We start from the raw sequence: 72089 nt of genomic DNA, 5'->3' as shown, positions 1-72089 counted from the left end.
TTGGGGAACATGAGATTCTCTGCTGAGGAACTCATCACCGCTCCAATTCCGCCCTGCTGGGGAATAACACTGCTGCTGGGAATGAGGCAACCCTTGCTGGGGAAGAACCTCCTTTGCACCCAATCCACTCGAGAAACTGCTGGGGATAAACACCACCAACACTCTGTGGGGATACAACAGTCTTGACTTGCTGAGGATATCAATCCCGACTCGGCTTCGGGAAAACCCTCACAGACACCCGTCGACTTCACTGGGGAAATACTCACAGATACTCCGCTGGGGAATAACAACCTCCAGACTCATCTGGGGAAACATCACTCTATCACCTGCTGGAGATAATCATCTTGACCCTGCTAGGGAACTGCATACTACTCCGCTGGGGACAACCCGTGCGATCCATAGGTAAAGCCACTCAGCTGGGGATGCAGATATCCGTCCGCTACGGGAACTTGTTCAATCCACTGGTAGGATGAACACTGCTGGGGATATGTATCATTGAAACCCGCTCCACTCGGGGAGTAGCAACCTTCAGGCCCGGCTGCTGAGGAAACACCGTCGTAACCCTGCCAGGATAACCATCCTGACTCGGCTGGAGAAGTCACAGACCTGGAATCTGCTGGGGCCAACCCTCTAACTCTGCTTGGGGACCTAGAGGGGAAATGAGCAAAGTTGGTACAGAACACCCATCAACTCGTCGAACCACGGTATCTACCTTCCAGTCTCGTATCAGCTTTCCACTTTGGAGAACTCCCAGACTCATCTGGACCTTTTCTGCTCCATCATCTTGTATTCCAAGTCGCTCCACGCTCGACGAGAGACGTACTCCTGGGAGTTATACAGAAATTTCAATCATCAGACTTTGAAGAGTCTTCTTGATTAATTCCCAAGGGTCGTCGTACGTCTCGTCGTCTCTCCGTCCTTTCTTCATGCACTCGTCCCTGCTCGGACTCTGCGGGGAATTACATACTTTCAAATCTTTCGACTTTGAAGAGTCTTCTTGGTTAATTTCAAGGGTCGTCGTACGTCTCAACGTCTTCGCCATTTCTTTCATTCCTGAGCCAACTCTCTGGGGATCTTGTTACAAAGCTTCCACATCACAACCTGCAAGTGAGTGAAAATATCCAACAGTTCCTGCAAAACAGATCGTTAGATAAAACCGTGCCCCAGGCGTGTCAAGATTTCAACACTTGGGTCACTCATCCTTCCAAATAAGATTTCAAGCTTTCAATCTTATAAACATACATTGGAAGGAAACCTGTATGTTTTAAAAATGCAAAATTCTTTATCAAAATATCCGGATGTTTTTGCAATCAAAGCGGTAATGAAAGACAAAAACAAAATTATTTGACTGAATATGCATTTATTGATTGGAAAAGTGTGGCTCAAACGAGCAATACAAAAGGAAGCAATTCCTGAAAAGAGGTAATTGCGCTCAAAAGGAAAAATCTATCCTAATGGCAATGTGAAACCCGTAATCTCATCGAGTTCCAACTTAGTCACACCCCATATGTCCTCAGACTCTCCATGCTTTCTGCCTTCTGAACAAGACAATTCCAACCGATCCCTACCGGGTATTATCCATGATGCTTCAACCCAAGCGCAAACGATCATGCCAGACGCAGTTGTTCGTTTCAATCCCTCTTTTGCCTGGACCGCCCTTTCAGGTTTTCAGTCCACCGGGATACCCTTTTTTGCCCAAGTCGCCTTTTCAGGTTTTCGACTTGCCGGGTGTACAATTTTTTCATTTTTATCCCTAATTTTTGCCCGAACCTTTCATTCTGTTTTTGGTTCGCCGGGATGCCCATTTTTGCCTGGACTATTTTATTCTTTTTGTCCAGCGGGTCTCTTTACACGAAGTATTTTTTAACTGCGTCCGCATTCACAGGGGATGGAAAATCCTCGCCATCCATGGTCGTTAACAACAAGGCTCCACCAGAGAAAACCTTCTTGACCACGAATGGACCTTCATAATTCGGTGTCCATTTGCCCCTTCGATCGTTTTGAGGAGGAAGGATCCTTTTCAGCACCATATCACCTACGTGATATACCCGAGGTCGCACCTTTTTGTCAAAAGCACGCTTCATCCGTTGTTGGTACAACTGCCCATGACAAATGGCTGCTAGCCTCTTTTCCTCAATCAAGCTCAACTCTTCATACCGGGTCCTTACCCATTCAGCCTCTTGCAACTTCACGTCCATCAGGACTCTCAAAGAGGGAATCTGAACCTCAACAGGTAATACTGCTTCCATCCCATATACCAATGAGAAAGGAGTTGCCCCAGTAGATGTGCGTACCGACGTTCTGTACCCATGCAGTGCAAACGGCAACATCTCATGCCAATCCTTGTAGGTCACCACCATTTTCTGCACAATCTTCTTAATATTCTTATTGGCTGCCTCAACCGCCCCATTCATCTTCGGGCGATAAGGAGAAGAATTGTGATGCTCAATCTTGAATTCCCGGCACAACTCCGCCATCATCTTATTATTCAAATTAGAACCATTATCAGTAATGATTCTCTCGGGAACCCCATATCTGCAAATGATGTCTCTCTTGAGAAATCTGGCCACGACCTGCTTCGTCACGTTCGTATAAGAGGCTGCCTCAACCCACTTGGTGAAGTAATCAATAGCCACTAATATGAATCTGTGCCCATTCGAAGCTGTGGGCTCTATCTTTCCAATCATATCAATGCCCCACATGGCAAACGGCCACGGAGACGACATCAAGCTCAACGGATTTGGAGGCACGTGCACCTTATCAGCATAAACCTGGCATTTATGACACTTCCGCACAAAATTGAAACATTGGGCCTCCATTGTCATCCAGTAATAACCTGCTCTCAGCAGCTTCTTCACCATTGCATTCCCACTGGCATGGGTACCGAACGATCCTTCGTGAACCTCTTTCATCAATTGGCTTGCTTCTGCATCATCAACACATCTGAGCAAGACCCAATCAAAATTCCGCTTATACAAAACCCCATCCTTATTCAGGTAAAACATCATGGCTAACCTCCGCAGAGTCTTTCTATCTTTCTTTGACGCTCCCTCAGGATACTCTTGCGTCTCAAGATAGCGCTTGATATCATAATACCACGGCTTCTCATCATCAGGCGCTGTATCAACAGCGAACACATAAGCCGGCCTATCCAGACGTCCAACTTCCACACTGGGGAACTGATTCCACCTCTGCACCTTAATCAAGGCAGCTAGAGTAGCCAAAGCATCTGCTAAAGGATTCTCCTCTCTAGGCACATGATGCATCTTCACCTTGGTGAAAAACGTCAACAATCTCCTCGTATAATCTCGATACGGAACCAAATGAGATTGATGCGTATACCATTTTCCGTTAACCTGATTTATCACCAGAGCTGAATCTCCATATATGACAAGGTTCTTGATTCTCAAATCAATCACCTCTTCAATCCCCAATATGCAAGCTTCATATTCAGCTACGTTGTTGGTACATTCAAATGTTAGCCGGGCAGCAAAAGGAATATGAGATCCTTTCGGCGTAACCAAAACAGCACCAACACCGCTTCCATTCACATTAACGGCCCCATCAAACATCAGAATCCATTCGGATTCAGGGTCAGGCCCCTCCTCCGGGATTGGTTCCTCGCAATCTTTCGATTTGAGAAACATGATGTCCTCATCAGGGAATTCAAACTTCATCGATTGATAATCATCAATGGGTTGCTGGGCGAGGTAATCAGACAATACACTCCCCTTAATTGCTTTCTGAGAGGTGTACTGTATGTCATATTCTGTCAAAATCATTTGCCACCTCGCAACCCGTCCGGTCAATGCTGGCTTCTCAAAAATGTACTTGATCGGATCCATCTTGGAAATCAATAAAGTGGTATGGACCAACATGTACTGCCTCAGTCGGCGAGCAGCCCAAACCAAAGCACAGCAAGTTTTCTCGAGCAGTGAATATCTTGTTTCACAGTCGGTAAACTTTTTGCTTAAGTAGTATATGGCATGCTCTTTTCGACCAGACTCGTCATGCTGCCCCAATACACACCCCATAGACCCCTCGAGGACTGTTAGGTACAGAATTAACGGTCTTCCCTCCACAGGAGGCATCAGAATCGGAGGCTCCTGCAAATACTCTTTTATCTTTTCAAATGCCGCTTGGCAATCATCATTCCACCTGACCGTCTGGTCTTTTCTTAACAACTTGAAAATCGGTTCACACGTGGCCGTTAGATGAGATATGAACCGTGAAATGTAGTTCAATCTACCTAAGAAACCACGAACCTCTTTCTCCGTTCTCGGTTCAAGCATTTCTTTTATTGCTTTCACTTTTGCAGGATCAACCTCGATTCCTTTCTCGCTTACAATGAACCCCAGCAATTTACCGGACCGCACTCCGAAAGTGCACTTGTTCGGATTCAACCTCAGTCTGAATTGTCTCAGCCGGTCAAACAACTTGGCCAGATCTACCAAATGCCCCTCTTCTGTCTGGGACTTTGCTATCATGTCATCAACATAGCATTCAATTTCATGATGAATCATATCATGAAACAAAGTCACCATAGCTCTCTGATAAGTAGCACCGGCGTTTTTGAGACCGAATGGCATCACCTTGTAACAAAAGGTGCCCCACGGTGTGATGAACGTTGTTTTCTCCATATCATCTGGCGACATTTTGATTTGATTATAGCCAGAAAAGCCATCCATGAAAGAAAACACCGAGAATTGAGCTGTATTATCTACCAACACATCAATGTGAGGTAGTGGAAAGTCATCCTTCGGACTAGCTCTGTTCAGATCCCGGTAATCCACACACATCCTCACCTTCCCATCTTTCTTCGGGACCGGCACGATGTTCGCAACCCATGGCGGATAGTTAGTGACAGCAAGGAAACCAGCATCCCACTGCTTCTGCACTTCTTCCTTAATCTTCATCGCCATATCAGGTCGAGTTCTGCGCAACTTCTGCTTCACTGGAGGACAATCTGTTCTCAACGGTAGCTTGTGCACAACGATATCGGTATCCAACCCTGGCATATCTTGATAAGACCAGGCAAAGATGTTGACATACTCTTTCAACAACGCCACCATTCGGCTCTTGACACTTTCCTCCAAAGCAGCCCCGATTTTCACTTCTTTCTTAACCTCGTCGGTACCCAAGTTCACAACCTCAATCGGCTCTTCATGCGGCTGAATCACCTTCTCCTCTTGTCTTAACAACCTGGCTAATTCCTCCGGCAATTCACAATCTTCTTCGTCTTCTTCTTCAGCAAGATAGATCGGATTGTCGAAATCATATAGAGGTGTAACAGGATTGTTATCAATGAGATCCGGAGAGGAATCGCATCTGCATGAATGTTGATTCATGCATTGCTTTAGAACCGGTGTGAGAAATTGCAAAAGGAAAACAAAATGAAAAACATTGCCATTTTTATTTAGTTTTATTTTTGAACTGCAAAAATAAATGAAAAACAGGGAACACCGCTTTTGATTGAAAAACATCCTTTTATTAATGATGCAAAATTTTGCAAATTTATGAACATGAGGAGGCCCTTACAATGAACCCTTACGTGTCGGGCAACACGTATGGTTTGCATGCAAATAAGAAAGAAAACAAGAAAAATATTACTCTTCGAGGAGAGTGACCCGGATGATCTCTTCAGCCTTCCAGTTGCGGATTTCCGTCCCTGGTTCACACGGCGTTATCCATTGATCCATGTCGCAGTCGCTGTCAATATCTTCACCCATCATGCAGATGTGGTCCGGATCCAGCATTCCGGCGCTCGTGAAAGTAACTGACGCACGACGTCCTCTTCCTCGTCCCAAGCCTCGGCCCGGTTGATATCCAACCCCAAAACGGTCTTTCTTCTCAGGGACCTCCATTATCCTGCCCCAGCCTGGAGCTTCTCCGCTTTTGACTACCTCAGCAGCCTGCTTGTAGGAAGCTATGGACGATTTCTCTTCCTCTTGCTTGGCGAACAGGGCATTCTCCACCCTGACGGTTTCGAAAGCCTGACTCGGCGTCTCCCAGATCTCGCCGTCCATCTCAACATATTTGAAAGAAGACAGGTGGCTGACAAAGATGTCCTCCTCTCCGCAAACAGTAACGACCTGGCCTCCCCAAACATATTTCAGCTTTTGGTGCAAAGTCGACGTAACTGCTCCCGCAGCATGAATCCATGGGCGACCCAACAAGCAACTGTAAGCGGGTTGGATGTCCATAACATAAAAGGTTGACTTAAACACTTCTGGGCCAATCTTTACTGGCAACTCCACTTCCCCAAATACGGCCCGTTTTGACCCATCAAATGCCCGCACAATTAAATCAGTCGGGGTCAAAATCAGCCCTTCACAGTTTAGCTTTGCCAAGGCCTTCTTAGGCAACACATTCAAAGAGGAGCCGGTATCAACCAGCACATGCGAAAGCACGGCTCCTTTGCATTCCATTGCAATGTGTAAAGCCCGGTTGTGGTTCCTGCCGTCCACTGTCAGGTCCATATCCGTGAAACCCAGCCCATGGCTGGCATGAACATTAGATACCACGGTCTCCAGTTGGTTAATTGTGATTTCTTGAGGAACATAGGCCTTCTTCAAAATCTTCAATAAGGCCTCCCTATGCCCCTCTGAGCTCAGCAACAATGAAAGAATGGAGATTTTGGACGGAGTTTGCTGCAAGTGATCAACCAACTTGTACTCTGACTTCTTGATGATCCTCAGAAATTCCTCAGCCTCATCATCAAATTTATTATCCGACCCCGCAGGCGCCGGTGTCATCACAGGAGTACTACCATTATCCATCACAGTCTTTCCCTTTGCCCTGGCTAAAGCCTCGGCCTTTTCTTTTTTATCTTTTTCTTCCTCCCCCCTCCTCAATGCGTCGGGAGCAAACAACCTACCGCTGCGAGTGAAACCGCTGGGACCGGCATTATCCACCTTTAGCACGGTGGTTTCACTAGCGGATTGTTCCTCCAACCTCTCACCATTACAATATACCTCCCCACCATAATGCCAAGGTACGGCATCATCTTTGTCATATGGAATCGGCCCAGGTACCGTGATGGTAACTGGGGCCTCCTCCACCAGATTTGACAAATCCACCGGATCATAGTATATAGTTATGGTGGAGACCTCTTCACTCTTTCCTTCAGCCTTCTCAATCACAACATTCCCTGCGTCCATCAGACCCTGGACATGCTTCCTCAGAAGCTCACAACCATTTGCAGAAATAGTGCACTCAGCACAATCAGATCCGCAGCCCGGATAGACCCCATTCCTCACCAACTGCCTTTTGACCTCAATCAAAGGTGTCTTCAGCTGACCAACCTCAAACAGCCCCACTCTGCTCTCCTCAAAGATGGCATTCACCCCCCTCTGACCATGCGCAGGCATGGGATTTGCATTGACATTGGGGGATGGAGCAAAATTAATAGCCTTGGAATCCACTAAATCCTGAACTGTGTGCTTAAAAGCTTTACAGTTCTCAATATTATGCCCAGGCGCACCTGAGTGGAATTCACATTTCGCAGTCTCATCATAACTGGCTGGCCTCTGATCAGGTCTCAAAGGTGCCAGAGTACTGGTTTGCACAAGGCCCAAATCCATCAACTTTTTGAACAAAAAGGCATAGGTCACCGGAGGCCTATCGAATTGTCTGTCCTGCGCTCTGCCCCGGACTTGATAACCAGCCCTTTGTGGTCTCTGTTGAAAGGGTTGTTGTCTCTGTTGCTGTTGCTGTTGCGGTTGTGCTGAATGAGACTCAGCAGGAATTGTTACCACAGCGGTGTGCTGGAAGTAACGTTCCCTACTGGGTCCACGTTGTGTATAGACTGCACTGGTGTCTCCTTCCTTCTTCCTCTGCCCACCATTACTACCGAATGGCTTTTTCGAACCTGAAGAAGAAGAAGACGCACCACTCTGGATCTTACCCAGCTTTAACCAACTCTCTATCCTTTCCCCCGCCACCACGATGTCAGAGAAATTGGTGACAGGACATCCCACCATTCTTTCTGCAAACGGCCCCTGCAGGGTCCCCATGAATAAGTCCGACATCTCACGATCGACGAGAGGAGGTTGCACCCTTGCAGCCAGTTCTCTCCACCTCTGCGCATACTCTTTAAAGCCCTCATTATGCTTCTGAGACATACCCTGCAGCTGGGTACGACTCGGAGCCATGTCTGCATTAAACTGGTATTGCTTAAAGAACGCATCCCCAAGATCTTGCCAGCTCTTTACATCAGACGATTTCAATTTGGTATACCACTCCAGGGAGCCTCCGGACAGGCTGTCCTGGAAGAAGTACATCCACAGCTTCTGATCTGAGGTATACGCTGAGATCTTGCGGACGAAGGCTTGCAAATGCGTCTCTGGGCAAGAACTACCGTTATATTTATCAAAGGCAGGCGCTTTGAATTTTTGAGGGATCACAATCCCCTCCACCAATCCCATGTTGGACATATTCACCACCCCAGGAGTGGCATAACTCTCTAGCACTTTGATCTTTTCAGCCAGCAGCTGAATTTCCTTGTTCTGAGGAGGAATGTCATAAGGCACAAAAGGCTCATTTCGCATAGAGAACTGGTCAGCCTCTCTATCTTCCTCCTGATCTTCGTCAAAACCATAAAACGGAGGCACAAAATTGTCTTTCGTATTCTGCCCCGGTTGGCCACCAACACCACCAGCATTATTCACCAGACCAACTGTTGTTCTCTTCCCGCCGTCTCTGGATCCCTGCCCCTGGTTGGAGACTCCATCCAGGTTGACCCCACTGTTTGCTGCAGAAACCCGCTCGAGTTTCTCAACTTTGTCCGCCAGAGCCTTCTGACCAATTGCAAAGCCTTGCATTATATTGATCAGCTCGGTCATCTTTTCCTTCAATTCAAGCATATCAGCACTGGGAAGCTCCATGAGTCTGGGAGTATTCCTTCTGGTATAATATCTGTGAGGGCGTGTTAAGCGCAAAGGTACTGTTCTTCGAGCGCGAGCAATGATTCCTGTCACAAACAAACACGTTAGTAATAGTCACCTGCAAAATAAAGCACAGTTATTATGATCAATGCGTGGATGCAGTGTCTATCCATATGAAGGACACTTTGTCTTTCGACCCTGGCATCATCGAGACAAATAATAAGCCGGCATTAACATTCTGATTAGCAGTGTTTGATTTCATCGTGCAGATCGGAGATATGTGATTTAGCATGATACCCCCAACCATGTGTGTGCTTGTGTAAGTGCATACGGTAAAGCAAATAAATCTTGACAACCAATCACTGAATAGAAACCATCATTACATAACCAAAAAGTGCACAAACAGTGCCATAGTCATACATCAACCAGACAAAGTCAAATACAATCCTCCAGAATTGGAAAGAAATACAGACAAGTGAATTCCGTCAACAAGCCTGACGGTAATCCAACACAAATGAAAGATCTAGCTAGATGAGGGTCCCACAGATGGCCCTATCTCATCTTCCATCCTCGCGAACTCTGCGGCGAACCTGAGCTCGGTATTCTCCTGCTGTAGTCTCCCAACTTCCTTCTGATGAATCTTCATCTGCCTGAAGTAGTGGTCTCTCTCTGCCAGGTAGTGATCTCTCTCGGCGATGATCTTCAGATTCTCTGACTCCTTAACCTTCAGCTTGGTCTCCCACTCAGCAATGAGGCTTCTGACTCGGTCATCTCTCTGATCCTTCACTATGATTTGCCTTCTCTTCTCATCTTCAATCACCTTTGATGCTCTGAACAACTTATCTTTAGTGATGTCGTGCTCCCGGTTAGATGATGCTAAAGCTTGGCTGATCTTCCCATAGTAGGCTGTATCCATCTCAAAACGCTTGGTCTCTAAAGCATGCCGCTTGTCTTGATCTTCCATCTTCACTTTCATCTCTTGGTTGGACATCTGGATTCGAGCAACAGTCATCTCTAACTCCGCTTTCTCCGCAAGTAACTGATCTCTGGCCCTCTTCATCTCGAGGAATCCCTCCATACTAACAGAAGAACTTGGACCCTCAATCCTAGGACACACTGAGTCACCTCCAGGGAATGGTAGAAATGTAGACTCAATCCTCTTCCGCAACCAATCCTCAAATAGTGGAAAATACTGACAGTTGACTTTACCAAACGGAACCTTACCCTTCCTTTGGATATCTCGCCACTCATCTAACACTTGCCTCAGCTTGGCCTGGTTGCCATCAATCGGAAAGTAAAAGGATTCCTGAATCTCTCGCCCGAGAGGAGGAACCTCCATAGCGAACCCCATCTGTCTCCGGAGAATCATCGGGTTGTAATTAATGCAACCCTGAACTCCCACTAAAGGCACATTAGGTAAACTCCCACAACTGCAGATGAAGTCCCGACCAGCTAAACCATTATGAGTCCAAGCAATGTCATCAGCCCGCATACCCATCAATCGAAAGGACCACTTCACACTAGGATCAATCTGAGCAAAGGCACCTCGGGAAGGTAAATATCCCATGAACCACTTAAAGAGCAACTGAGAGCAGCATCTGACCAGACCACCCCGCCTCTTCTCATTCCTGTTATGCACTGAGTAGTACACATCTCCAATCAGGGTAGGAATAGGGTTTCTCTGCATAAACAACCTGATAGCATTATGGTCCACGAAATTCTTCTGGTTAGGAAACAGAACAATCCCATAAATGCTCACAGCAATCAGGGCACAAACCGTCTTCCAGTTACCCATAGCAGCATGCTCCTTGGCATTAGCCTCCAAGAAACTCAAATGAAATCCAGGTAACTTTCCCTTCTCCTTCAACCCTTCCTTGACCATTTCCGGACTCAAATAAAGAGCACGTGAAATTCCAAGGACATCTGGCTCTGCTCTGGTGACATGAAAAGGAATCTGACCTCGGACCTGAATACCCAAGATGCTAACATAATCCTCCATCAAAGGCCCCAACAGATAGTCCGGAAATACAAAGCACCTCAGCCCCGGGTCATAGAACTGAAGAAGAGTATGAATGGCACTCCTATCACAGTCAGTGAGCCTGAAAACCGTCTTCAGAATACCGCCGTATGACTCTCTGAACATCCCCACATGGTCGGGAGTAATCAATGCTACCATATCCTTCAAGACACCAATCTCTGGATCAAAGAAACTGTAGACAACATCGGGCTTCAAACCGGTCCTCATCTCTGAACAGAAATCTCTCAACCAGGATGTCGATCAAAAATGTCCCTGCATATGGGTAAACATGGGTTAGATGCAATTAATGCAAAATGTAATGATGCTGATGAATGAATGCAATGCGTTGCCATCCTCCAAGTCATCTGATCATCTGCACTGAATCTGGGCTCTGAACTGATCATAACCATCTGAGGAATGTACAATCCCAATTCTGACCCACGGGTTCCGAAATAAACGGAAGACAGATACATCATCATCACCATCATCACCAAACCATATCCGAGTAGACACATCACCCTTATCTGAATCGGCCCGGGGAATCCGAAATCAACGGATCCCCACTGATAAAATATCTCGGCCCGGGGAATCCGAAATAAACGGATCCCCACTGATAAGTCACGGACAGCACTCCGGCGTCACGACAATAAATGACCATAAATCCGACTTATAATTATGTCTCTGAATCTCTGATCAAAAGTCACCATCTGAGGGCTATCTGAACAAACATCTGACAGAACCCCCTCCCCTCACAGGTAAGTTCTAATCAAGCCATCCTAAGGCGGATAATAGTCTCGACAATCGGGCGGAGATACTCAATGGGTTTGCCCTTTCGGGTGTGCCATTGTAGCTCTCTTAAAATCGTCTAAACCAAAGATCCGGGAAATGATCGGTCACCAGAGTCAACAACTCAGATGGAGTGACTCAAACAAAGTGGATACTCCACAAAGATGAGCACTATCAACTGAGCCTCGTCCGGCTTGTGGCACATCACGCCGCCAGGCACATGTTGATCTAACATGAAAGAGGCAACGTGAGACCACACTAGTCCTAGGTGTATACTCGGGCCTGGGTTTTAGCCCCACTCAGAACACCCACCCCAATGTAACGGAATCACCTGCATAGGAAGATGGCAACATGACAGTATGATGCATGCAGACATTAATGCAAATATAGATACACACTGGTTAGAATAATAAATGCAATAAATAACACACAATAAGCAACCCAAACCAACCCTAAAACGCTAGGAAGGACTCGCTTAGGGACGATGGACCAGCATAGGTCTACATCGCAAGTCCCCAGCAGAGTCGCCAGCTGTCGCATCCTGCGAAAAATCAACCGGCGAGCCTAAAAATAAAAACACACAGAGCCGCCACTAAACGTTATTTATCCCAAGATAGGGAAAGGAAACGCTCAGAGAAACCTGGAAAGACATGGTCTCGCGACCAGAGAGAAAAGGTTCGGGAGTCGGTTACGCGAGGGGAAGGTATTAGCACCCCTCACGTCCTAGGTACTCCTAGGGATCCACGTTCTAAAATAAAGAATAGGTTGCTAAACATCACACACACACACGGGGAACGCAGGTGGGGTTAAGAGAAAAGAGCTCGATAAGGTATCGCACCTTATGCCTACATATCTTGTCTGGAACAAGAATCAGAGCCACTGTAGTTCGGCTTACGCACGCCAAACAACACAAAACATACAAACGATCAAGGGTGGAAAACATGGAGCCCGACAACCACTGGATGGAATTACGTCGGCATCCGAACCAAAACACACTCAAAAGGGCAAACGTGGAGCCCGACAGCCAATCACTGGGCTTACGTCGGCATCCGAACCCAAAACACCAAACAACACAGTCAGATAACAAGTAAACACACGCAAAAAAGAAAAAGGTTGCCCGGAGTGGTCTCGCACGACCACCTGCCTACATACCTCGTCTGGAACGAGGATCAGGGCGATGTAGTTCCCCTGAAAGGGAGAAACTCTCCTAACCAGAAACAGAGGGGAAAAACACGACACTAGGGAGCTGAGACTCGAGCCTAATGTTGTCATGCAAAGTCGCCCTAAGTTCAGGTTTCTAACCTACTTGCATAAGCAAACTATTCCTAACCAGGAAAGAAGCTAACACACAAGCATACAAGCATACCAATCAACATACATCAAATGAGAACAGGCATCTCACACAATCATGTCAACCAGATATCCACGTAACACGCACTATAGCCAAACAAGGGGCTCAATCAATCAGGTTTGACTGCCTAAGCAATCGTCTGTACAGGCTATGTTTGCTCTTAACCTTGCCATCACGAGGCTAAGGTGAAGCAGATGATGGGATGAAGTGAGGATCAGACCTCACAGCTCTTATCCCTAACCAGGGAGAGCTGACAAATGAGCATGGGTCCAGAATAGGGGAACCCTTCTATACTCGATGACTCTGACACAACAGATCTTGGGCTTTTGATCTCAATGCTACAACCATGTAATGGGAGCAAGGAGAAGACTCACTGAATAGTTGGGGACAAGTTGCTTGTCCCTACCTTCCACCAATTGCCTTACTTGAAGGACTTTCCCTGCTTGGGCTTAAAAATAAACATACACAATCATTGCCTCTTAAGGAGGACTTCAGACAATTTGCCCGGCCCGATAACAGCCGGGTCTCCAGACTACATGAAGTAAGAAGGTTATACCTCAAATGCAAGTTGCTTAAGCAAAGCAAAGCAATAGTTCACAAGGAACTGAGCAACTAAAGTACCTGGAAATAATCAAACTCAGTCAGTACTCAATCAGACAAACTATACAGCAAACAATCAAACAGTTTAAACAATACAACACAAGGCAAGCTCAAGGCTCAAGCCCCAAGCTCCACAACCTACAAAACAATGTTATGTTAGTGTACAAACATCCACAACATCAATTAAAATCAACTTGTATCATTCTCCATGTACATTATGCTTTTGATCCTGAAAAACCAAGCAAACATTAGCAACTAGACCACTAGGCCAAGCCTAGGGTCCAAAAGCAAGAAAAAAGTTAAAACAGCAAGGTATCCACCATCCAACATCAAATTAACATCAAACAAGATCAAACATCATTGGTCTCATGTTTATATCATCCATCATGCTCAATTCATGCACAAAACAATCCATATGAGGTCAAATGAACCACCAAGCATACAAACAGAAGTATTGCATTCAAATCCCTATCAAAATAAATCCAAAAATTCTCAAATTAAATACACCTAAACAGGGGATAATCAAGGTCTACCATGTCAAATTTGAGCTCAATTGGGCAACTGGAACCATGTTAATGAAAATCATCAAAAACAGATACAATTTCATGCTTCAATTCACACCATCAATGCATACATCCAATTCAAAAATTCATATCTCATTGAAAACAAAAACGAAATGGATGAGACCAAAACAGGGAGGTCACACAACGTGTCTAGTTCATGCATATCAAATTTCATGGCCATACAATACAATATGAGGATTTCCCAATCAATCTACCAACATGTATCACATGAGCTTGCAATTTCAATCACCAGAAATGAAAAATCATGATCAATTAGAAAAGGCAGCGAAAAATTCTACAAAAATTCATACAACATCCTAACATATCAACAATTCACCATGCCAAATTTCATTCAATTCTAACATGCATAGGTTATCCAATTAAATTCAACAAGTTGACATCAAGAGGTGTGACACAAATTGTCACACCTAAGTTCCAGAATTTGCTGCTCTCTGACCAGGTATCTAAAATTCATGAAATTTACATATAAATAATCCTCAATGAGTCAAGAACCACCACAAAAATTTTCAGCCATTTATTTTATGATATGAGTATTTCATGATCAAATTGCCAAAATGTATCAAAATGTGACATACATTAGAAAAGCCTATGCCAAATAAAATATTTGCCAAGCACAACTTTGACCAATAGGTCAAAAAAATCCTACACAAGTCAACAAAGTCAAGGAAAAAATCTCCATATTTTTATGAATTTTTTACTATTTTTTATGAATTTTTTAATGTCTTAATGATTAATTAAAATAAAATGAAATTCACAATGGCAAACTTGTAATTCTTTCTGGCGGGAGCGGGAAACAACATTTTGAATTTTTAAACCAACAAAACGGATCAAACGCCTCTTCTCATCGTCTCCTTCACACAAATTTTCCAGAAAACGAAAAAAACGAAGAACACTCAATGTTAACGAAAATGGACATGGCCATATCCGTTCGAACCGTCTGGTCATGAGGATTACAAATATCATACTATCATAACCTAAAAGTTCCTAAATCGACCGGATCGAAGCATTTAGGGTTTACATTCAAAACTTTAACTCTAGATTTCTCATGCTACAATCATCCATTCACAAAACTGAAACTAGCACCGTGCTCTACATTCCATGCTCTACAGAAAGCACATAATAAATAAGCAAAGCATGAGATTCGAAACTTGAGAGAACCTGTTATGGCAGTGATGCTCCAATGGTTCTTTGCGCGATTCAGCTTCCAACAGGTGTGCAATAAGCTTCTAGAAACTAGATGCCAAGCTCAGGTGCGTTTGATCTCTCTCCTATCGCGCCAATTCTTGAATCTCCATGGATGAAGGCATTAGCAACAGTCACGTTTCACCACTTTTCTCCCTTCAATTTATCAAAACAGAGGATGTTGATGATGATATGAGATCAAAGCAACAAAAACCACACGATTTGGTGAAGGAATGAAGAAGAAACTTGAAATTGAAGCTTTGTGTTCTTGAGAGAATTTTGAGAATTTGGAGAGTTTCTAGATCCAACTTTGGGAAATGCAACTTTCTGTTATGATTAACCAATGATTATGAATATATATGTGCACTTAATCCAAGCTTAATCCACTTAATTAACAATTTGGAAAGTTAGTGAAAAATGGTAATTTTCAAAGTGGGGGCAAAATGGTAAATACACAATGACAGCTAGTGCCAGCTGTTTTGACAGCTCAAGCAATCCCCAAATGACATATGTAATGCGTAGAAACTTGTTTCATTCCAATTGGTGGAGTATTTCTCAAAATCACATGTGTGTAGTAATTGTCCATTTTTGACCATTTCATTTTTCAACCCAAAACTCAAACCATGTGCATTAACCATAAAATGAATATTCAAACATACTTAAAATGCCATTCCTGAGGTGTTGGAAAAAGTCCCATTCAAAAATTCCAATTATTTTGACATTTGGACAATTTTGCCCCTGATCCAATTCAGCTGTCCAGTTGAAAAGTGACTTTTTGCCTTGGCCATTTTTGGACAAATCCAATGATGCACCCTCAAAGTACATGTCAAATGGAGTTTGTGCATATAAAGAACTTGCAATTTGGACAAAGTATGGGGTAGTTATGGCCTCCTGATTACGGGTCTTTTCTGAAATTCACTGAGCCATAACTTTCCAACCATACATGGGAATTTCAAGTTCTTGGACTTTTTGGAAAGGTGAGAACAAGACCTACAACTTTCATGTTGAACAATTTTTCATTTGAAGCTTCCTTGGACATCTGTTTTTGAGGTCAAAAACTTTCCATTTTTGGAAACTTCAGCTACAAGTCACTTTCTATTTTTGGCAGTTTTTGTCCTGACTTGATTTTCTTCATTTTTAAGCTTTGAGATGTCATTCAACACTTGTTCCAACATGAATGAAGTGTCTTCAACTCATTTCCACCTCCAAATCCATCAGATCATGTACAGTTGACCACAGTTGACTTTTCATCTGACAGATGAATCTGGCAATGCATAGATCAAATTAAGCCCCAATCTCCAACTGAAATGGCTCAAGGGTGAAACCCTATCCTCAATAAGCACAAAATAATCACAAAATGAACCTCATATCCATCATAAACCTCATCTCCTGATCCAGCCCTGATTGGCCCAATACAGCTGATTAGGGTTGACCAGTGGTCAAAACCCTAATCTCAAGGAATGTTCTTCAATCTCCTGATGACATCCAACCATGATGATGATGATGTATCAATTCAAACAATATGAAGACCAATACCCTTGAGAATCACAAAACCCTAATTCACAGCCCAATCCTCAGATGGCCAATGATCAGTCAGTAAACCCTAGGCTTGCACCTTTGAACCTCCTCATCTTCTGATCAAGACTTGGGAAGATGGCTTGCACAATGTAACCACATGATATGCAATATGCAATGCCTAATGCCCTAAAATGATATGCAAATATGTTAATGCTAGTCCCAAGAGAAGAGGGCAAATTTTGAGATGTTACACATTGCAATCAAGATGAAGACCAACATCCATTGAGAATCATGAAACCCTAATTCACAGCCCAATCCTCAGATGGCAATGACCAGTCAATAAACCCTAGGCTTGCACTTTCTGACTTCCTCATCCTCTAATCAAGACTTGGGAGGATAGCTTGCACAATGTAACCACATGATATGCAATATGAAATGCCTAATGACCTAAAATGAAATGCAAATATGATAATGCTAGTCCCAAGAGAGGAGGGCAAATTTTGAGGTGTTACAGCTTGGTATTCAGAAGCAACAAATGAGATTATTTTTTTTTAAAAGAGATCAATGGCTCAGAACCTGTCCAGCACACCATCGGCACTAGACCTCCGGTCACCTTCTCAGGCGAGGTCCACCGGACTGGTTCACTCATCACCATCAAGAAAATGAAAAAGGAGGACATGATCTGAAAGAAAAAATGGTGTAGAGCATGAATTTGACCTCAATTTCAACTAACTCCAAATATATAAAAAGATATGAGGAGTTGAATTTTGAGGTGTGTCAACTGAGTTGCTTCGATTTGACCTCAGAGCACCTCAATCTTCTTGCCTACATTGGTAGGACTTCAGACAACCAAAGATCCAAGAGAGTTGATGAGAATTTAAGTGAGAATCAAAGAGATGAAGTTTTTTGAAATTTACCTTCAATGTTGTGCAGAACTTGATGTTGCTTGCTTCAAACTTGATCTGATCACACTTGAGAAGCTTGTAGGAGAGGTTTGGCAATGGTACAAAGCTTTGGATCCTGGAGTTCTTGAATCTCCAAACAGTGAGATTCAAACTCAATTTTCAAGTTGAAAATTATCAGGTTTTCCTTTGAAATGTAAGGGTTTCAATTGGGGGGCAAAGTTGGCGCACAAGGTGTGTTTGAATTGAGCTCCAAGGGCCTGTATTTATAGCAATTGGGACTGATATTTGTACACTTGAAAAATTGCTAAATTTGGACATTTCATGCACAAGCTTGCATGGGCGTGTACAGGCCCATGAAGCAATCCAATTTGATCCACTTGCATTTGTTCTGAAGTTTAAATGAGGCTTGGATGTCCAGGCAATGTGAAATGTGATTTTTGGCATTTGATTTCTTCCAATCATGCAGCTCTGTTAAAGTCATGCGCAGACCTAGCAAATCTCATCCAAAATGCATGAACTTGGGATCTTTGGAAAGCTTAGATCAAGGGGAACAAGTTTGATGTTGAACACTTTTACATTTGGAACTTGGATCAAGGTGGATTTTGAGGTGGAAGTTTGGAAATTTTAACATGTTGAAAATTTTTCTAAGTGTCAAGCCACATATCTCAATATTCCACTTTGCTTAACTTTTTATGTGAACTTCAAATGAGAAAAGTGTCTTCATCAAACTTGTAGCTACTTCAAATACCTTCAAAATGGTCACAAATTTCATGTCATTTGGATTTAGAATGATAGAGTTATGCATTTTTGAATTTTGGAAAAATCACTTGTTCAATGGTATAGGTAAAAAATTACCTATAATGTATCCTTATATCATATGCTCATAAAAGTTGAATTAGCTCTTACTCTAAACATCAAAGTTGAAGTAGACATATTGAATTTGATATTGAAACTTGGAAATCTTTCATCGCATAAAAATTGAGCAAGTTATGGCCTTGGAAAGTTGACATTCAAATTAGGGTTTAGAAAAAATGACCTATAATGTTTCAACATAAAAAATGATTTTCCAAGCAAAACTAGCTCTAGGTCTCAACATGAAAGTTGTTTGGAATGTCATATAGAGTAACATTTATATTGGAATCATTTTCATATGGTAAAAATTGTAGGAGATAGGGTCTAGGGAGACCCAGATTTGATTAGATGAATTCATCTGGCTAACCACCATCAACCAACTTGCTAACCTGCAATTCTCTTGAATTTTTAGGCTCATGGTAGATCATATATGCATAATATGATGAATTTTGAAGTGTCCCTTGAGATATTTGATCAATTGGTGAGATAGCTTGTTGGAGAAGTTACTCAAGATACCCAGTCAAACTAGGGTTTCCAAGGCAAATCACCTCCAAACTCTTGAAGAATACTTGATCAATACAACATGTAGAGATCATTGGGACTCATATATGATGCTTTGATACATTGTGGATCAATCTTTGATCTATTATCCATGAGGGTCTTAAACCCTAGATGTGAACTTGATGAGTTTTGATGATCATGCCCTACCTACAAAAAGTTAGGAACATGCAAAGACATATTTTTGGTATTTTGGTTAGTGAAATGATAAAATACAAGTATGATACGATCACATAGTGCTTGGTGATCTCTCCCAAAACAAAACCAATGAAAGAGGGGTAAGGAGGATGTCAAGTGTCATACCCCAAAATTTGCCCGTTAAGTTTTCAGGACATTTTCAAGACATTCTAATCCATTTTCAAGACATTAATGTTAGAGGAACAAGGGTCCAGCGCACAGGTTACCAAATCCGGAAGATGACCTAAACTGGCATGCTCGCTAGGCGAGCAAACCCTTCGCTATGAGAAGCCCACGCGTCATTCTTCGCTCCAGCGAGTTTTGATGAATTAGTTACTGGAATCCTTCGCTAGCTGCTCGCCTAGCGAATCCTTCGCTACCTCACTCGCCTAGCGAGCTCACGAAATACCAGAAAAATTTTGGGCTTAATTCTGAGCCCACCAAGACACAATTATTATAAATACCAGAACTTCACACAGAGAAAACACAGATAGACAGACGGAGGACAGAGAGGAAACAAGCAAACCCTAACAGAGGCAACCGGAAAAACCCTTCGGTTAAATCATCATAGTCCCTCGAATGTTGCCTTCGAATACATGACTTTGCCCCTCGATGACCCTTCGTGGTAGCCTACGGTTAAATGATGATCGTCCCTTCGAATGCTAAGGTATCCTTACAAATGTTGCCTTCAATGACCAATCGACGACCCTACGATGTCCCTTTACATCCAAAGGATAAGACTACTTACTTCTCAATAGTAAGGACAGTTTTACCCTCCTAAGGATAGGAAATACCTATAAAGACCTTGGCTAAGTATAACTCTTAAATGCTTGCTCGCAGCTTAGACTACTTTTCACGCCTCCCACTTTTCAAAAAAACATCTTTTAGAAAACACCACTTAGTATACATTCGCACCAGAATCATCGCCGAGTTATATTTTTCTAAACATCTTCCAAAATCAAACGAGATAAACACTTTGTATACATTCGTACAAGAATCATTATAAAGTTAAACTCTCCTTTCAAAATATTTTCTAAACACACCGCATTTCTCAAACACTTTCTCGAACAAGAAAACATAATTGAGCTAAGCAATTAAGAGCCCATGGATAACCATGGATACAAAGGGTGCTAACACCTTCCCTTTGTATAATGTACCTCCCGAACTCAAAATCTAATCAAGCTCTTTCCTGTTCTTTTCCGCCTTTCCTTATTGGATAAAAGAAAAGTCGGTGGCGACTCTTGCTATCCATGACATTGCGTTTCAAAGCAAAACACAAAAGTTAGTTCACCGTATGACAGAACTGGCGACTCTGCTGGGGACCTTAAAAAGAGAGGTTACCTTAAAAAAATAAGGTCATTTATGTTTTCGAATTGTTCCTTCGTCTGATTTACTTTTAAGGGATTGTTTGGGTATTCTATGCTTGAGTGAAAGATCCTACACATGGATCTAGTGTACCTTAGGTAAGTAGCAAGAGATCATCGCGACTGTCCGGCGTATACTGGAATGGTTAAAATGATGGCTACGGTTAATGTGACACTTTAGATGTCCTGATGTTCCTCGTGTTTACTTGAGGAAAAATTTGGCGTCTGCGTGGTGTCATCAAAGCATTAACCAGACCTTTAGAACCCTACTTGACTCATCCTAGCCATTAGAATGTAGTGAGATAACGGACTTCGGTTCCGACTGGGGTTGGTTGATACTCGATACTACATTCTTTGAGATTGGACTTTAGGGAAATTTTGGTCAACCGCTTGGTGTTGCACTGAAGTGGACTTAAGGAAAGGTCGATGATTTGAGATCCTTCTAGAACCCGGTTACTATTCTAGGACAGGTGGAACCAACCAAACTTCAGTGGGGAGGGTACTTACCTATGGAACTCATGCAAGCCTTAAAACCTAGGAATGATTGCGGTGTGACTTGTTTGTGTTTGTTACTTACTTAACATCATGACATCATAACATCATAACATCATAACATCATAACATCATGACATCATGGCATTGTACTAATCATTTCAAGGACTTAGGGATTTAACTTTGCTCTGTTTTGCAAGGCTATGGCTTCCAGGAAGACCATCCGGATCAATCTTGTAGCGATCTCTCCTCAACTCAAGGATTTAGTGTCATAGCTTCCCAATCATGCTCAGTTCATCAAGAAACATTGTTCTCTCCTCAATTTAGTTACCACCGGTTTCAAAGAAGATATGATGAGAGTTCTATTCCAGTTCTTCAATCCTAAACATCATTGCTTCACCTTCCCAGATTATCAGTTGGTACCCACATTAGAAGAATTCTCCAGGCTGCTTGGGATACCTATCCTTGATCAAACACCTTTCAGTGGTTTAGAAAAGATCCCGAAGTCTGAAGAAGTTGCCGCAGCTTTACATATGACAAAGTCTGACATTGAAGCTAATTGGGTAACAAGAAGTGGAGTTAAGGGTTTACTTGCCAAATTTCTGATAAATAAGGCCCAAGAATTCCTAAAAGTTATGAATGTCCATGCCTTTGAAGATGTCCTAGCACTACTAATCTATGGTTTGGTGCTATTTCATAACCCGGATCAATTCATAGACATGAATGCGGTTAGGATATTTCTCACTCATAACCCTGTGCCCACCTTGCTTGGAGACATTTTGCATTCCCTTCACACTCGTACTATGAAAAGGCAAGGGACTCTCATGTGTTGCGTACCTTTATTATCTAGGTGGTTTATTTCGCACCTTCTTCAATCAGCCTTGAAGAATAAGCAAAATTTGAAATGGTCTCAAAGGATAATGTCGCTCTCCCATTCAGACATCCATTGGTGTCCCCAACCCAAAGAAAATGTTATCATCATTAACCATTGTGGAGAATTCTCTAACGTACCACTCCTGGGGATAAGAGGAGGTATCACTTATAACCCAGCTTTAGCCCTACGTCAGTTTGGTCATGCTCGAAGAGATGGTCCACATGAAATAATTATTCAAGGCACTGTGTTTGACTATGACAACGACTCTCAAGGTCTCCGTCAAAGGTTTGTACGAGCTTGGGGCATGGTGAAAAGAAGTACTTTAGGACAGAAAAACTCTATTCCTATGGAACCTTATCTCAGATGGGTACGCGCTAGAGCTCGTGAGCTTATCATGCCATATCTTGCAATCGGACCTCTGATTGTCGAACCAAAAGTTGAAGGAGGTGCCCCTCAGATCATTCCTTATCCAGATATGCCTACCAATGTTGAAGAATTGAAGAAGTCCTGGATCCAGTTGAGGGAGGAAAGGGATACTTTTGAAACTCAGTTCGGTGCAGAAAGGAAGAAAGTACTAGAGCTCACCAGCCAGCTTAATGAGGAACGAAGACTCAATGCATATCTCCGCCCAAAAAGAAGCCGTCCCTGGGAGACTTGAGCTTTCATTGTATTTTTATTATTTTTTGTAATGAACATTGATTAAAGAAATTATTAATAAAAGTTTCCCTTTTTTAGTGGTTTACGCAAAGTTAAAATCCAAAAGTCCTTGAAAACATTTCATACATTGCATAGCATAACATAACATTGCATAACAGGTACTCTAAATGATCAATGTTCTCACTGTCTTCCTCTCAAACAGAAAGATGGCCCTCGAACAAACTGTCAAGGATCTCCAGGCTCAGAATGCTCAATTCCAGGAGATGATCTTGAGCTTATCCAAGGGGCAGGAGGAGCTGAAGGCTCTCTTGCTCGAGAAGAAGAAAGACAAGAAAGCTGTGAGTTACATTAACCCGGGAAGAAGGCTTAAAGGACAGGCTCCAGGAGTCAAGATGGGAATTCCGAAGGATAAAGAAGATGAGACAGAAAATGATTCGGAAGAGGAGAATGCTGATCCCTTCAACCCTGAGGACAACGATGAAGATTATGAAAATGAACAGTACTCTCCAAAAGATGATAAGTATAAATTGCTGGAAGAACGTATGCTAGCTATGGAGGGTCAGAAGGCGCCCGATCTGGATTTCGAAGGCTTAGGTCTGGTCTCTGATGTGGTCATTCCCTATGACTGATCGAGAATTAGTGGACATGTTCATGGGTACACTGACTGGCCCATTCTACAGCCATCTATTGGGAAGTTCCTCATCGGGTTTCACTGAACTTATATTAACAGGTGAACGTGTTGAAAGTGGCATTCGAAGTGGAAAGATACAGGTGGCTACCTCTGCAAGCACCAAAAAGTCCTATCAGGGGAAGAATGAATCAAATGCTGTTGGAGCAGTTACGATTGCAGCACCGTCATCCCAAAATTTCCAACACAGACAAGACAGGCCGAGAAGACAGTTTACGAAGATCAATATGACTTTAGCACAAGCACTGCAGGGTATGCTAAAAGCAAATTTAATTACCCTCAGAGATCCTCCTGCAAATCCCAACACTACTTCTCCTCGTTATAATCCCAATGCCAGGTGTGCATATCACTCCGATAGCCCCGGGCATGATACAAACGATTGTTGGTTGTTGAAGAATAAGATTCAGGATATGATCGACGCTGGAGAAATTGAATTTGATCCTCCGGAGACTCCTAATGTCATCACTGCTCCTATGCCTAATCATGACAAGACTGTTAATGTTGTGGATGACAATTCTCACATTTCTAAAGTAGTTGACTTAGCATCTCCTCTCCTGATCATCAAGAAGAATTTATTGCAAGCCGATTTATTTCCAAGATGTGCTGAAAATTGCGATCTCTGTATACTTCGACCCAATGATTGCTTAAAGTTGAGGAAGGGTATTCAACGGCTGATGGATGATCGTACAATTCTCTTGGAAAAGATTCCTAAGGTGGAAAACCCTATTGAAGATATATCTGTGATTGCTAGGTCCAAAATTCCAGTGAAGATTACCGCTACTAGAGTGCCTGTGAAGATTACTGCTGAGCCCAAGGTAGCTCCCCTAATTATTACTGCACCTGGCCCAGTACCGTATTCCTCAAGTAAAGCCATTCCGTGGAATTATGGAGGTGATGTTTACATCCACGGCATAAAGCAAGATGATAATTCTGCTAATCCTAACGACGATGACATTGTTGGGACTAGTAAAATTACTCGAAGCGGAAGGATCTTTTCTCCAGAAATCTCACCTCCCGTCCCTGAAACTCGAGGAAAGGAACCAGTAATCAATCCTTCTCAGTCAAAGACACCAGTCGAAGTTACTACCGAAGATGTTGCCAAACAGGAAATGGAAGAAATGCTGAAAATTATCCGTAAGAGTGATTTTGATATGGTAAAACAGCTGGGGCATACTCCGTCTAAAATTTCGATGTTATCCTTGTTGTTATCTTCTGAATCTCATGCCAATGCATTGATAAAATTCTTGAAGACCGCTCATGTACCTCAGAAGACATCTGTCGATCAGTTCAAAAATTATGTTGCTAACTTGGCTGTTGACAATGGCCTAGGCTTTTCCGATGCTAACCTGACACCAGCAAGAAAGAATCACAACAAAGCTCTGCATATCTCCATTGAGTGTAATGGGATCACCTTGTCTCATGTGTTGATCGATAATGGCTCTTCTTTGAATGTGCTACCGAAAGCTGTGCTCGATAAACTTGACTGTAAAAGCATTGAACTGAAACCTAGTGACGTTGTGGTGCGTGCTTACGATGGTGCGAAGAGCGTTGTCCATGGTGAAGTAGTTCTCCCTATCAAGATAGGACCTCAAGTCTTCAACACTACCTTTCACGTAATGAACATTCGTCCTTCCTATTCCTGCTTGCTGGGACGCCCTTGGATTCATGGGGAAAGTGATGTAGCTTCGTCTCTCCATCAAAAACTGAGGTATCCGATAGAGGGTAAGATTGTCACTGTTTATGGAGAAGAAGAGTATATTGTCAGTAGTGTGCATACCTTCAGATACGTCGAGATAGATGGTGAATTCTTTGAGACTCTTTCTCAGTCATTTGAAGTAGTTCCTCCGACCAGTCCTGTCCTTAAGCCAACTTCCCGTGTGCCCAAGGTTATTCGTGCTCCTCCTGCTATGATTTCTATGAAAGATGCTCAAGTCGTGGTTGAAGATGGTGGTCGTACTGGCTGGGGTCAACTGATCGAGGTACCATACAAGTCTGATAAATTTGGCCTGGGGTTTAGCTCTGAAACGATAGTCAAAGATCAGATTAATGCTGTAGAAGATGCTGATAGCGATTGTGACTTGGATAGCTGGATTTTCCCAACAATTGGTGACGGACTCAATAATTGGAAGGCTGAAGACACTATCCCGATTTCCTTTAGTCAGGAGTAATTGTTATTGCTTATTTTAGTGTTTCAAATTTTGTAATTTTTAATTTTTACAATTGAACTGCTTAAAGCATTGTGTCTATGCCCGGGGCACAATAGCTAATATGTTAAGGGTTTTGTCATTTTCATAAGCATATTCACATTCAATAAATCAATGGACTTTTTGCATTCAAATATTGCGCTCTTTATCTTTCCTGTCATCTTTCAAATAAGCTATGTTTTCTTACACACACTCACATAACAAATTGCAGATCCATATCCACTCTGGATCCTGTTGATAATAATTCTGCTACTGTTCATTATGACTTTGAAAATCCGATCTACCAAGCCGAGGATGGAAGTGAGGAAGATTGTGAAGTACCTGGAGAGCTTGCCAGACTGTTACTACAAGAAGAAAAGACTATACAGCCGCATGAGGAATCAATTGAAATTGTAAATCTGGGTACTGAAGTAGACAAGAAAGAAGTCAAAATAGGAGCAGGCTTGGGAAACAGTGTCAAAGAAAGATTGATTCAGATGTTACATGACTATATAGAGATTTTTGCTTGGTCTTATGAAGACATGCCAGGACTGGATACTGATATAGTAGTGCATCGTTTGCCAATGAAGGAAGATTGTCATCCTGTTAAGCAAAAAGGTTCGTCGCATGCGTCCTGAAATGTCTGAGAAAATCAAAGCCGAGGTTATGAAACAATTTGATGCGGGTTTTCTGGCTGTTACTTCTTATCCTCAATGGATTGCTAATGTGGTACCAGTGCCAAAGAAGGATGGTAAGGTGCGAATGTGTGTAGATTATAGAGATTTGAATAAAGCGAGTCCCAAAGATGACTTTCCACTTCCGCACATTGATGTTCTGGTAGATAACACCGCTCAACACAAGGTATTCTCATTCATGGATGGATTCTCAGGTTATAACCAGATTAAGATGGCACCTGAAGACATGGAGAAAACTATGTTTTTGATGCAATGAGGCACTTTCTATTACAAAGTAATGCCATTCGGTTTAAAGAATGCAGGGGCAACATACCAACGTGCTATGGTGGTTTTGTTCCATGATATGATCCATCATGAAATAGAGGTATATGTGGATGACATGATAGCCAGATCTCATACTGAAGAAGAACATCTCGATCATTTATACAAACTGTTTGAGAGGTTGAAGAATTACAAGTTGAGATTGAACCCGAACAAATACACCTTTGGAGTAAGATCCGGTAAACTCTTGGGCTTTGTTGCCAGTGGTAAAGGAATTGAGGTTGACCCGGCTAAGGTGAGGGCTATTCAAGAAATACCGGTTCCCCGTACAGATAAAGAAGTTAGAGGTTTTTTGGGACGCTTGAATTACATTGCCCGATTTATCTCCCATTTCACTGCTACCTGCAAACCCATCTTCAAATTACTGAGGAAGAATCAAGAGATGATATGGAATGATGAATGTCAGGAAGCTTTTGACAAAATCAAGAAGTATCTCCAAGAACCTCCAATTCTGATGCCACCAGTTGAAGAAAAACCTCTAATCATGTATTTGACCGTGTTAGAAAATTCAATGGGGTATGTGTTGGGGCAACATGACGAGTCTGGTCGAAAAGAGCATGCCATATACTACCTTAACAAAAAGTTTACCGACTGTGAAACAAGATACTCATTGCTCGAGAAAACTTGCTGTGCTTTGGCTTGGGCTGCTCGCCGACTAAGACAGTATATGTTGAATCATACCACTTTATTGATTTCTAAGATGGATCTTATCAAATATATATTCGAGAAACCTGCCCTCTCCGGAAGAATAGCAAGATGGCAGATGATTTTAACAGAGTATGATATCCAATATACTACTCAGAAAGCAATCAAAGGAAGCGTGTTAGCTGATCATTTGGCTCATCAAGCAGTTGATGATTACCAATCTATGAATTTTGAGTTCCCTGATGAGGATGTTATGCTTGTTACTGATTATGAAGAACCTGGACCGAATGAAGGACCCGAACTGGGATCCCGATGGACTATGGTTTTTGATGGGTCTTCTAATGCATTGGGCAATGGTGTTGGTGTTGTAATTATTTCTCCCAAGGGTTGCCATACGCCTTTCACTGCTAGACTATGTTTTGATTGTACCAATAATATGGCCGAGTATGCAGCATGTATTTTGGGACTCAAGGCTGCTATAGACCTGAGAATCAAGTTTTTGAGTGTGTACGGAGACTCAGCCTTAGTAATCAGTCAGATCAAAGGAGCATGGGACACTAAACATCCGAATCTCATCCCTTATCGAGAGCGGGTGTTAACATTAATTCCATACTTTGAAGAGATTACATTCGAACATATTCCACGAGAAGAGAATCAGTTGGCAGACGCATTGGCTACCATGTCATCTATGTTTAGAGTCAGATGGAATGATGAAGCTCCCATGATCACCGTTGAACGATTAGATGAACCAGCATATTGTTATGAACTTAATGCTGATGAAGTAGAAGAGAAACCTTGGTTCCACGAAGTAAAAAGATATTTAGAAACTCAGGAATACCCTGAAGGGGCATCCATCAATGACAGAAAATTTCTGAGGAAGTTCTCCGCTAATATCTTTTTGAGTAATGGAGTATTATACAAACGTAATCATGATTCAACTTTGCTTCGCTGTGTGGATAAAAGGGAAGCAGAAAAGATTATGGAAGACATACACGACGGTATTTTTGGGACTCATTCTAGTGGACATACGATGGCCAAGAAGATTCTGAGATCAGGGTGTTATTGGTCTACCATGGAAGCTCATTGCCACCACCACTCCAGAACTTGCCACAAGTGCCAGATCTATGCGGACAAAGTACATGTACCTCCTACTCCATTGAACGTGTTGACAGCACGTTGGCCCTTTGCAATGTGGGGCATTGATATGATTGGAGAGATTAAACCTACTCCTTCTAATGGACATCGTTTCATTCTTGTTGCTATTGATTACTTTAGAAAGTGGGTAGAGGCAGCCTCATTTGCTTCTGTCACCAAGAATGTGGTGGCACGGTTCATCAAGAATAGTCTCATTTGTCGGTATGGCATCCCTGAAAGAGTCATCACTGATAATGGTACTAATTTGAACAACAAGATGATTACTGAACTCTGCGCGCAGTTCAAAATAAAACACCATAACTCTTCTCCGTACCGGCCAAAGATGAATGGCGTCGTAGAAGCTGCTAATAAGAATATTAAGAAGATCATACAAAAGATGACAGTAACATACAAAGACTGGCATGAGATGTTACCCTTTGCTCTTCATGGTTATCGCACTTCAGTACGCACGTCGACAGGGGCAACCCCTTTCTCTTTAGTCTACGGAATGGAAGCCATTTTACCAGTGGAAGTTCAGATTCCCTCTTTGAGAATTATGAAAGATGCAGGCTTAGATGAAGATGAATGGATTCGGACTCGACTCGATCAGATAAATTTGATTGATGAAAAGAGACTTGTGGCTGTTTGTCATGGGCAGATATATCAGAAGCGCATGACCCATGCATTTAATAAAAAAGTCAAGAGACAGGTATATCAAATTGGCGACTTGGTAATAAAGCGTATCATTCTACCACAAGGTGGTTCTAGAGGCAAATGGACTCCCACATACGAAGGGCCATTTGTAGTTAAGAAGGTATTCTCTAGTGGAGCCATGATGCTTGCTACAATGGATGGCGAAGACTTCCCACATCCCGTGAACGCAGACATAGTTAAAAAATACTACGCATAAAAGAGACCCGCTAGGTCGACGTATCTAGGCAAAAGTAAGGGCATCCCGGCGAACCAAAAGGGTTCGGGCAAAAATTAGGGATAAACATATAAAAATGTACACCCGGCAAGTCGAAAACCTGAAAAGGCGGCTTGGGCAAAAAAGGGTATCCTGGTGGACTGAAAACCTGAAAAGGCGGTCCAGGCAAAAATTAGGGATTAAAGCGTATGACTATGTCCCGTTCTCGGTCAGCTTCACCCAAGTCAAAAGGACTGAACAAGCCAATCACTTCTATCCGACAACAGGAGATGAGAGGCTTGAAGACATAATGACAGTAGTGGAATTAAAATCAATAGGACTTTTTCTTCATACCTTTTTCTTTGTTTTTTGACAATTTCCTCTTACTAGGATTTCTGTCTCCTTGTACTCAAATTGCCTATTTATAGGCCCTCTTTTAAAATCAATACAATTTTATTTCCAAAAAGATGCTTTTGTTCTACTTTCTCTGTTTTGTTTGCATAAACGTCCATTGATTTAATTCGAATTAATATATGCATTTGAACATGATTGATGTTTACCGAAAATACATGCATAAAATAGAAATAGCAGTTACTAAAAGACTTTAGGGTCGAGGATAAAGTCTAACCATGCTTTCCGATGAATCCGGTTGCTAATCCTATTCCCCAGCAAAACCAGTTATTTCCCAGAAGAAATTGGCATTACTAGACAGACTGGTCATCTCTTTATCCCCCAGCCAGGTCCTGTTGAACATTTCTACCATCAGACAAGAAATCAAATATCCCCAGCTAAGAAAGGGCCATCAATACGAATGTCTCCAACCAGAATATCGGGATTTATTTTCCCATGGCAAATTTTCCAAATGCATAATTCATTCATGCATCATTCCACGTCATATACGTGCATGCAATGTTCGCATTTATTTTCAAAAGCATAAAACATCTCATGCATCATGACATGGCATGGGGCTAACTTTTTCAGGTTAATTATCCTCCCGATACAGTCAAAATAAAGGTTCATTCAGACGGACGCCCTCATCGGTTACATTTGAGATTCAGATGCATCTTTCAGATATAATCGATACGAATGTTCATCCTGATAAGCATTCTGACATCCTCCTAATGATGGCATCTTTAAGCCCATCCAAGACACAACACCTACAAACATTATCAGATATAGCCTAACGTACAACTCATTCTGATTCAGCCTAACGTGTGGTTCCTTCAACTGTTCCAATACGGTCTAGCGTACGATCCATTTGGATGTTCATCCCCTCAGATACTACCTAGCGTACGGTACATTCTGAAGTGTAGTCTAGCGTATGACTACCCCTTTTATCATCAGATACAGCCTAACGGACGGCTCATTCTGCTACTCAGATACGATCTAGCGTACGATCCATTCTGATCTTTATTCCTCAGATACTACTTAGCGTACGGTACATTCTGAAGTGTAGTCTAGCGTATGACTACCCCTTTTATCATCAGATACAACCTAACGGACGGCTCATTCTGCTACTCAAATATGATCTAGCGTACGATCCATTCTGATCTTTATTCCTCAGATACTACCTAGCGTACGGTACATTCTGAAGTGTAGTCTAGCGTATGACTATCCCTTATCATCAGATATAGCCTTACGGACGGCTCATTCTGCTACTCAGAGACGATCTAGCATATGATCCAGTCTGATCTTTCATCCCCAGTGAAGTCACCCGCCTAATGGACGGCTCATTCTGCTGCTCAGATACGATCTAGCGTACGATCCATCCTGATCTTTACCTCTCCAGATACAGCCCAACGGACGGTTCATTCTGCAATTCAGATACGATCTAACGTATGATCCATTCTGATCCTTTATCCCCAGCAGCGTAAGACCCAGTATGACGCCCATGTCTTCAGATATGGTTTAATGTATGACGCGCTCTGAAGCCCCCATCATCATACTTTCTGGATGGCATCTCTAAGCCCATCTCCATCAAGACTAACTTTTAATTAACAAGCGCAAATTTGTGGGGCATTCTAAGTGTTCAATAATCTTCCACCTCCAGATCACGAATAGCATACATACCATTCTAACTCTCTCGGTTTATGAATATTGAACAGGGGCAGCTGTCATACCCCAAAATTTGCCCGTTAAGTTTTCAGGAAATTTTCAAAACATTCTAATCCATTTTCAAGACATTAATGTTAGAGGAACAAGGGTCCAGCGCACAGGTTACCAAATCCGGAAGATTACCTAAACTGGCATGCTCGCTAGGCGAGCAAACCCTTCGCTAGGCGAAGCCCACGCGTCATTCTTCGCTCCAGCGAGTTTTGATGAATTAGTTACTGGAATCCTTCGCTAGCTGCTCGCCTAGTGAATCCTTCGCTACCTCACTCGCCTAGCGAGCTCACGAAATACCAGAAAAATTTTGGGCTTAATTCTGAGCCCACCAAGACACAATTATTATAAATACCAGAACTTCACACAGAGAAAACACAGATAGACAGACGGAGGACAGAGAGGAAACAAGCAAACCCTAACAGAGGCAACCGGAAAAACCCTGGAGGCTAACGTAGAGAATTCAGAGTAACCCCCGGATACCCCGAAGGAAACTCATCGGCACAAAGGTTACCTCCGCCCAACTCAATCTGGTACAAACCATAAGAGTGATCTGCAAGTCCAACGGTGCAATTTCAATTGCAAACAGGTTTGCCATACCCCCACTATTTTATGCTCCTAATTTGACATCTTTAAATCCATGATGAATTATGATTGAATTTCTAAATGTATCATTAGGTTTTGTATATGGGTTTAATTATGCATGAACATGTAACACGATATCTTGAATGTTTAACCATATAATTTCTGTAATGGATGCCATAGGGTTTGGGGTTCCTGAAATCGCACTGTTATCAAAGAAGAACCCAAAACCCGCAGCCTTCGCTAGCACTTCGCTGAGCGAACATGTAGCGAGAGTTCGCCAAGCCTTCGCTAGGCGAGGCAGTAGCGAACATGACAGTATTTGCTTCTTCGTTTGCATTCTAATCTGTTATGTACCTGATTGACATGTTTTCTATTGCATCTACATGCTGTTTGCCTGACACTATTATTGCTGTGATTCTTTTGTTTGGTGCAACTCTTGGTTGCACCCTAGCTTGGTATTCTAACCCGTTTGTTGAATTTTTGTGAGGGCTCACATACTCCTGGAGTGATAGCTTGCTAGGTATTCCACTTTATTTGTGGGATACCACCATTGAGATTTATTCTAATTACTTGACTGATTACATTGCCTTCGAATATATGACCTTGGCCCTCTCTTTGCTGCCTTACGATATTACGGCCATGTCCCGCGAATGTAAGGATACCCTTAACAAAGACCCTTCGGTTTAAATCATCATAGTCCCTCGAATGTTGCCTTCGAATACATGACTTTGCCCCTCGATGACCCTTCGTGGTAGCCTACGGTTAAATGATGATCGTCCCTTCGAATGCTAAGGTATCCTTACAAATGTTGCCTTCAATGACCAATCGACGACCCTACGATGTCCCTTTACATCCAAAGGATAAGACTACTTACTTCTCAATAGTAAGGACAATTTTACCCTCCTAAGGATAGGAAATACCTATAAAGACCTTGGCTAAGTATAACTCTTAAATGCTTGCTCGCAGCTTAAAATACTTTTCACGCCTCCCACTTTTCAAAAAAACATCTTTTAGAAAATCACCACTTGGTATACATTCGCACCAGAATCATCGCCGAGTTATATTTTTCTAAACATCTTCCAAAATCAAACGAGATAAACACTTTGTATACATTCGTACAAGAATCATTATAAAGTTAAACTCTCCTTTCAAAATATTTTCTAAACACATCGCATTTCTCAAACACTTTCTCGAACAAGAAAACATAAGTGAGCTAAGCAATTAAGAGCCCATGGATAACCATGGATAAAAAGGGTGCTAACACCTTCCCTTTGTATAATGTACCTCCCGAACTCAAAATCTAATCAAGGTCTTTCCTGTTCTTTTCCGCCTTTCCTTATTGGATAAAAGAAAAGTCGGTGGCGACTCTTGCTATCCGCGACATTGCGTTTCAAAGCAAAACACAAAATTCAGTTCACCGTATGACATCAAGGTATGATCCCAATGCTAATGCATATGATGAAATTGCATGAGGGATCTTAGGGCCAAAATTGGGGTCTTACAGCTGCCCCTATTTAAGGAAATTCTAACTGAGGAGATGAAGGTTAAAATATTCGTATCGACTCAATATAATGGGCTTAAATAACAACATATAGAAACAAATTTTGGTCCCTAAGAGACCTCATGATGCATATGATATGAATGTAAAACCAAATTCTTTGTGGGGAAATGTTGCCGCAAAGGAAAAGATATCAGAGAGACCGAAGATCCGCAAGAGTACAATATATTCCGTAAGGAAAACTCACTGGGTAGACAGAGACTCTGGGGAATAAAGGGTTATGCGTAGGCCATGCTACGACTTAAAAAACTGCTGGGGGACTAGAGGAATTCCATAAAATGGAAAGACTCAGCGGGGGAAACAAAACATTTGCAGGGGATTACAAGTAGATTAGGATAAAACTGAAGTTCTTGAATCAATGCAGGGAAAAGAGATTTCACTAAGGAAAAATGCACTCAACTCAACTAGGGAAGAAATAAACTTCAACACAGGAGGAGCAGAAATTCATTATCCACTACCTGTTACTGGGTAAGGAGATAATAAAAGTCTGACAGAGAGGACATCCGTCATCGGTTAGGATGAATATATCAAGGATGACTCGCTGGGAACCACCAGGAGGGAATATTCATTACCGGTTACTGGGTAAGAATAACCTTGTTGGGGAAAAAACTGCAGAAATAGGATTTACAACTACCAGTTACTGGGCAGAAGACTGAAGATGAGAATACCTGTCACGGTTAAAATGAACATATCAAGGATAGACTCAAAGGAAAGAAAATCCGTCATCGATTAAGATGAACATATCAAGGATAGTCTTGCCTGGGAATTGTTAAGGAGGATGCCCGTCATCGGTTAAGATGAACATATCAAGGATAAACCAATTGAACAAACAGTAGGAATTACATCTATCGAATACTGGATAGAAGACCATCAAAGAGAAAATCCTCACCGGTTAGGATGAACATATCAAGGATAGACTCTGTTGAGGGGAAGAGCAGGATTTACAACTACCAGTTACTAGGTAGAAGACCGCAAAGAGGAGGAAACCCGTCATCGGTTAGGATGAACATATCAAGGATTAACCCTCTGGGGAACAAAATAGGGATTACAACTACCTTTTTACTGGGTAGAATACCAAGGATAAGAATATCCGTCATCGATTAGGATGAACATATCAAGGATAGACTCAAGCAGGGGAAGAAAGATGTCCGTCACCGGTTAGGATAAACATATCAAGGAGTTTCCTGATTTTAAATCTATCAACGCGTCCGAAAACAGTTTCAAAAATCGTTTTTCCTTAAAGTGATAAAAATTCCTAGTTAACTAAGCCAGGGTGCTTTCGCACTCCTTGAGTAGTTAAAATTAACCAAGTTTGTTTCAAAAAACTCGAAATAAAAATCAAAACATCCCCTAAAGCATTTCTACAGATGCAATATGTGAAACATCTCTTTAACAGTGATGCTTACATTCTAACATTTGAAAGATTTAGCCAGACATGGTAATACAAACAAATACAACGATATTGAACATTATGAAAAGAAGTTTAGAATGTAAAGGCGTGAAGAACAAGTAAAGAGTGTAAAACAATTAAAATGAGCAATAAAGATAATGGTGAGAAAATTAAATAAAGTAAAGACAACGGCAGGAAATTAAATAAAGTAAAGACAATGGCAGGAAATTAAATAAAGTAAAGCATGACAAGGTTTTAAATAAAGTCAGGCATGGAAAGTAAAATAAAAAGGCGATCAAATTAGAACCTGCTCCAAACGGAGGCTTTAAATCTGGTACAAGGAAGTAAATAAACCTTTGACTTTGAAAATAAAGATGACGGCAAAATCAAAGTGCTCAAACTCAATTACACTAAGGTGCGATAACCCCTCGACGTGACGGATTACTACTTTTACAGATGATATTATAATCTTAGTGTTATAAACTAAGTTGGATGATTTGGAAGTGAACTAGAACGACCTATTTATAGAGGAACTCGGGAGCATGCAAAGACCAGGATGCCCTTCAACTGATCTTTAGTGGGAATGTGGAATTCAAAGGTGGAGCCCGCCACCCCTCCATGGCGCCCGCCATGTGAGTCAATGGGGAAGTTCATGGGATCGTGGCAGTTTCCTCCTGGTTGAGGGTTGATGTGTCATGGCTTCTCCTATAGCGGCCGCTATGCAGAACGCCACGAGTACAATATTTGCCGAAAACCCTAATTTTTTGGTCTTTTTGCTTCGTTTCTTCTACAAAGGTCCTGAAAGAGCTAAATACCTGAAAACAACACAAAAGAAAGCATAACACAAGCAAAATGATAATAAAGACCTAATAAACATGTGAAATCCGAGTCAAATACGCGGTGTGATTCAGTGTGATCAAATTCTCCCATACTTAAACCTTTGCTTGTCCTCAAGAAAAACTCTTTATAGCTCATGCAAGAGAAACAGTATCAACCAGAGTTAATTCAAGGCTAAAAAGAACTTATAAGTTTATTCAAGGAATGTATCGATAGGTACTAACGAATCAAACTAAGGATATTGTAGTGACACTTTTTGCAAATGCGGTCATAGGCTTCGTTCCTATACAAATAAATCCATATCACCCCACCATACCTAGGCCTTGTTTTCATCCTCTTCAAGTCCTTTTTCATTCAGGTGCAGTCACATTAAGCCTGTTATCCGTACATACTCATAGTAAGGTGACTGGTTAGTGATTATGATCTTAAGCATGGGGCTCTGGTACATAAGTTGGTGTAGCCCCTTTATTTAACCCAATTGTAGTTGTGGGGGATTGGATCGTAATCCACCCTACCAAGTTCAGCACCAGATACCTCTGAACCAACCAACAATGGACATATTATTATATGTTTTTTTTTCTGCATATTTCGCAAACCTCTTTATTTTGCTGGGTTAAATGACCGTGTGAGAGTCACCTAGCCCGAAATTTCATACAACTAGATAACAAAGCAGAAATTTTTATGATCATTCACTTATTTTCATCGGTCCACTACGTAGAGCATGCTTAAGCCGGAGCTGACTACAAGGATAAACTACTTAAGGACTTATTTGGAACAAAAATTAGGGCCACATCATATGGGGTATCGGGATCGACTCTTATAATCATGAAGCCTACGGTGTCAAGACGATATCGATTTTTAGAAAAAGTTTTCCCAAATCTTTTACATCCTGTCATATATCTGTCTTATAGCCTGAATATTCAAAATACACTATTTTCTTTGCTCACAAAATTTTTGGTAAGGCTAAAGAAATGGGAGAAGTACGGATACACCACACAGATGACTCGTCAAACACATGTTATTTTATTGAAAGAAAATCAAACAACTAAAACACACAAAACATACTGAAAATAAAGGAAAGCGATAAAAATCTCCTCCCACACTTAAACCGAACATCATCCTCAATGTTTTGATATGAGATAGGGTAGGAGTAACCTGAAAGAGAGAGAATTATGGCTGATCACCGACACCGTCACCGTCCTGGTCAGGATGCCTAGGTCGACGACTCCTGCTACGACGGCTAAGACCTTCCTGCAGCTGCCTAGAGTGACCTAAGAGAGACCCCTGGTTGGCCTCGATAAGTGCGATGTGTCGCTCATTAGCCTGTTGCTGGCGATGCTGCTCATTAGTGATCACAAGCAAGGACTCCGTGATAGTCCGATGTGAGTGATCAGTGCGCTGTTGGGAGGCTACCATAAAACTCATATTATCATTTGATTGTTGGTGTATGGTGTTTAGAAGGCCGTCACGCCTTTCTTCCCAAGCCAGGTGCTCGCGCCACATCTCCTCAGTGATGTAAAAACCGGGAGTGGTACCTGCAAAATGGTCAGAAGAAGAAGGTGCAGTGTGTGCAGGTGATGTAGTGTGTGTAGGAATATCATGATTAGGGGACTGGTCGCGCCGGTCATACTCATCGTCGGTCCCTTGCCTATCGTCCATAGGGACATTAGGTGGCAAAGAACCGGTAAAAGGTGGAGCATCGAGATCATATGCCCAGTTCCTTGCATGTCACACATCTGTACACTGAGAGCAAGGTAAAACAACACTCGGTATAGCTACATCATGGATCATGAGGTTATAACCTCCTGCTCGCCGCACCTTGCACAATTTCATATCCTTCAAAATTTTCAAGTTAATGGTGCAATGAGGGAGCGGTTCTAAGGTAGCTAACTCAGTGTTGAGATTTAGTGCTCTAGCAATAGAAGTAATTAATCCACCAAAAGAAATGGTTCCTCCTTTTTTCAAAATGGAGGACATATGTGCAAGCATAAAAGGAACAAGATTGATCCTTCGATTAGTAAGGCAACCCTGTAAAAATAGCAACTCGCGAGCATTTACTTTATTAGAATTTTCTCGACCAAAAATAGTACATGCCAAAAGATATCAAAAAATACGGATCGTCGGGTTATGAATAGTGGAGGCTAAAATTCCTTCAAAAGAAGTGGCAGCCACATTTGATAATCTATTCCAAAAGTTAAATGCTTCGAGTGCCCATTCTGTATCTAAGGGTGTCTCACAAATGGCACCCTCTCCGTAAGGCATTCCTAACAAACCTCCTAAGGCGGTGGTAGTGTACTCATATTCAACGTTGAACATTCTAAAATATACGGTACCAACCGTGCTAGCAGTGCCAGGATGAACGGTGTAAATTAGGGAACTCAGAAATTCCCTGGTCAGCCTATCATAGGTGGGTTCCTTATTAGCAAAAATCTCATGCAGTCCTAAATTATCTAGCATATGAAAAACACTATGATACGTCCCTAAAGTATACAAACAGTCTTCATCTTGCAACTTCTGTAAAATTTTGTTCTGACGCAATCCAGGTTTCCCTCCGCGAATGATGATATTGTTGAATTCTATTCCAGCCATTGATGGTGAGTGAAGAGAAAATGGGTTTTTATGGTAGGGAAGTGAAAATGGGATTGTAGTGGGATTTTGGTGGAGGAAATTGATGAGTGAAGTTTGGGAATGATAATGAGTTGGCGTTAGAATGATGAAGTTGGGAATTTTCGTGGACTTCAATGGAGGTGGAAGGAGGAAAAAAATGGGTTTTGAGAGGTTGAAGAAGACAAAAATGGGGGATTTAGGGATTCTGTCCCGTAAATGGTACAAACCCCATGGCGCCCGCCATGATGCCGAATTTGTTGTTCGGGCTGGGCTTGTTCCTTGCTCTTGGGCTACAACTTTTTCCTCATTTTGCAAAGGGGGGTGTACATAGGCTTCCATAACATGCTGCCTTTTTGATTTCGATTAAGCTTGATAAATGACAAAAATAAGAAAGTAAAGTAAAGTAAAAAGGAAACAAAAAACATAATAATAGTAACACACACACACACACACACACACACACACATACACACACATATATATATATATATATATATATATATATATATATATATATATATATATATATATATATATATATATATATATATATATGAATAGATAGTAATAAGTCACGGGTCGAGAGATGCTAGGAAAGGAAAAGCAAGCATAAAGTAAAAAAGAAAAGAAAAACAAGCATAAATAATAAGTCTAATAATGGGAAATAAGTAAAGCAAACAGTATCTCTCGGTCGGTGATATCATCAATGTCTAGGGAATAATGGAGTCTCCTCAACTTCGGATCCTCGGAGCTCTGCAATCTGGTATCTAAGGTCAGCGATCTCATTGTTCAGTATATCGGCTTCAGTGGCATGTGTGGCATCTTACACTTCGGCCTGCAAAGCAACGTCAGCAAGCTCCTGGCGGAGCTGGGCTATCTCCATACGAAGCTTAACAAGCTCAGAATGCATGCTTGGACTCTGAAGATTTGGATTATTGGTGAGGATTTTGATCCTGGTAGGTGCTGGATGATGCTCTGCTTCAGGTGGGATTCTATGCTCATTTACTATCTCGCCTTGGCCTTCTATGGCTGATGCGTGTTTTTCGCAAGTGTACGAATCACGTCAAAGTAATATAAAAGATTATCGAATCCACAGAGACCAAGTGTCAATCTATCAAACCTGTTGTTATGGTGTGTATCTAAGGCAACTATTTTTAAGGGTTTTAATAAGGGTGCAATGGTAAATAAAATTATAATTTTAAATAATAAATAAAGACAGGCTCGAATGTAATTCACGCAATCAATGATAATCCAGTACTTGTTAGTGGAACTACTTATGGGCAATGTTTTCTCCTTTGAAAAGAACTAATTTAACAGGAACTGTCGCTTTCGCGTATTCAGAACCGAGTTGTACTCTCTAATCAACCCCTCCTATTGTCACGGATAAAAAGGTGCGTACTGCGTTAGAGTAGTAAACCTATTTTTAAGAAATACAGTATCTTAACTAAGTTGAAAAGTATTTTAACCTGGACTTCTTAGCAAAAAGAGGTTCTTACGAACCAGAGTTTAAACTTCCTAACGCGTCCGAAAATCGTTTTAAAATCTCTTTTCTTTTTAATCTAAAATCTCCTAATAAACTAGACAAAGCGCTTTTGGCTGTTTTTGAAATAGTTAAAAACAATTACTTGAATTGAAAGATAAAATAGCCCTTAGGTGTTTCCACGAACAATTATACTGATTACTGGTTCAATTACGATCCTTACATTCTAACCTTTATAGAATTAGTTAGACATGATAAAGTAAATATTCTTTTTATAGTTTTTCATAAAAGTAATTTAAAGCGAGTGCGGATAATAAACAAAGTAAAGTGCGAGTGCAGGAAATAAACAACGTAAATGTGCGAGTGCAGGAAATAAACAACGTAAATGTGCGAGTGCAGGAAATAAACAACGTAAATGTGCGAGTGCAGGAAATAAATAAAAGTAAAATACGAACTTGAATTAAAATGGCGGCAGGATTAAGTTCCTCCAGAGTGCTCCAAAAACTCGAACCACAGACAGATTACAGACTCGATCACTCGATTGCAGAGGCACCCCGATGTGGAATGGCAACTGCTTTATAACTGATATATGCCTAGAGAATTCTAATTCTGGATGAAGAAAAACGAAAATCTAAGGTCCTATTTATAGTAAAAACTGAAAGCATGAAATGACAGGGACGCCCCTCCACTAAAAAGTGGAGGTTACTGATTTTGGCCTTGTGGCGCCCGCCACAGGCCTATGGCGCCCGCCATGGTCCCTACAGGGGATGATGGAGTGGGGATCGTGGGTCTTGACGGTTGAGGAGTGGTCTTGAGACGTGGCCACGTCATGGCTAACCCCATGGCGCCCGCCACGGTGGGTGCCGTAAGTGCAAAACGCTGAATTTCTAGGTTTTCGCCCGTTTTCACTCCTTTTTCGCTCCTTTTCCCGATTCGAGCTCCGATTATTATAAAAACCTGAAAACATAAGAAAACAAAGAAATAACAAAGCAAAACAACAATAAAAGCTAAGAATGCATGCGAAATCGGAGTCAGAAATACGGTGAATTTTAGTGTGATCAAATTCTCCCACACTTAAACCTTTGCTTGTCCTCAAGCAAACATTAAAGCTTAAGAAAATATGGTGTCAACACTTGTCTTTGGGCTAAAGGGATTCTAAGTTCAAGTCAGGATGCAGTGACAGATACTAACTAAGTGAACCAAGGGTACCATAGTAACACAAACACAAACTTCAATCCTATATTAACCACTCCATATCATCCCACAATACCTAGGCCTATCTTCTCATCTTTTTGTGTCCTTTTCATTCAGGCGCAATCACATTAAGCCCATTATCTGTACATGCTTCATAGTAGAGTGACCGGTTAGTGATTCTGATCCATAACATAAGGTTTCTGGCACATAAGCATGTGTAAACCTGTTTTATTTCGCCTAAATGTAGCTGCGGGGGATCGGATCGTAATCCGCCCTACCAAGTTCAGTGCCAGATACCTCTGAACCAACTAACAATAGGTGACTTGCAAATTTTTTTTTTTTTTTTTTTTTTTTTTTCGGTTTAAATGACTTTGTGAGGGTCACCTATACCAGAGTTTGCCTTTTTTTTTTTTTTTTTTTTTTTTTTTTTTTTTTTTTTAGTATTAGCACTGGATCATTCACTTATGTTCATCGGCCCCCTACGTAGAGCATGCTTAAGCCGGAGCTGATTGCTAAGATAAACTACTTAGGACAATTTTTAAAATGATAGTAAAGGCCAAGATGGTGGGGTTTAGGAGTGATTCCTATATTCAAGAGGTCTATGGTGCTAAAATGGTTCTGATGTTTCAAAAAGTTGACCTAGGTCACTACATCCTAATCTAAACCTGTCCCAAAGCCCAAAAAACATGTGAAACAACATCATTTTTTCTTTTTTAAAAATTTTCTGGTAAGGCTAAGGAAATGGGAAAAAATGAAGATGAACTAAAAAGACACTATACTGGTGACTCGTCAGACTCATGCATTATCTAAGAAAATTAAATTACTGAAAGGAAATAACTGAAAGGAAATAATTAACTAAAAAGGGAAATGACAGAAAGCAATAAAATCCCCTCCCACACTTAGATCGAACATTGTCCCCAATGTTTCGAAATAAGATAAGGGGGGTAACCTGAAAAAGACTACTGAGGAGGGGCACTGGTGCCTTCGCTGTCCTGATGTGATGGTCTGGAACGACGGGATCTACTACGATGCTGGTCCCTCCGGTCGAGTCGTGCTGATAAAGCAGCCTGAGCACTCCGAACCTCTCGAAGGTTACCTAAGATGGAACCCTGAGTGGCCTCGACAAGCTGGTAGTGTTGGCTGTTGAACTCTCTCTGACGGTTCTGCTCTAATGAGATATCGTTCAAGGTACGGCAAACGTTGCTATAGGCACGATCCGAAACCAATCGCGATTGTTGCATGAAGCTCATATTGTCCGTCAGCTGCTGTGAAATAGTGGAGAGAAGGCCATCACGCCTTTCTTCTCTAGCTGTCATATCACGCCACATCTCCTCGGTGACATGGAATCCAGGAGCAGTACCTGCAACAGGGTTAGAGGAAGATGGTGCGGTGTGTGACTGTGAAGGACGATGGGGGGACATGTGAGGGATGGGAGACTGCTCTCTCCGATCATACTCATCATCAGTGTCATGTGCCTCCCCATTGGGAATATTAGGAGGAAGTGGACCCAAAACACGTGGAGCATTAAGATCATAGGTCCAGTTCCTTTCATCACGTACATCAGTACGTCTACTGCATGGTAAAGCAACAGATGGGATAGCTACCCCATGAACCATCAACTCATAACCACCTTCTCTCCTTGCTCGGCACAATTTCATGTCTTTCAGAAATTTTAAATTAATTGTGCGAGGAGGTAGTGGTTCAAGTGTAGCTATCTCATCGTTCAGGCCAAGAGCCCGAGCAATATACGTAACAAGCCCTCCAAAAACAATCGGTCCTGTTTTGTTAGTAAATAAAGTCATATGAGCAAGCATAAACGGGACCGGATTGATGTGGGTTCTAGTGAGGCATCCTTGCAAAAATAGGAGTTCACGAGCATTTACCTTGTTTGGACTTTCCCGGCCAAAAATAGTACATGCCAAAAGAAGTCTAAAAACTCTTATGGCCGGGTTGTGAATGGTCGACGCAAGTATCCCTTCGAAAGAATTAATTGAAGAACTTGAAAGCCTTTGCCAGAAGGTAAATACCTCGGCCGACCACTCCGCATCCAAAGGTGCCTCACAAATTGCACCTTCCCTATGAGGGATTCCTAACAAACCTGCTAGATTGTCGGTACTGAATTCATACTCAATTCCGAACAGTCTAAAAATAACAGTACCAACAGTGCTAGCAGTGTTAGGACTGACAGTGTATATTAAAGAACTCAAAAACTCAGTTGTCAGTCGCTCATAGGTAGGTTCCTGATTAATGAAAATATTATGCAAGCCTAGAAATTCTAATAAATTAAAAACACTATGATAAATACCCAAAGCATACAGACAGTTATCGTCGACGTACCTAGTCGAGAGAATTTCTCGACTTTGAAGCCTCTGAATAATTTTCCGTTGCCTTTCGCCCGGTCTTCCATCACGAAGAAGAAATCCGTTGAACTCCATTGTTGAATGCTCCTTAGGTAGTGAAAATGGTAGAAAAAGTGGTTTATGAGGGAATGATAAAGTTTTGATTTTTTTGGTTTTTTGATGGATGAAAATGGAAATGGATGTTGGATATGTTTTATGGATGGTGGGTATTTTGGAAATGAGGGAGCTTTAATGGGGTTCAAGGAGGATTTGGAAGGTTGGAAAAATGGGTTTTTGGTGAAGAAAGGGATGAAAATGGTGGAAATGGGGATTCAGCCCCGTACTTGTTGTTGGTACGGTGTGGCGCCCGCCACAGGGCCTATGGCGCCCGCCACAAGGCCAATTCCTGGGTCTTGTGGTTTTGGATCCTCCTTTTGGGCCTTCTTGCACCTTTGTCTTCCGGGGGGTCTGAATAGCGTTTTTCTTCTTCTTTTCAAGGCTTGAGGCTTGCATATTTTTTTGTAAAGACAAAAATGAAAATATTTTTGTCTTATATTTTTTTTTTTTGCACGACAAAAAATAAAATAATTAAAGAAACAAAAGAAAAAGAAAAAGTTAACATTAGTGCATAATATGTATATATATAAGAAATTCAGAGTGCATGAAAATATAAAAGCTGCAGTAAAGTAAAATATGTCTGGAAATGCGATAAATAAAATACTAGGGTAATGCTGTCAGGGTAGAATGAGTCATGTGGTAGGCGTCTTTTCCTGGCTTGATCCACGAAACTCAGCTATCTCCCTCTGAAGCTCTTCAATCTCCTGATGTAGAGCATCGGTCTCTGAGGCATGAGTGAGATCAGAAACCTGCATCTGTAACTCTAAGTCTGCCACTTCCTGCTTGAGCAGGGCAGTCTCCTTACGGAGCTCATAAATCTGTGTTTGTAGGTCAGGTGGCTGCAGAGACAAATTGTTAGACATAACAGTGATCTGGGGAGTAAGAGGTGTAGGAGTGTACTCAGCGGCGGGAGGCGATTTCGGCTCTTCGATAGTCTCTCCATAACCCTCTAGAGCATAACTCCAATTTTCAGGATCATGGACACTGGTCATCAGCTGATCTGGTAATGTGAAATAGTGTATCGCTTCGCCGTCGATCAGCAGTCTAAACATGTTGGGCTCAAAAAAAGCCCTCCTCATTAGTCCTCTATCAAGACAAAAATCAATATCCAGGGTGGTGTAGAAGCAGAAGGTCCTGAGGTGCAATAACTTGCGAGACAGACCCAATGCAGTAGCAATCTGTGTAACAATCCCACCGACATGGATGATGCCTACGGATGATCTGGCAACACTAGCCAAGCCCTTTAACAGAAAGTTGCCACAAGCAACAGGGCGAGACTGAGTCGCACAAAACAGTAGGAAAATCTCCTCTTCACTTAGCAGTGTCTCTGTATCTGGAAAACCTAGGAAAGAATGTGCTAGAATCATCTGGAAGTACCTCAATGCAGGGTTGTGGATTACCTGAGAAAACTGGGTAGAAGGATCTTGGCTCCCTCCGCCGGATATTTTAGTCCAAAACTTTTCCACTTCTCTGCTCATAAAATACCCCATCGGTGTATCTGGAATAGCATCAGGAGTAGTCTGGAAACCTAGCAAATCACCAAACTCCTTGTGAGAGAATGAGTAGTCAATCCCGAACAACCTGAAAACAGCGAGTCCATCGGGTCCAGCCCAGGGGTCATAATGAAACGAGCTGAGGAACTCAAGAGTCAAGTTCCTATAAGTGTTGTTCCTGTAGTCAAACTGTTCCCACTGGAGTTGATGGCATAAAAATCTGACGCTTGGCTCTATCCCCAAGGCATCCATGCAGTCATGGTCAGGGTACCTGGTAGGAGCCATAGGGCGTCTCATGTGAACATAGTAACGCTCTCTCTGTGCATCATCTCTAAAGGCCACGTGCATGTCATCAGGGTTCTGCATTCTGTACAAGGTTAGCAAACAAGTCCTGAAAGCACATAAAACATTCAATCGTTAGTCCTGACATAATAATAATAATATAAACAAAATAAGGTAAAAGTAAAAAATAAAAAGTACAAAAAATAAGAAAAACCATGGGTTGCCTCCCATGCAGCGCTTGTTTAACGTCATTAGCTCGAAGACCGATATTTAAACATCATTGGAAGGATATGGTGGATCACTCAGAGTATGGCAGGTGTATGTTGTCGGGATGTCACCTCCTTCGTAGGGCTTCAACCTCTGTCCATTGACGATGAACGGTTTACATGTCTGGTTCTTGATTTCAATAGCACCGGATCTCAGGATCTTAGATACTTCGAAAGGGCCAGTCCATCTCGAACGGAGTTTACCTGGAAAAAGTCGTAACCTAGAATCGAACAGGAGAACAGGATCGCCTATTTTGAAGTCTCTTCTTATGATTCTTTTGTCATGCCAAGCTTTTGTTCTTTCTTTGTATATGATGGCATTTTCGTAGGCAGATTGTCTGAGCTCTTCTAATTTGTGGATGTCAAGGATACGTTTCTCACCAGCTGTCAAGTAATCCAAATTCAAAGTTTTGATGGCCCAATAGGCCTTATGTTCCAATTCAAAAGGTAAGTGACATGATTTTCCATAGACCAGTTGATAAGGGGTTGTTCCTATAGGAGTTTTGAAAGCGGTTCTATAGGCCCATAATGCTTCTTGAAGTTTCTGTGACCAATCCTTTCTAGATATAGAGACAGTCTTCTCGAGGATTTGTTTTATCTCCCTATTAGATACTTCCACTTGTCCATTGGTCTGTGGGTGGTATGGTGTTGCTACTCTATGCTTAACTCCATACTTGCTTAAAAGTTTATCAAATATTCTCGATATGAAGTGCGATCCTCCATCGCTTATGACTAAACGGGGTGTTCCAAACCTGGGAAATATATAATTTTTGAATAATTTGATGACTACTCTGGTGTCGTTTGTGGGTGCGGCGATAGCTTCAATCCATTTAGACACGTAGTCAACAGCTACTAAGATGTACTGATTTCCAAAAGATGGTGGGAACGGTCCCATAAAGTCTATACCCCATACGTCGAAGAGTTCTACTTCTTGGATATTTCTTAACGGCATTTCATTACGTCTTGAAATATTTCCTGTGCGTTGGCATCTATCACACTTGACAATGAAAGCATGGACATCACGCCACATAGTAGGCCAGAATAGGCCAGCTTGAAGAATCTTGGCGTAGGTCTTAGATGTGCTTGCATGTCCACCATAGGGTGCAGAGTGACAATGCTCAATTATATTATTTACCTCTTCTTCTGGAACACAACGGCGGAAAATGCCATCTTTACCTCTCTTGAAAAGAAATGGTTCGTCCCAATAGAAGTTTCTCACATCACTATAGAACTTCTTCTTCCGGTGGTAGTTTAGATCAGGGGGTATGATGTCAGCGGCTAGATAATTAACAAAGTCTGCATACCAAGGTACATCACTTATGGCTAAGGATTTTTGAAAATACTCATGAGGGTCTGGGTTATCTTCTTCAATGGTTTCTAGTTGGGCTATCAGTCTATCATAGGCAAAATCGTCATTTATGGGAACTGGATCAGGTTTCAGGTATTCTAGCCTAGATAGGTGATCAGCTACCACATTATCAGTGCCTTTCTTATCACGGATATCCAAATCAAACTCTTGCAGTAATAGAATCCATCGAAGTAACCTAGGCTTGGCATCCTTTTTGCTTAGTAAGTAACGAATGGCAGCATGGTCGGTATAAACTATAATCTTGGCTCCTACTAGATAAGATCTAAATTTGTCTATTGCAAAAACTACAGCTAGGAGCTCTTTTTCGGTTGTTGCGTAATTGAGCTGTGCAGCGTCTAGGGTTCTACTGGCATAATAAATCACATGTAACTTCTTATCTTTTCTCTGACCTAGAACGGCTCCAACAGCGTAATCACTGGCGTCACACATTATCTCAAACGGTTCTGACCAATCAGGGGGTTTCATTATAGGTGCTGAAGTCAGAGCTTCCTTCAGAAGATTAAATGCTTCAGTACATTTTTCATCGAAGATAAATTCAGCATCTTTCATTAAAAGACCAGTTAAGGGCTTTGTTATTTTGGAGAAATCTTTGATGAAACGTCGGTAAAATCCGGCATGTCCAAGAAAACTTCTTATCTCCCTGATAGTCTTCGGCGGTTTTAGATTCTCTATGACTTCTATTTTTGCTTTATCTACCTCTATACCTTTTTCGGAAACTATATGTCCTAAAACAATCCCTTCGGTGACCATGAAATGACATTTTTCCCAATTTAGCACAAGGTTTACCTCCACACATCTCTCCAGGATTTTCTCAAGGTTGACAAGACAATTTTTGAAATCTGATCCACAAACTGAGAAATCGTCCATAAATACTTCCATAATTCCATCTAAATAATCAGCAAAGATAGACATCATGCAGCGTTGGAAAGTTGCAGGAGCATTACAAAGTCCAAAAGGCATTCTTCTATAGGCAAAAGTTCCAACTGGGCATGTAAAGGTAGTTTTTTCTTGATCTTCGGGGTGAATAGGTATTTGGAAGAATCCTGAATATCCATCTAAATAACAAAAGTAAGAGTGTCTGGCTAGGCGCTCCAACATTTGATCTATGAATGGTAATGGGAAATGGTCCTTCCTAGTTGCTTTATTTAATTTTCTATAATCTATGCACATACGCCAACCTCCATCGGTTCTTTTTGCTACAGGTTCGCCCTTCTCGTTTTGCACGACTGTGATGCCTCCCTTTTTGGGTACTACATGCACGGGACTCACCCATTTACTGTCCGAGATCTGATATATTATACCTGCCTCTAGTAACTTAAGAACTTCAGTCTTAACTACCGCACTCATTATAGGATTTATTCTACGTTGGTGTTCTCTGGAAGGTTTTGAATCTTCTTCAAGCAAAATCCGATGCATGCATACGGATGGGCTTATTCCTTTTAGATCAGAGATCTTATATCCTAAGGCTGAGGGGTACCTACGTAAAACTTCTAATAATTGATCGGTTTCTTTTTGGTTTAAGGTAGCACTGACTATAACTGGACGATTCATATCTTCATCCAGAAATTCATATCTCAGGTTTTTAGGCAGTTCCTTAAGTTTTACGGTCGGTTTCATAGGGCAAGGCATAGGATCTGGGGTAAGAGATAAACATTCGTGAAGGTTATCATCAATGTAGGGTGTTTTATAATTGTCATCTTCCAAAATAAGGGTTGATGGCAATTTTATAGATTTATTTTCTTCTTCTTGTTCTAATTCCCTAATGCATTCTTCGATGATATCTAAGGCATAACAAGAATCTCCTATCACAGGTGCCATAAGAAATTTTGACAATATAAATTCTATCTTCTCTTCACCTACCTCAAAAGTTAGTTTTCCTTTTTTAACATCTATTACGGCTCCAGCAGTCGATAAGAACGGTCTACCTAGGAGGATTGGTATGTCGTCATCTTCTTTAATGTCCATGACAACAAAATCAGTAGGTATAAACAACTGACCCACCCTAACAGGGACGTCTTCAAGTATGCCTATAGGGTATTTAACGGATCTATCGGCTAATTGAAGCGACATCTTAGTAGGTTGTAATTCTCCTAAGTTTAATCTCTCACAAACTGCTAAAGGCATTAAGCTCACACTAGCTCCTAAGTCTAGAAAAGCTTTTTCGATGACATGATTCCCTAAAATACAAGGAATGGAAAAATTTCCGGGATCTTTATCTTTCTTTGCTAACCTATCTTCGGAAATAGAATTACATTCCACGGGTTTCAGATCTTCAAGTCTACGTTTATTCGTAAGTATGTCTTTGAGAAACTTAGCATAAGAAGGTATTTGGGTGATGGCTTCTGTAAAGGGGATTTCTACGTGAAGTTTTTCTATAACCTTAACGAATTTTTGATATTGATTATCGATTTGGGTTTTCTTTAATCTTTGAGGGTATGGTATTGGTGGTTTGTATGGCGGTGGTGGTACATAGGTTTTATTTTTAGGTTCTTCTCCTTTTTCTTGACTTTCCGGGGTTTCAGGCTTCTCTGGTTCCTTTTCCTCACTCCTCTCAGAAGTTTCAGGCTCACTTAATCTAGGGTTTAAAGGCTCCTTATAAGCGGTTCCACTTCGTAGAGTAATGGCATTAGCCTGCCCTTTCGGGTTTTGTTGAGGTTGTCCAGGGAACTGTCCTCCAGGGGTAGTCTGTGGGGCTTGGTTTAACGCTACCTGAGAGATCTGGGTTTCAAGCATCTTATTATGAGTAATGATTTGATCAACCTTGGTTCCTAACTGGGTAATTAGTTCGTTAACATGGACGCTTTGGTTCATGAACTCTTTGTTTTTCTGTTTTTGAGCAACGATGAAATCTTTTACAATTTCTTCAAAGCTCGGGTTTGGCGGTACAGGTTGCATAGGTTGATTTGTTCTAGGGGCTTGGTAACCTTGTTGTCTCGGAGGTGCGGTATTTTGAATAGGGTTATTATTTTTGTAGGAGAAGTTTGGGTGATTCCTCCATCCAGGGTTATATGTGTTAGAAAATGGGTTCCCTTGGGTATAGTTCACTTGCTCAGTGTTGGTTTCATTTAACAGATTGCATTCGGCGGATTGGTGTCCTTGCGTTCCACATATCTCACAATTCGGCGAAACTGCGGCTACAGTATTCGGAGTTGTACACATATGTTCGACTCTAAGGGCCAACGCGTCTATTTTAGCCTGCATCATGTCTATAGAGCTTAGCTCATGTATTCCTCCTTGGGCTTCCTTCTTTTCCACTGTCGCTCGTTCTACTCCCCATGATTGATGGTTTTGGGCCATATCCTCGATAAGGGCACTAGCTTCAGGGTAAGGTTTATTCATCAGTGCGCCACCAGCGGCAGCGTCGATGGTCATCTTAGTGTTATAATGAAGTCCATTATAGAAGGTTTGGATGATTAGCCAATTCTCTAAGCCATGGTGTGGGCATGCTCTTAATAGTTCTTTATATCTCTCCCAGGCTTCGAACAACGACTCTCCTTGGAGTTGGGTAAATCTAGTTATAAGGTTTCGAAGAAGAGCGGTCTTACTTGGGGGAAAATATCTAGCAAGAAAAACTTTCCTAAGGTCATCCCAAGTTGTTATTGAATTGGGTGGAAGGGAATCTAACCATGATAGAGCTTTATCTCTGAGGGAAAAGGGAAATAATCTTAAGCGTATCGCCTCAGGAGAAGCTCCATTGGTTTTAAAGGTGTCTGCTAACTGAAGAAAGTTTTTTAAATGTTGGTTTGGGTTATCAGTAGCGAGACCTGAGAATTGTCTCTGTTGCACTAATTGCAGCAGGGATGGTTTAAGTTCAAAATTATTGGCTGGGATAACGGGGTTTACTATACTGGAACTAGGTTCCTCGTTTGATGGTTGGGCGAAGTCCTTAAGAGGTCTTCGGTTTTGTTCTTCGGCCATAGCTATCCTATTCCTATGGAAAAATAAACGTGCGCGAGCGTAACGTTCAGGTTCAGCTAGAGGGTCTACTAAACTTCCGGCACTGCGAGTCTTTCGCATTGACCGGTGGGTAACAACCTTAGTCTAAACGGTATAACTACAGGGTAATGAAATTTGACGAAATTGGTCCCCGGCAACGGCGCCAAAAACTTGATGCGTGTTTTTCGCAAGTGTACGAATCACGTCAAAGTAATATAAAAGATTATCGAATCCACAGAGACCAAGTGTCAATCTATCAAACCTGTTGTTATGGTGTGTATCTAAGGCAACTATTTTTAAGGGTTTTAATAAGGGTGCAATGGTAAATAAAATTATAATTTTAAATAATAAATAAAGACAGGCTCGAATGTAATTCACGCAATCAATGATAATCCAGTACTTGTTAGTGGAACTACTTATGGGCAATGTTTTCTCCTTTGAAAAGAACTAATTTAACAGGAACTGTCGCTTTCGCGTATTCAGAACCGAGTTGTACTCTCTAATCAACCCCTCCTATTGTCACGGATAAAAAGGTGCGTACTGCGTTAGAGTAGTAAACCTATTTTTAAGAAATACAGTATCTTAACTAAGTTGAAAAGTATTTTAACCTGGACTTCTTAGCAAAAAGAGGTTCTTACGAACCAGAGTTTAAACTTCCTAACGCGTCCGAAAATCGTTTTAAAATCTCTTTTCTTTTTAATCTAAAATCTCCTAATAAACTAGACAAAGCGCTTTTGGCTGTTTTTGAAATAGTTAAAAACAATTACTTGAATTGAAAGATAAAATAGCCCTTAGGTGTTTCCACGAACAATTATACTGATTACTGGTTCAATTACGATCCTTACATTCTAACCTTTATAGAATTAGTTAGACATGATAAAGTAAATATTCTTTTTATAGTTTTTCATAAAAGTAATTTAAAGCGAGTGCGGATAATAAACAAAGTAAAGTGCGAGTGCAGGAAATAAACAACGTAAATGTGCGAGTGCAGGAAATAAACAACGTAAATGTGCGAGTGCAGGAAATAAACAACGTAAATGTGCGAGTGCAGGAAATAAATAAAAGTAAAATACGAACTTGAATTAAAATGGCGGCAGGATTAACTTCCTCCAGAGTGCTCCAAAAACTCGAACCACAGACAGATTACAGACTCGATCACTCGATTGCAGAGGCACCCCGATGTGGAATGGCAACTGCTTTATAACTGATATATGCCTAGAGAATTCTAATTCTGGATGAAGAAAAACTAAAATCTAAGGTCCTATTTATAGTAAAAACTGAAAGCATGAAATGACAGGGACGCCCCTCCACTAAAAAGTGGAGGTTACTGATTTTGGCCTTGTGGCGCCCGCCACAGGCCTATGGCGCCCGCCATGGTCCCTACAGGGGATGATGGAGTGGGGATCGTGGGTCTTGACGGTTGAGGAGTGGTCTTGAGACGTGGCCACGTCATGGCTAACCCCATGGCGCCCGCCACGGTGGGTGCCGTAAGTGCAAAACGCTGAATTTCTAGGTTTTCGCCCGTTTTCACTCCTTTTTCGCTCCTTTTCCCGATTCGAGCTCCGATTATTATAAAAACCTGAAAACATAAGAAAACAAAGAAATAACAAAGCAAAACAACAATAAAAGCTAAGAATGCATGCGAAATCGGAGTCAGAAATACGGTGAATTTTAGTGTGATCAATGGCATAGGCCCAGTTGGCCTGATTATAAACACAAGGTACCTAAGGGTCTGGTAAAGTAAAGTAGTGGATAGTCTCACCCTCGATCAAGAGCCTATATTGATCTGGGTGGAAAGAAGATCTCCTCATGAGGCCACGGTCCAGACAGAAGTCAATATTCATCAAAGTATAACTGCAGTAAGATGTTAGGTGAAATAACCTTCTATCAAGTCCTAGGGCGGAGGCTATATGGGTTACCGTGTTTCCAACATGTATAGGACTCACAGCGGAGCGAGCATTAAGATAGAGACTCTCGATTAGAAAATCCCCGCAAGCTACTCGACGTGACTGAGTGGTACAGTACATGAAGAAAATCTCTTCAACACTTACGTGTGTATCGGTGTCACTCTTCCCCAGGAAGGTGTGGGCAATAATTATTTGAAAATATCTTAAAGCAGGATTATGGATCTTGTTAGAGATTTGGGTGGAAGGGTCAGGGATACCTCCACATGTAATGTCACTCCAGAACTTTTCAACGTCTCTACTCAGGAAATAGCTCATGGGGAGCTCAGATGAAGCATCATAAGTAGTCTAAAATCCAAGTAAGTCACCGAAACGCTTGTAGTTGAAGGTGTACTCTGTCCCAAACATCCTGAAATTAATGTAGCCACCATCACTAGCGTGACCAACATAGGGCTCGTAGTTCAGCGATCTCAAGAACTCCAAAGTGAGGTTCCTGTAAGTCACATGCGTCACTTCAGTATACTCATCCCATTCCAACTGACTGCACAAATGCCTGACACTAGGCTCAATGCCTAATGCTTCCGTGCAGCTTGAATCAGGATATCTAGTGGGAAGCATTGGACGCTGGGAAAGCATGGCGTAGCGTTGGTCCTGTACTTGGTCACGAAAGATCATTGGCATAGTGTCGAAATTCTCCATCCTGAAAAGTTAGGTTAAAAACAGAGGTCACCTGAAATCCCAAATATTGCAACTGTATATATATATATATATATATATAATATATATATATATATATATATATATATATATATATATAATATATATATATATATATATATATATATATATATATATTATATATATATATATATATTATATATATATATATATATATATATATATAACATATGAAAATATAAATCGAAATAGTAAAAGTGAAGTAAAGGGAAAAGAAATCATGGGTTGCCTCCCATGCAGTGCTTGTTTGACGTCGTTAGCTTGACGATTTGAACTTTATATATCAGAGGTAGGAACCGGAGGGTCGATCAGAGTATGGCCAGGGCATTCTATGGGGATGTCACCTCCTGGATATTGCTTCAGTCTTTGTCCATTTACCACAAACGGATTACAGAAATTGTTCCGGATTTCAACTACTCTAGATTTGAGGATTTTGGAAACCTTAAAGGGGCCTGTCCATCTCGAACGCACCTTACCTGAAAAAAGTCGTAATCTGGAATTGAAAAGGAGAATAGAGTCGCCTATATTAAAGTCCTTTTTCATAATCCTTTTGTCATGCCATGCTTTGGTTCTTTCTTTGTATATAATGGCATTCTCGTAAGCGTTCTAGCGGAGTTCCTCCAATTTGTGGATATCGAGGATTCGCTTCTCGCCAGATGCTAGGTAATCCAAATTCAGGGTCTTGATGGCCCAATATGCTTTGTGCTTAAGTTCAAAAGGTAAGTGGCATGACTTTCCATAGACTAACTAGTATGGTGTAGTTCCAATAGGGGTTTTGTAAGCCCACAATGCTTCTGTTAGCTTTTCAGACCAATCTTTTCTGGATATTGAAACAGTTTTTTCCAAGATTTGCTTAATCTCGTTGTTTGATACTTCCACTTGACCATTAGTTTGGGGATGATATGGTGTTGCTACTCTGTGTTTTACTCCATACTTTCTTAAGAGTTTATCGAATATCCTGGATATAAAATGTGATCCACCATCACTTATGACAAGTCGTGGTACTCCAAATCTGGGGAAAATATTGTTTTTAAACAACTTGATGACTACTCTTGTGTCGTTAGTGGGTAAGGCTATAACTTATATCCATTTGGACACATAGTCGACGACTACCAAAATATACTTGTTTCCCATCGAAGATGGAAAAGGTCCCATGAAATCAATACCCCAAACATCAAATAATTCCACTTCTTGGATGTTCTTCAAAGGCATTTCGTCGCGTCTTGAGATGTTTCCAGCGTGTTGGCACCAGTCACATTGGACAATATAAGTATGGACATCACGCCATAGTGTTGGCCTATAAAGACCATCTTGAAGGATCTTAGCGTATTTCTTGGATGTGCTTGAATGTCCACCATAAAGTGAAGAGTGACAATCCTCTATCATATTTCTAACTTCTTCTTCCGGGACGCAACATCGAAAGATGTTATATGTTCCTCTTTTAAAAAGGAGTGGTTCGTCCCAATAGAAATGTCTTACATCTTTAAAGAACTTCTTCTTTTGTTGATAATTGAGGTCAGGTGGTATGATATCATCGGCTAGATAATTCACAAAATCAGCGTACCATGGTACTCTGCTAATCTCTGAAATTGTTCCAAGGTTGTCTCTATCAGGTTCAAGGGGAACAATATCTAACTTAGCTATCAATCTGTCATAGGTGAAATCATCATTTATAAGTAAATGGTCTAGCTTCAAATGCTCTAGTCTGGAAAGATGGTCAGTAACTACGTTTTCTGTTCCTTTTTTGTCTCGGATATCTAAGTCGAACTCTTGTAGCAAGGTTAACTTCTCCCAGTTTAATACAAGGTTAACTTCTACGCATCTTTCTAGCATTTTCTCAAGTTTAATGAGGCAATTCTCAAAGTCAAACCCATATACCGAGAAATCATCCATGAACACTTCCATAATTCCGTCGAGATAATCTGAGAAGATTGACATCATACAACGTTGGAAAGTAGCTGGCGCATTGCAGAGTCCAAACGGCATTCGTCTGTAAGCAAATGTTCCATAAGGACAAGTGAAGGTTGTTTTCTCTTGATCCTCGGGGTGTATGGGTCTTTGGAAAAATCCAGAATATCCATCCAGATAAAAAAAGTAAGAGTGTCTGGCAAGACGCTCAAGCATTTGATCTATGAATGGAAGGGGGAAATGGTCTTTCCTAGTTGCCTTATTGAGTTTTCTATAGTCTATGCACATACGCCATCCGCCTTCTATACGTTTAGCCACATGCTCGCCCTTCTCATTCTGCACGACTGTGATGCCTCCTATTTTGGGTACCACATGTACAGGACTTACCCATTTACTATCAGAGATCTGATAGATTATACCAGCTTCTAGCAGTTTAAGGACTTCCTTCTTTACCACCTCACTCATTATAGGGTTGATTCTTCTTTGATGTTCTCTGGAAGGTTTTGAATCCTCCTCTAGCGAGATCCTGTGCATACACATGGATGGGCTTATACCTTTTAAATCAGAGATGTTGTATCCTAAGGCAGAGGGGTATCTTCGTAAAACATTATGGAGTTGGTTTGTCTCGTCTTGGTTTAAGGTGGCACTAACTATTACTAGGTGGTTCATTTCTTTATCCAAAAACTTGTATCTTAGGTTCTTGGGAAATTCCTTAAGTTCTTGAGCTGGTTTTTGAGAGTTTGGTGAAAGGTCTGGAGTAAGGGCCAAACATTCGTTAGTGTGAGGTTCTGTTTCCTTTAGCTCGTCATCCTTTTCATTCGGGTTTGAAAACGGTTCGATCATAGGTTCTTCTTGATCAAATTCCCTTATGCATTCATCTATGATATCAATCGCGTAACATGCGTCTCTTATGATTGGTCCCATCAGGAACTTTGAAAGAATAAACTCTATCTTTTCATCTCCTACTTCGAAAGTTAATTTTCCTCTTTTAACATCTATTATAGCTCCGACTGTTGATAAAAATGGTCTACCTAAAAGGTCAAGGATATCGTCGTCTTCCTTGATATCCATGACCACAAAGTCTGTCGGGATATAAAGTTGACCGATCCTAACGGGGACGTCTTCTAATATGCCTACGGGATACTTAACAGATCTATCGGCTAGTTGGAGGGACATCTTAGTTGGTTGTAATTCTCCTAAGTTTAACCTTTTACACATGGCTAAGGGCATTAAACTCACACTAGCGCCTAAGTCTAGGAAAGCTTTGTCGATCACATGACTCCCTAGAATGCAAGGTATAGAAAAACTCCCAGGGTCTTTCTCCTTCTTAGCAAGTTTATTCTCGGAAATAAAGTTGCATTCCAGGGGTTTGGGATCGTCAAGCCTACACTTGTTGGTTAAGATGTCTTTGAGAAATTTGGCGTAAGACGGAATTTGGGTGATGTCTTCGGTGAAAGGAATCTCTACATGAAGCTTCTCTATTACTTTTATAAACTTTTGGTATTGGTCATCAATTTTGGTTTGTTTAAGTCTTTGTGGATATGGGATTGGTGGTTTGTAAGTTTTATCCTTGGCTTCTCCTTCTTGGTCGGTTTGTTTTTCGGGTTCCACTGGTTCCCCTTCTTGGTTGGTAGGTATATTTTCTTTAGAAGCTTTGGACTCGCTCATTGCTGGGTTATAAGGCCCTTCGTAAGCGGTCCCACATTGTAATATGATAGAGTTAGCTTGCCCTCGAGGGTGGAGTTGAGGTTGTCCAGGGAATTGTCCTCTAGGTGTAGTTTGTGGGGCTTGGTTTTGTGCTACCTGTGAGATCTGGGTTTCAAGCATCTTATTGTGAGTAATTATCTGATCAACCTTAGTCCCTAATTGCACTATCAGATCGCTTACCTGAATGTTCTGGTTTAGGAATTCTTTATTTTGCTGAGTCTGGCCTGATATAAAGTTCTCCATGATCTTCTCAAGGTTAGGCTTCTGGGGCACAACTTGTATAGGTTGATTTGGTTTTTGGGCTTGAAAACCTTGTGGTCTTTGAGGTGAAAAATTTTGGATAGGGTTCTGGTTTTTATAGGAAAAATTCGGGTGATTCTTCCATCCAGGGTTGTAAGTGTTTGAAAATGGGTTACCTTGGGCGTAATTCATTTGGTCGGTGTTCAGGTCGTTTAAAAGGTTACATTCCGCCGATTCTTGTCCTTTAGATCCACAAAGTTCACACTCTGTGTGGACTACCGCTGTGATGTTAGAGTTTGTAGAAATATGTTCGACCTTAAGGACTAAAGCGTCCATTTTCGCTTGCATCATGTCCATAGAACTTATCTCATGTATTCCACCTTGGGACTCCTTTTTCTCTACTGATGCTCGTTCAGTTCCCCATTGATAATGGTTTTGGGCCATATCCTCAATTAGGTCACAAGCTTCAAGATAAGGTTTGTTCATCAATGCGCCACCAACGGCAGCGTCGACGCTAATCTTTATGTTATAATGGAGTCCATTGTAGAAGGTATGAACGATCAGCCATTGTTCTAGGCCATGGTGTGGACAGACTCTTAACAGCTCCTTGTATCTCTCCCAAGCTTCAAAAAGTGATTCTCCTCGGTTTTGAGTAAATCTAGTTATTTGGTATCGAAGAACAACAGTCTTACTAGGGGGAAAATATCTAGCAAGGAATACTCTCCTAAGGTCTTCCCAGGTAGTTATTGAGTTAGCTGGAAGTGAATCTAACCACGAACGTGCTCTATCTCTGAGGGAGAAAGGAAATAATCTTAAACGAATCGCATCAGGTGAAGCACCGTTGGATTTAAAGGTGTCGGCCAGTTGGATAAAGACTTTTAAATGTTGATTTGGTTTCTCAGTAGCGAGACCCGCGAATTGGTTCTATTGCACTAATTGCAGTAAAGATGGTTTTAGTTCGAAATTGTTGGCAGGAATGAGGGGGTTTACTATACTAGAACTAGGTTCCTCGTCAGAGGGTTGGGCAAATTCCTTAAGAGGTCTCCGGTCGCGATTTTCGGCCATAGCTTTCTTAATTCGGATGAGTAAGAGGCGTGTACGAGTGTAACGTTCGGGTTCTACTAAAGGATCTACTAAATTTCTGGTACTAAGGGTTCTTTTCATTTACCGGCTAATAATTCCTTAGTCTAGACGGTGTAACAACAAGGTACGAAATTTGACGAAGTTGGTCCCCGGCAACGGCGCCAAAAACTTGATCAATGTATTCGCAAGTGCATGAATCGCGTCAGAGTAATATAAAAGATTATCGATCCCAGAGGGACCAAATCGTCAATCTATCGATTACTATTGTTATGATGTTTATCTAAGGCGGTACGAATGAGATATTGATGTCGCAAAATAACAGTAAATAAAGAAAATGATAAATACAGTGCAAATAAAGATAGGCTTGAATGTATTTCACGTCAGTTAAACGATGCTTTGATTGTCTAAATAGAACTACTTATGGGGCAATATTTTCTACTCTTGAAAAGAATCCATTTAACAGGAATTGTCGCTTTCGTGTATTCAAAACCGAGTTTACCCTTAAATTAAGGCCTTTTATTGTCACTTATAAAAGGTGCGCAGAACGCTAAAGTAGTAAACCTATTTTTAAGAAATAAGACTCGTAAACTTAGTTGAAAAGTGATTTTGATTCGGAAAGTTTCCCAAGGAGTTTCCTGATTTTAAATCTATAAACGCGTCCGAAAATAGTTTCAAAAATCATTTTTCCTTAAAGTGATAAAAATTCCTAGTTAAATAAGCCAGGGTGCTTTCGCACTCCTTGAGTAGTTAAAATTAACCAAGTTTGTTTCAGAAAACTCTAATTAAAAATCAAAACAGCCCCTAAAGCATTTCTACAGATGCAATACGTGAAACATCTCTTTAACCGTGATCCTTACATTCTAAACTTTGAAAGATTTAGCCAGACATGGTAATACAAACAAATACAACGATATTGAACATTATGAAAAGAAGTTTAGAATGTAAGGCGTGAGGAACAAGTAAAGCGTGTAAAACAATTAAAACGAGCAATAAAGATAATGGCGAGAAAATTAAATAAAGTAAAGACAATGGTAGGAAATTAAATAAAGTAAAGACAATGGCATGAAATTAAATAAAGTAAAGCATGAAAAGGAATTAAATAAAGTAAGGCATGGCAAGTAAAATAAAAAGGCGATTAAATTAGAACCTGCTCCAAATGGAGGCTTTAAATCTGGTACAAGGAAGTAAATAAACCTTTGACTTTGAAAATAAAGATGACGGCAAAATCAAAGTGCTCCAACTCAATTACACTAAGGTGCGATAACCCCTCGATATGACGGATTACCGCTTTTACAAATGATATTATAGTCTTAGTGTTATAAACTAAGTTGGATGATTTGGAAGTGAACTAGAACGACCTATTTATAGAGGAACTCAGCAGCATGCAAAGACCAGGATGCCCTTCAACTGCTCTTTAGTGGGATTGTGGAATTCAAAGGTGGCACCCGCCACGCCTCCATGGCGCCCACCATGTGAGTAAATGGGGAAGTTCATGGGATCATGGCAGTTTCCTCCTGGTTGAGGGCTGATGTGTCATGGCTTCTCCTATAGTAGCCGCTATGCAGAACGCCACGAGTATAATATTTGCCGAAAACCCTAATTTTTTGGTCTTTTTGCTTCGTTTCTTCTACAAAGGTCCTAAAATAGCTAAATACCTAAAAATAACACAAAACAAGGCATAACACAAGCAAAATAATAATAAATACTTAATAAACATGTGAAATCCGAGTCAAATATACGGTGCGATTCAGTGTGATCAACGATCACAAGGAAACCAGCATCAATATGTTTCTGCACTTCTTTTTTGATCTTCACTGCCATATCAGGATGCGTTCTTCTCAACTTCTGCTTGACTGGCGGGCATTCTGGCTTCAACGGCAATCTATGCTCCACAATCTCAGAATCCAAACCAGGCATGTCTTGATAGGACAAAGAAAACACATCTGAATACTCTCGAAGAAGATCAATCAACCCCTTCTTAGCATCTGGACATAGTCGAGACCCAATCTTGACTTCCTTCACATCATCCTCGAAACCCAAGTTGACTAACTCAATCTGCTCTTCGAACGGCTGAATGGTCTTTTCATCATGCTCAATAAGACGAGACAATTCATCACTCACTTCTTCATCACTTTCCTCCTTGGCCTCAAACACAGGGAATTCAAAATTTGGAGAAGGAGAAGGATCATTGTATTCAATGGGGTTAGGAACCAACCTGCATAATGATTTGATATTTTGATTTTAGAGAAGTGAATTTGTGACCAAATATTATGCAGATGGACAATTATATTATTTATTTATGTTTTTTGTGATTACCATCTTCAAAATAGAGCAAAAAGTAAAAACAAAACATCACAGATGTGGATGAATAGAATTAATTTTATTAATGATCAATTTCAAAATGCACAAACAATGTTCACTTCTCCCCTAGGCATATGAGAAGGATTTTTGAAAACATATAAAAGCAATTACTTAGATCGATGCAAAATAACAGGAATATCAACAGCAGTCCAATTTTTGCAAGCCTTTCCATGCGTCACAAAATTGGTGCAGTCTTCCTCTTCGTCGTCCTCTAGCACAACAGGTAAGTGTTGTTCATTGCCACGAATGAACCCTCCGCTATGGAAGCTAAGTTTCATATCCTCAGACCTTGTAGTTGACAAACCTTGTTGAAAACCCAAACCAGTTCTACCTTTGTTGTCGGAGACCTCTACCACGCGCCCCCACTGATCAATATTGCCTTCTTCAACAATCTTCTTTGCATCTTTCAATGAGGACATAGGTGCCCCAACTCTCTTTTCAGCAGCAATAGATAAGGCTTGGAACGGGTCCTAACCTCATCCTCAGCCTCAACATAAGAGAAAGATGACATGTGACTGACCAACAATGCCTTCTCCCCACCAATAATGACAAGTTTCCCATTCTTTACAAACTTGAGCTTCTAATGCAATGTGGAGGTAACAGCTCCCGCCTCGTGGATCCATGGCTTTCCCAATAAACAACTGTAGGCCGGGTGGATATCGATTACTTGGAAAGTAATATGAAAATCACTCGAACCTATCTTCACTAGAAGGTCCAGTTCACCAATAACTGTTTTGCGTGAACCGTCAAAAGCTTTGACGATTACACCACTATACTTCATGGGCGCTCCTTGATATGATAGCTTTGACAGAGTTGACTTTGGTAACATATTCAATGAAGACCCAACATCGACCAACACATTCGACAGAGCGTCATCTTAGCAGTTCATGGAAATATGCAAAGCCAAGTTATGATTCTTACCCTCCTCAGGGAGTTCTTCATCACAAAAACTGAGATTGTTGCAGGAAGTGATGTTAGCTACTATATGATCAAACTGATCCACCAGAACATCATGTTCCACAAACGCTTTCTCAAGAACTCTTTGCAGTGCTTCTCTGTACGCTTCTGAATTCATTAGCATAGATAGTACTGAAATCTTTGAGGGGGTTTGGAGCAGTTGCTCCACCATATTGAACTCGCTCTTCTTGATCAGACGAAGTACCTCATCATCATCATTAGCCTTCAAATCGCTGGATTCACCAGACTTACACTTTGAAGCACTAATCGGATCTACAGCAGGCACTTCCACCTTCTTACCAACAGCTGAATCTTCTTTGTCTTTTGGGAACACCGACCCAAACACACAACCATTGCGGGTTACCTTGGTAACATCAGCAATGTTCACCACATAGCTGGTCGTAGGCAACGGGACCTCTTGACCATCCATTATCATTGTTGCATTGTATTGATACGAAACAGCTTTATCAGGTGAATACGAGACTAGACCCGCTAACCGTATAACCAACGGCGATGTCGATCTGTTGTTGACATTGTTACTGTTACTGTTGTCGTACTGAATTACCAATTTCTCTGGTTGCTTAAAAATGAGCACTATGACATTGACATCGTCATCTACGTGACTGGATTGAACAATTTGAGTCATGCCTCCATCCATCAACCGTTGGATGTCCCTTTTCACAACCTCACAACCTCTCGGGTTGACACTGCAGAAAGCACAACCGTCATGGTCATGCTCACAATCACTCACCATACAAATGTCCTTATGCATCTGTACCAAGGACCTCCGAATAAAACGAACATCAAACACTTTAAACTCTCTAGGACAATCGTCCACCATATTAACAGAAGAATTCCCATGAGCGGGTAGTGGATTTGCTTTCACGTTTGGTGCACGGTCCTCAAAGGACACCATTCCACTCTTTATTAGCTTCTGAACCTCATACTTGAGCGGATAGATATTCTTTATGTCATGTCTGGGTGCTCCTTGATGAAAAGCACAACGGAGTTCAGGCTTGTACCACCATGGAAGTGGTTCTGGAATTTGTGGCGGGTTTCTCGATTGGAGTAGGTTCTTGTGGACCAAAGATGGATATAGCTCTACATAAGTCATAGGAATCGGGTCAAAAGTGACCTTCTTCCTATCAAAGTTTTGTTGATGATGATTGTTAGTATTGTTGTTGTTGTAGGTGTTCGTTTGTTGTTGCGGTTGTTGCTGTTGGCGTTGTTGTTGTTGCAGAATTGGTGTTGTTTGGTTATTCGAAAATACAGGAATGACTGAAGATACTTGATGATGGTGTTGACGGGAAGGTTGATTCCTTCTGATCTGAGGCCTCCTCTGCCTCCCACTAGTTATTGCGTTGGCTTCACTGTCTTTTTTCTTCCCAAAACTACTGTCATATCTCTTGCTTGATGATACCTCCTCTTTTGACAACCGTCCTTCTCGGACACCTTCTTCGAGCCTCATCCTTATGTTTACCATTTCGGTAAAATCACTGGGGGCACTGGCAATTATGCGTTCATAGTAAAATGAACTCAGGGTCTTCAAAAATATTTTTGTCATTTCTTTCTCCTCTAAAGGAGGAGTGATCTGAGCAGGCAATTCTCTCCACCTCTGCGCGTACTCCTTGAATGTCTCCTTATCCTTCTTAGACATAGACCTCAATTGGTCTCTATCAGGCACCATGTCCATGTTGTACTTATACTTCTTGATAAAAGCTTCTCCCAAGTCGTTGAAAGTGCGAATGCTTGCACTGTCCAACCCCATGTACCAATCGAGCGCAGCACCAGTCAAACTGTCTTGGAAATAGTGAATCAACAGTTGATCGTTGTCAGTTTGGGTAGACATCTTGTGGGCATACATCACTAGATGACTGAGCGGACATGTACTACCTTTGTATTTTTCAAAGTTAGGCACTTTGAATTTCACCGGAATCTTCACATTCGGTACCAAACATAACTCAGCAGCACTTTTCCCAAACAAGTCTTTCCCTCTTAACGTATTCAATTCCTTGCGCAACTCAAGAAACTGATCCTTCATTTCGTCCATTTTCTCATAAACATCCGGGCCCTCAGTCGACTCGGAATGATAAATGGTATCCTCCACACGAGGTAAGGTGTGCACAACGGGAGGTGGCAAAGACATGACCGGGCTAGATGTCGGCATGGAAGCAATAGTAGGCGCAAAGCCTTCAGGCATGAAGTTCGGCGGCATTCCCCATGCGAATTCGGCAGGCATAGCAGGCGCAAAGTGGGTGGTAGCAGCAGGCATGGTAGAAGTAGCCACTTCTAAAATGACAGTCCTCTGAGGAGGAGGAGTTACGGGCATTGGAGAAAATTGACTCTGAGAAGCCAATACTGACTCCATCATGGAAGTCAGTCGAGCAATCTCGTCCTTCAACTCTCTGTTCTCTTGCTCAAGATGTTCCATGATTCTCAGATGATTGGCGCGAGTGTTGTATCGATGAGTCATCTTGGCTGAAGCACAGAAGGAACACCAATGAGACATCTGGCGAAAGAGAAACCTGCTTATGCAAATGATGCCTGAAATTCGATGCTTGTTTGTTTATTTTCAAGGAACTTACTATATCATTTACAAATATATGTACTTAACAATAATTGCAACAATTTGATATGACCATAAAAATCTCTTTTTATTTATATAATTGGAAGGATTACACTGAGTACAACTTCAGAAACCAAATGAAAAATACAAGAGAAAAGGAGACTAGTCATCCTAAGGATCCCTAACAACAACGTCCGAAGATCTGACTGTAGGCACATACTTCCTTCGAATGCGTCGAATCTCGGTCTCGAAAGAAGCCTTCATCTGAGTCTTCTCGAGGACAAGCTGATCAACAATCTTCTTCCAAGCAACGGAAGGCTGAGGCATGCTAGAAGATGAAACCTCTGGCTCTCTCTGTCTCTTTGTCACTCGGTCTTCAAGTAGCTCAATAAGTGCATCCTTGTCCTTAGACTCCAACTGCAACTCCTCGTGCTTCTTGCTCAAAGCACGGAAATGCTCTTCCACCATATCTTTCTCTTGCTTCATCTTGGCGGGTGTGTCTTCCAACTCCTCTACATCTTGGTTAGGGAGAGTTAATGGCTCAACCACAACCATAGATATAGGTCTCTCACAGGGATAAGGCATCTTCAACTCTAAAGCTCTCTTCTTCACCCAAAGAGTGTAAGCTTCCAAAGTTACACAATTGCACGGACCAAGCTCGGATCTTCCTTTCCTATGCATATTATGCCAAGCATGCACAATCTTCTGCTTCAAATGTTGGGTATCTTTACCCTCTTGATAGAAAAGACCTTCTAACAACATGTTATTAGGTTTGTCTCTCAAGGTGAACCCAAGTTGATGACGAGCCAAAGCAGGGTTGTAGTTAATTCCTCCTTGCGTACCAGTGAGAGGCACATTAGAGAATTCACCACAATAATTAATAATCTCCAAACTGCTCAAAGAAGGATCATACCAAACTATATCATCATTAGTGAGAGACATAAGCCTCTGAGACCACCGTAGACATTGTTTGTTCTCCACAAAAGCAGGTGTCTGAGGCAAGTGCGAAATAAACCACTTGTACAGAAGAGGAATGCAACAGACAATAGTCCCACCACCCTTAGAATTCCTTAGATGCAAAGAGAAATACATATCACCCAACAGAGTAGGCATTGGATTCACAATCAAGAAAAGTCAAATGGCGTTAACATCAACAAAACCGTCAATGTTAGGGAACAAAGCTAATCCATAAATGAGCAACACAAAGATAGCTTCAAAAGCGTCCATACTACCGACTTGAGAAAAGGCGGTAGCTTCCTTGATGAAGAAATCAGATGCATCCCAAACAATCCTCCTTTCTTCACCCAATGAGCCTTTATCTCAGACTTCTTCAAGTGAAGAGCTTCAGCAATAAGATGAGATCTGGGAATCTCTTCCAATCCACTAAAAGTCACCCTACTAGAAACAGGTATCCCCAAGAGATGGGCATACTCCTCCAATGTAGGCACAAGCTGATAATCTGGGAAAGTGAAGCAACGATAGAGAGGATCATAGAACTGCACTAACACACTCAAGAGTCCTTCAACCACATCAGCAGACAAGATAGACAATAACTTCCCATGACATTGTTTGAAGTCCAATAGATCTAATACAAAAGATGCTAACTTCCTTAACTCTTTCAAGTTCCGACATCTGAAACTGTGCTTCTTAGTGTTCCTTCGTCCACAATCCATGGTCTGAAAATATTTGCAAATAATACCTCAGTTCCTTGAAATTTTCGTGTGATGAATGTTATGATGTGCATGAATGCATGAATGTAACAATCACAAATAAGGGATCACACACAAGGCAAACAAACAAAGGTCAAGGGATGAATCAAGTCATTGTCAAGATCAATCTTCCATATTTGTGGATTATGGTTTAGACCTTATCAACACCCAAGTTCCATTGATATTGACAAGACTTGATTGGATCAACCAAGAATCAAGGGTTTGTTGTGAGTCACAAGGATGAAGTCTGGGTAAGAACCATCCCAAGGGAGTGAACTAAGGATAAAACCTGTAGATCATGTTTTAAAAAGTTCCCAGAGTCTTAATTCCATCTATCAGATATTTAAGGTTAAGATGACTGACTCATCGACCCATAATATTCTCAAGAGAAACTTGTCTGAGTGTAGTATCGTGTAACAACAATTATCAAGTCTACACCTGAACAGTCTCTGCACTATGTCCTAAATAGGCCAAGAGGGGGTAAATGTTCTACGGTCCTCAGCTTCTCGGACCCAAATTAGAGATAGTAATTCCTAACCACAAATACTATTGTGACATTTCCAAATCCAAAAGAGTCTCCACTGAGCAGATGGATCTCAAGCCAACTTGTTCATGACTACTTCACACAAGTCGAACATGACTATACCATCCTCCTGTCTTAATTGCACTCAGGTTCGGGTTAGAACTTATCTCACCACTCAGAGATCACCAAGCACAACAGGCAGATTATATCACACAGACACATATTCATACATCATATATATACAATTATATACACACAAAAAAGTAGGTTAAACCCACTGGAGACTACTCCCCAGCAGAGTCGCCACTTAATTTCTGTAGCGGTAGATTCATGATCATCAAGCTATGGATAAGCAAGACATCAAATAACAAGAGTCACCACCGTGCTTTTATTGTTTCCAAGGGAAAAGGGAAAAAGTACGAACAAAACCCAAAAGTAAGAAGTTTTCAAATTAAAACTAATAAAATATCAGAGATTACAAGTAAGGGGGTTGGTTACACAGAGGGAAGGTGTTAGCACCCAAAGTGTCCTAGGTACTCCTAGGGAGCCCTTTTTTGTGTGCATATTTATTTTGTACAAAATGATGTTTACAAACAAATAGAATGGGGGGATGAGAAAAGAATTCATTAATTATATTTTTGTGTTTGACAAGACCTTTGGACTTGTGCCTACGTACGAACATAAAAATCAGGGATCAAAATCTCGTAGTTCGTGATACAAATTTCAAAGTGGGTGCATTTCTTTTAACAAAAATTAAGTTTGAAAGGCACAAAGGCCTAAAATGGTTTGAATGAGTTAGTTGTTTTTGGCTTTTGAAAATTTTAAGTCAAGTATAGTTAAGTTTATTACAAGTTTGATTAAGAAATGAAGTTTGAAAATGCAATGGCATAAGACCAAAGTTTCTAGTTTGCAAAGTGGTCAAAATTTAGAAAAATAACAAGTTCAAACAAAGAAGTTTTTAAAAGGAGGGAGAGATTTTGAAATTAAACAAATGGGGAGGAGATGAAGAGACTAATCCTATGCACAAAATTAAAATTTAAGAGTTGAAAAGATCTGACCGATGGGTAGCAATCCAATAGGCAAGAATGCCATATAGAAATCCCAAATTCCCTTGGATATTAGAATCAAGCAACAAACAATGCATACAATATTAACTTGAAGAGCAAGGCATCAAATAAAGATAGCCACATCCAAGCCTTAGCCACTCCATGATCTCCTTCAAATTTGTCAAGTAACAGATGAATTCCACAAGTCACAGGTTCAAAATAACAGCTTCACAATGATCATGTTGCAGATGAACTCAAAGGGATCTTCAAAGATGTATCAGATGAGATTTCAGATCGCAAGCACTTTGTTTCACAAAAGTTGGCATTGGCAAAGTCCTTTAGCATAGGAATGTTTCCTAAATTCTAAGTCCAATTGTCCAAGATCAAGTCTACAGTCCACACAATAGTTTTTTAGGGTTTTTATTTCTTATTATGTACATTGATGGTCAAAGACCAAACAAACAAACAAAATATACACAAACAAGATATATCACACAATATGGTCAAAGTGGACAAAGTGAAAAGGCATTAATATAAACAATTAGAATGGTATGAATAATGGCAAATGAATAGAGCTTAAAAATTAAAGTGCATTAAAATAAAGGACTGGAAATTAAATGTTAGTTGTTAATGAGTTAGAAGATAGTATTGTTTTGCTTTTGCTTTTTAAGTCATTCTTTGGAGAACACTCAACCCACTTATCACAAGCATGGATCCTTGAGTCAAGACATCTTCCAAAGGAAGGAAAAAAGGCCAAGTTTCCATTCAATACCATGAAAGAGGGGAGACTTACAATCTCACTAACTAGAATTCTATGCCTTTTTGTGTCAAAAATTTAGCGCTATGTTAAGCAATCGTAATTGGACTTATGTAGAAGTCACAACTATTTGAGGTCGGACAATAGAATTTTGGTGTTAGAGACATTGTATAATGGACTATGCTCATGAAACATACCAAACACAAAAATAATATGCAAAAGAGGTGGCATACTCTCATCCATACTCATGTTGGTTTTTCAATCAACTAGCTTTAGGACTTTTAGATATCATAGGCCAAATGAAATGAATGCATAAAGAAGGGGAATTAGACGAAGAGGGAGGGGAATGGATCAAAACACAAACTGGTCAAAGGAGGACTTTTACCAAATTAATGTCATTCATTCATTTTGGGAGATGGAATGTACATTCCATCAATCCCCTAAATCCAATGATATTAAGCTAGCAAAGTCAAATCAACCTTGACCAAGGCCCAACAACACAAGTCAAACTTACACAAACCATCACAAGAGGTCAACACAATTATTTGGCATTTATTCAATTTAAAAATACTAAAATAATACATTTAAATTAAATATGGTTTATCAAATTCCTAAAACCTCATCAAAACACCAAAGAAATGGCCATGAGATTTATCATAGGTCAAACAAGGTCAAAGGACCTTGGAGAAAAAATTTCAGAATTTCTAAAGACTTAAAAGTATTTTTAAACAATTAAAAATGATCATAAAATCAATTAAATCATGAAAAATATTAATAATGATCCAAAAAATAATTTTAATTCAGAATATGAAAGAGGAATTTATTTAAATTTTTTTGGTGAAACTCTCATATTTTTTGGATCAATATTAAAATTAATATGAATTAATGAAAATCAAATAAATTAAAACAAAAATCAAAAAATCAAAAAACGTGAGCCACTTGATCTCCCTCATTAATTGAGATGGCATATCAAGTGGACCAACACGCATGTTCCATGATGCACTGCAGTCAACGCGACATAGGCTTGGTATTCATAGGCAACACATGAGATTAAAACATTTTAAAAGAGATCAATGGCTCAGAACCTGTCCAACACACCAGCGACGCTGGACATCCGGTCACCTTCTTAGGCGAGGTCCACCAGACTGGTTCACTCATCACCATCAAGAAAATGAAAAAGGAGGACATGATCTGAAATAAAAAATGGCGTAGAGCACGAACCTGACCTCAATTTCAACTAACTCCAAATATATAAAAAGATATGAGGAGTTTAATTTTGAGGTATGTCAACTGAGTTGCTTCAATTTGACCTCAGGACAACTCAATCTTCTTGCCTACATTGGTATGACTTCAAACAACCAAAGATCCAAGAGAATTGATGAGAATTAAGTGAGAATCGAAGAGATGAAGTTTTCTGAAATTTACCTTCAATGTTGTGCAGAACTTGATGTTGCTTGCTGCAAACTTGATATGATCACACTTGAGAAGCTTGTAGGAGAGGTTTGGCAATGGTACAAAGCTTTGGATCCTAGAGTTCTTGAATCTCCAAACAGTGAGATTCAAACTCAATTTTCAAGTTGAAAATTATCAGGTTTTCCTTTGAAATGTGAGGGTTTCAATTGGGGGGCAAAGCTGGCGCGCAAGGTGTGTTTGAATTGAGCTCCAAGGGCCTGTATTTATAGCAATTAGAACTGATATTTGCACACTTGAAAAATTGCTAAATTTGGACATTTCATGCACAAGCTTGCATCGGCGTGTACAAGCCCATGAAGCAATCCAATTTGATCCACTTGCATCTGTTCTGAAGTTCAAATGAGGCTTGGATGTCAAGGCAATGTGAAATGTGATTTTTGGCATTTGATTTCTTCCAATCATGCAGCTCTGTTAAAGCCATGCGCAGACCTAGCAAATCTCATCCAAAATGCATGAACTTTGGTTCTTTGGAAAGCTTAGATCAGGGGGAACAAGTTTCATGTTGAACAATTTTCCATTTGGAACTTTGATCAAGGTGGATTTTAAGGTGGAAGTTTGGAAATTTTAACATGTTGAAATTTTTTCTAAGTGTCAAGCCATATATCTCAATATTCCACTTTGCTTAACTTTTTATATGAGCTTCAAATGAGAAAAGTGTCTTTATCCAAGTTGTATCTCTTTCAAAGAAATTCAAAATGGTCACCAATTTCATGTCATTTGGATTTAGAATGATAGAGTTATGAACTTTTGAAGTTTGGAAATATCACTTGTCCAATGGTATAGGTCAAAAATGACCTATAATGTATCCTTATATCACATGCTCATAAAAGTTGAATTATCTCTCACTACAAACATAAACATTGAAGTATACATCTTGAGTTTGATTTTGCAACTTAGAAATCTTTTATCTCATAAAAATTGAGCAAGTTATGGCCTTGGAAAGTTGACTTTCAAATTAGGGTTTAGACAAAATGACCTATAATGTTTCAACACAGAAAATGATTTTCCAAGCAAAACTAGATCTAGATCTAAACATGAAAGGTGTTTGGAATGTCATTTAGAGTAACATTTCTATTGGAGTCATTTTCATATGGTGAAAAGTGTAGGAGATAGGGTCTAGGGAGACCCAGTTTTGATCAGATGAATTCATCTGGCCAACCACCATCAACCAACTTGATAACCTTCAATTCTCTTTACTTTTTAGGCTCATGATAGATCATATATGCATAATATGATGAATTTTTAAGTGTCCCTTGAGAAATTTGATCAATTGGTGAGATAGCTTGTTGGAGAAGTTACTCAAGATACCCGGTCAACCTAGGGTTTTCAAGGCAAATCACCTCCAAACTCTTGAAGAATACTTGATCAATAAAACATGTAGAGATCATTGGGACTCATATATGATGCTTCGAGACATTGTGGATCAATCTTTGATTGTGCTCTTAGCCATGAGGGTCTTAAACCCTAGATGTGAACTTGATGAGTTTTGATGATCATGCTCTACCTACAAAAAGTTAGGCACATGCAAAGACATATTTTTGGTATTTTGGTTAGTGAAATGATAAAATACAAGTATGATACGATCACATAGTGCTTGGTGATCTCTCCCAAAACAAACCCAATGAAAGAGGGGGAAGGAGGATGCCAAGGTATGATCCCAATGCTAATGCATATGATGAAATTGCATGAGGGATCTTAGGGTCAAAATTGGGGTCTTACATCGGCAACGACGCCAAAAACTTGATCGCGCAGACTTAGTATATGTCTATAGGATTTGCGACTGCAAGTGCATAGTCTTATCACGTAGTTTTAAAGATTATCGAACCCAAAGGACTAATAATCGACCTTACTGTTATCTAATGTTACTATCTAAATCTAAGGCTGACGATCTCACTAGGAGTGGAGGGACGAAGAGAAATAAGTACTAACGAAAACAAAATATTAATAAAAATATTTACTAGCAGGATATCGGTATGTAACGCATCAAACTTCGGGGATTCGATAGATAATTGGTGTAATCTTAGAGATCAAAATATTCTAGAGTAGACATTATTTATTTAAAAGACTTTGTCTCACACTCTCGTTTTTCTTGACTCTGACCATACTCTTAAACCAGAATGCTTGGCTCTCGCTGTCTCATTTGAATTTAAAAGTAATTTTTGGAAATAAATAAAGTCTAATTAATC

The 72089-nt window shown here is 40.9% G+C and overlaps 2 non-coding genes across 2 annotated transcripts; both read left to right on the top strand.

Moving 5' to 3' along the window:
* Nucleotides 1–50422: 50422 nt before the first annotated feature.
* On the top strand, nt 50423–50529 carry LOC127124698 (small nucleolar RNA R71). The gene has a single exon (XR_007804159.1). It is a non-coding gene; the product is annotated as a small nucleolar RNA R71 (small nucleolar RNA).
* A 7473-nt stretch (nt 50530–58002) lies between these two features.
* On the top strand, nt 58003–58109 carry LOC127125103 (small nucleolar RNA R71). The gene has a single exon (XR_007804563.1). It is a non-coding gene; the product is annotated as a small nucleolar RNA R71 (small nucleolar RNA).
* Nucleotides 58110–72089: the final 13980 nt, after the last annotated feature.

This window comes from Lathyrus oleraceus, chromosome 2 (assembly GCF_024323335.1).
Source record: "Lathyrus oleraceus cultivar Zhongwan6 chromosome 2, CAAS_Psat_ZW6_1.0, whole genome shotgun sequence".
Lineage (NCBI taxonomy): Eukaryota > Viridiplantae > Streptophyta > Magnoliopsida > Fabales > Fabaceae > Lathyrus > Lathyrus oleraceus.
The sequence above is the reverse complement of the archived record's forward strand: the minus strand, read 5'-3'. Positions and strand labels throughout refer to the sequence as shown.